The sequence below is a fragment of the Trachurus japonicus genome, chromosome 16 (assembly GCF_045865225.1).
Source record: "Trachurus japonicus isolate A0001 chromosome 16, Traja_1.0".
In the NCBI taxonomy this organism is placed as follows: Eukaryota; Metazoa; Chordata; class Actinopteri; order Carangiformes; family Carangidae; genus Trachurus; species Trachurus japonicus.
In genome coordinates this window covers 35300366-35372454 of record NC_140922.1, presented here as the reverse complement: position 1 = coordinate 35372454, position 72089 = coordinate 35300366, and the positions used below count along the sequence as shown (strand labels likewise).

At 43.5% G+C, this 72089-nt stretch overlaps 1 protein-coding gene across 1 annotated transcript; it reads right to left on the bottom strand.

Annotated features, from left to right (window-relative positions):
• Positions 1-12425: 12425 nt before the first annotated feature.
• On the bottom strand, positions 12426-69463 carry nek11 (NIMA-related kinase 11). Its single transcript, XM_085803255.1, has 15 exons — positions 69294-69463; positions 63549-63714; positions 57923-58041; positions 57578-57642; positions 56345-56471; positions 51525-51674; positions 50799-50877; positions 46472-46542; positions 45205-45324; positions 42575-42632; positions 42349-42481; positions 39810-39919; positions 27205-27265; positions 20438-20540; positions 12426-12713 (listed from the first exon to the last, which is right to left on the bottom strand). The coding sequence occupies exons 1-15, from the start codon at positions 69461-69463 to the stop codon at positions 12461-12463; spliced, it is 1785 nt and encodes a 594-aa protein (XP_085659381.1). The 3' UTR covers positions 12426-12460.
• Positions 69464-72089: the final 2626 nt, after the last annotated feature.

The following is a 72089-nucleotide window of genomic DNA, read 5'->3' as shown; positions in this document are numbered from 1 at the left end:
TGGATTGACCTGTGATAGAAGTGATGTGAACTATAGAAAGCAAACGTAGCCCAGTGTTATAGGCTCTATGTAATATATGGTGTGTTGTTGACATTGTGAATGAAAGAGTAATATCAGTATCAGTAAATGTGGAGATTATCTCTCAGCTACGGTGGTCCCCAGAAATGAAGAAACACCAGACAAGTGTGTAACATAGTAGTCATAGTAATGACTGGTTGGTCCCAACTGAATCAGCTACGGTGGTCCCCCAAAATAAAGAAACACCAGACAAGTGTGTAACATAGTATTCATAGTAATGACTGGTTGGTCCCAACTGAATCAGGAAACCAGACTGTGCTTAGCAGCAAGGGCGTAGAATTGGGTAGGGACGCTAGGGACACGTCCCTACCAATACTCAGCCGCTGTGTCCGCTGTCCGTGGTGTTTAGTCAAATGATTATGGCCGAAAAAGGGTTAACAGCCGGTCTCTGCTAGAAGTCCCACCTCTAACCTAAATATCTACCTATTGGTCCGGCCGTTTCTCGCTAACGTACATGTGATTGGCCGTCCCCGCTGTCACTCGCGAATGTAAGTTGTCAACATGTTCGGCATTTGTTCTGTAACTGTAGAGCCTCAACAATAGGCTACAGATAATGAATAAAAGCCAATATTTAATGGCAAACAGATAAGGTTTTTTTTTTACTACTAGCTTATTACTTCCATGTATCCTCCTTTGTGAAAGGGAGCAACTGCTTAAAAAAACAAAAATAAAGAACATTGGTCGGGAAAATAGGCCTACAAAAAAACCCTCAGATGCTCATGTAATTTTATACATCCATATTTTCGGGGAATAAATTACACATTGTGTGAAAGTAAAAGCCTTTTTTCCTCATGCAATAACTGTACCATCAAGCTCTATGATCATTGTATCCCTCATGTATCTGTTCATATGTCCTGCATCAACATATTCAGTCAGGTGACAGAGACAGACAGTAGAGAGGCTGGAGGAGATGGAGAGACCAGAGGAGGTAGAGGAGAGGCTAGAACAGATGAAGGAGGAGAGGCAGGAAGAGGTAGAGAAGGAGGAGATGGAGAGACCAGAGGAGGTAGAGGAGGAGAGGCTAGAACAGATGAAGGAGGAGAGGCAGGAAGAGGTAGAGAAGGAGGAGATGGAGAGACCAGAGGAGGTAGAGGAGGAGAGGCTAGAACAGAGGGAGGAGAGGCAGGAAGAGGTAGAGAAGGAGGAGATGGAGAGACCAGAGGAGGTAGAGGAGGAGAGGCTAGAACAGAGGGAGGAGAGGCAGGAAGAGGTAGAGAAGGAGGAGATGGAGAGACCAGAGGAGGTAGAGGAGGAGAGGCTAGAACAGAGGGAGGAGAGGCAGGAAGAGGTAGAGAAGGAGGAGATGGAGAAGGAGAGACCAGAGGGGGTAGAGGAGGAGAGGCTAGAACAGAAGGCGGAGAGGCAGGAAGAGGTAGAGAAGGAGGAGATGGAGAGACCAGAGGAGGTAGAGGAGGAGAGGCTAGAACAGAGGGAGGAGAGGCAGGAAGAGGTAGAGAAGGAGGAGATGGAGAGACCAGAGGAGGTAGAGGAGGAGAGGCTAGAACAGAGGGAGGAGAGGCAGGAAGAGGTAGAGAAGGAGGAGATGGAGAGACCAGAGGAGGTAGAGGAGGAGAGGCTAGAACAGATGAAGGAGGAGAGGCAGGAAGAGGTAGAGAAGGAGGAGATGGAGAGACCAGAGGAGGTAGAGGAGGAGAGGCTAGAACAGAAGGAGGAGAGGCAGGAAGAGGTAGAGAAGGAGGAGATGGAGAAGGAGAGACCAGAGGAGGTAGAGAAGGAGAGGCTAGAACAGAGGGAGGAGAGGCAGGAAGAGGTAGAGAAGGAGGAGATGGAGAGACCAGAGGAGGTAGAGGAGGAGAGGCTAGAACAGATGAAGGAGGAGAGGCAGGAAGAGGTAGAGAAGGAGGAGATGGAGAGACCAGAGGAGGTAGAGGAGGAGAGGCTAGAACAGAAGGAGGAGAGGCAGGAAGAGGTAGAGAAGGAGGAGATGGAGAGACCAGAGGAGGTAGAGGAGGAGAGGCTAGAACAGAGGGAGGGGGAGAGGCAGGAAGAGGTAGAGAAGGAGGAGATGGAGAAGGAGAGACCAGAGGAGGTAGAGGAGGAGAGGCTAGAACAGATGAAGGAGGAGAGGCAGGAAGAGGTAGAGAAGGAGGAGATGGAGAGACCAGAGGAGGTAGAGGAGGAGAGGCTAGAACAGAGGGAGGGGGAGAGGCAGGAAGAGGTAGAGAAGGAGGAGATGGAGAAGGAGAGACCAGAGGAGGTAGAGGAGGAGAGGCTAGAACAGATGAAGGAGGAGAGGCAGGAAGAGGTAGAGAAGGAGGAGATGGAGAGACCAGAGGAGGTAGAGGAGGAGAGGCTAGAACAGATGAAGGAGGAGAGGCAGGAAGAGGTAGAGAAGGAGGAGATGGAGAGACCAGAGGAGGTAGAGGAGGAGAGGCTAGAACAGATGAAGGAGGAGAGGAAGAGGTAGAGAAGGAGGAGATGGAGAAGGAGAGACCAGAGGAGGTAGAGGAGGAGAGGCTAGAACAGAGGGAGGAGAGGCAGGAAGAGGTAGAGAAGGAGGAGATGGAGAGACCAGAGGAGGTAGAGGAGGAGAGGCTAGAACAGATGAAGGAGGAGAGGCAGGAAGAGGTAGAGAAGGAGGAGATGGAGAGACCAGAGGAGGTAGAGGAGGAGAGGCTAGAACAGAAGGAGGAGAGGCAGGAAGAGGTAGAGAAGGAGGAGATGGAGAGACCAGAGGAGGTAGAGGAGGAGAGGCTAGAACAGAGGGAGGGGGAGAGGCAGGAAGAGGTAGAGAAGGAGGAGATGGAGAAGGAGAGACCAGAGGAGGTAGAGGAGGAGAGGCTAGAACAGATGAAGGAGGAGAGGCAGGAATAGGTAGAGAAGGAGGAGATGGAGAGACCAGAGGAGGTAGAGGAGGAGAGGCTAGAACAGATGAAGGAGGAGAGGCAGGAAGAGGTAGAGAAGGAGGAGATGGAGAGACCAGAGGAGGTAGAGGAGGAGAGGCTAGAACAGATGAAGGAGGAGAGGAAGAGGTAGAGAAGGAGGAGATGGAGAAGGAGAGACCAGAGGAGGTAGAGGAGGAGAGGCTAGAACAGAGGGAGGAGAGGCAGGAAGAGGTAGAGAAGGAGGAGATGGAAGAGGTAGAGAAGGAGGAGATGGAGAGACCAGAGGAGGTAGAGGAGGAGAGGCTAGAACAGATGAAGGAGGAGAGTCAGGAAGAGGTAGAGAAGGAGGAGATGGAGAGACCAGAGGAGGTAGAGGAGGAGAGGCTAGAACAGAGGGAGGAGAGGCAGGAAGAGGTAGAGAAGGAGGAGATGGAGAGACCAGAGGAGGTAGAGGAGGAGAGGCTAGAACAGATGAAGGAGGAGAGGCAGGAAGAGGTAGAGAAGGAGGAGATGGAGAGACCAGAGGAGGTAGAGGCTAGAACAGATGAAGGAGGAGAGGCAGGAAGAGGTAGAGAAGGAGGAGATGGAGAGACCAGAGGAGGTAGAGGAGGAGAGGCTAGAACAGATGAAGGAGGAGAGGCAGGAAGAGGTAGAGAAGGAGGAGATGGAGAGACCAGAGGAGGTAGAGGAGGAGAGGCTAGAAGACATGAAGGAGGAGAGGCAGGAAGAGGTAGAGAAGGAGGAGGAGGAGAGACCAGAGGAGGTAGAGGAGGAGAGGCTAGAACAGATGAAGGAGGAGAGGCAGGAAGAGGTAGAGAAGGAGGAGGAGGAGGAGGAGAGACCAGAGGAGGTAGAGGAGGAGAGGCAGGAAGAGGTAGAGAAGGAGGAGAGGCAGGAAGAGGTAGAGAAGGAGGAGATGGAGAAGGAGAGACCAGAGGAGGTAGAGGAGGAGAGGCTAGAACAGAGGGAGGAGAGGCAGGAAGAGGTAGAGAAGGAGGAGATGGAGAGACCAGAGGAGGTAGAGGAGGAGAGGCTAGAACAGATGAAGGAGGAGAGGCAGGAATAGGTAGAGAAGGAGGAGATGGAGAGACCAGAGGAGGTAGAGGAGGAGAGGCTAGAACAGATGAAGGAGGAGAGGCAGGAAGAGGTAGAGAAGGAGGAGATGGAGAGACCAGAGGAGGTAGAGGAGGAGAGGCTAGAACAGATGAAGGAGGAGAGGCAGGAAGAGGTAGAGAAGGAGGAGATGGAGAGACCAGAGGAGGTAGAGGAGGAGAGGCTAGAACAGATGAAGGAGGAGAGGAAGAGGTAGAGAAGGAGGAGATGGAGAAGGAGAGACCAGAGGAGGTAGAGGAGGAGAGGCTAGAACAGAGGGAGGAGAGGCAGGAAGAGGTAGAGAAGGAGGAGATGGAAGAGGTAGAGAAGGAGGAGATGGAAGAGGTAGAGAAGGAGGAGATGGAGAGACCAGGGGAGGTAGAGGAGGAGAGGCTAGAACAGAGGGAGGAGAGGCAGGAAGAGGTAGAGAAGGAGGAGATGGAAGAGGTAGAGAAGGAGGAGATGGAGAGACCAGAGGAGGTAGAGGAGGAGAGGCTAGAACAGATGAAGGAGGAGATGGAGAGACCAGAGGAGGTAGAGGAGGAGAGGCTAGAACAGATGAAGGAGGAGAGGCAGGAAGAGGTAGAGAAGGAGGAGATGGAGAGACCAGAGGAGGTAGAGGAGGAGAGGCTAGAACAGAAGGAGGAGAGGCAGGAAGAGGTAGAGAAGGAGGAGATGGAGAGACCAGAGGAGGTAGAGGAGGAGAGGCTAGAACAGATGAAGGAGGAGAGGCAGGAAGAGGTAGAGAAGGAGGAGATGGAGAGACCAGAGGAGGTAGAGGAGGAGAGGCTAGAAGAGATGAAGGAGGAGAGGCAGGAAGAGGTAGAGAAGGAGGAGGAGGAGGAGAGACCAGAGGGGGTAGAGGAGGAGAGGCTAGAACAGATGAAGGAGGAGAGGCAGGAAGAGGTAGAGAAGGAGGAGATGGAGGAGGTAGAGAAGGAGGAGATGGAGGAGAGACAGGAAGAGGTAGAGAAGGAGAAGCTGGAGGAGGTAGAGAAGGAGGAGATGGAGGAGAGGCTGGAAATTCACAGGTGAGGTTAAATAATGATGGATGTGTTAGTCATGATGATGCACAGTTGACTTCAGCCAGAGCAACTGAGAACTCTTCTAAGTTGCCTTCTTGTCTTTCATTAGTTGCTCATTAGTTACCCCTACGTAACATGAAATTATGATTGCAAATGCAAAAAAACATCAACTTTCAGGAGCGATGCCTCGGAGCACTTTTGTGTCCCCACCAATGTCAAAATCAAACCTACTCCCTTGCTTAGCAGCATGTGTAAAACCAATGTTGCACTGATCTAAACTCAACCAAACAGTGTGCACAAGAGCAAAGTTGTACATATTTGACTAAAAATGAAACACAAAACACAATAAAGTGAGTCCTACCTGCATGATGGAGGATGATGGACTCTGTCTGGAGAGTTCAGTGTCAGCGGACTCAGCATCACATGGCTGTTCTTCTGCCTGAAATGATAAATCATCATTATTAAGCAACTAATCAACAAAACCAAAATCATTAGACCAAATAATAAGAAACCGTTAAAGGAGAACATCAATAATTTACATAAATATCAACATCTGTGAGTATCTGGCTCCAAGTCATATTTTTTCCACATAAGTTGAACTTGGTTCTAGCCAATGTGACGTTTGTGTAGCCTGTTTTAATACTGCAGTGATTGTTACAGCTGAAAACAAATGAATATCAAGTGTTACAGGGTTGGATTGACCTGTGATAGAAGTGATGTGAACTATAGAAAGCAAACGTAGCCCAGTGTTATAAGCTCTATGTAATATATGGTGTGTTGGGACACACTGAAGGGGGGACATGAAACACACGTGAGTCAGGTCAAACAGCTGTGGAGCCTCCTGCTTACACTAGCTGTGGATGCACAGTTGAACACAATTTTCAGTCTTTAAACAGCTGCATGTGTAGACTCTCTCTCTTCCTCTCTATCCTTCCCCCGATAGTCTGAACGAGAGGAAACTGAAGTCAAACTCAAAGTGTGAACAGAGGAGACTTGCAGTTCAAGTTCTGCGTGCACTGTGCCCCAGGCTGCATGTTAGTCAATTAACTTAGCTAGCGCGAGCTGCTCTGCTAACGTTAGGTAGCTCTCCTTCATGTAAACATTTAGTCAATTAGCTAGCAGCTGCTCTGCTAACGTTAGGTAGCACCCCTTCATGTAAACATTTAGTCAATTAGCTAGCAGCTGCTCTGCTAACGTTAGGTAGCTCTCCTTCATGTAAACATTTAGTCAATTAGCTAGCAGCTGCTCTGCTAACGTTAGGTAGCTCCCCCTTCATGTAAACATTTAGTCAATTAGCTAGCAGCTGCTCTGCTAACGTTAGGTAGCTCCCCCTTCATGTAAACATTTAGTCAAGCTAGCGCGAGCTGCTCTGCTAACCTTCGGTAGCCCCCCTTCATGTAAACATTTCACTCCATGACCGAATGCAACGCGGTGAAGTTGCTTTTTTGTTTCTTTAACACACCTACCTGCTATTTGTGAGAAATTACAACTGACCTTTTCGTTGGGGCCAAGCTGCCACTTGACCGCTTCTCTGTGCCGTTCTCTCCCTCCTGTCGAGCCAAGGAGCGCTCACCTCACAGCGACCAAGCTTTGATAAACAAACCGGATCCGCCCTGTGTGTCGCTACCTGAGCTTATGGTGCGTTCGAGGCAACCCGTAACTCGTGTTTTTCCGACCTGTTCCTATGGTTACCCGTTAGAACGTACAGTCAAACTCGTAACTTCCCACCTGTGAACTCGTACTAGATCGATCTACTCCCAGTTCCCAGTTCGTAACTCGTAACTTGCCTGGAACGCTACAAACTCGTAACTGGTGACTTGAAGTCGTGACTTACGGGTTAAAAAGCCTGCCTGGAACGCACCATATAATTAAAAAAAAAAAAAAGCGCTCGTTGAGGTGGAGCTGAGAACAGCGGAGTTTCCTCTGCTGCAGCTGATCAGCTGACATGTGGTCAAGACGTGGCATCAGTGTTTCCCACAGGATTTCAGGACACCATGGCACAACAAACTGAATTTCAGAAACATTATCTTGGCTAACAATGTGGAACAACAAGGTGGATGCACAAAAAAACTTATTTCACCGCTCCATGTATTGATTTTTCGGCAGCTGTCAACAAATGCACATGGCCATGTATTGATTTTTCGCTGCGTCTTTGTAAACAGATCCACGTGGCCATGTATTGATTTTTTGCCTTTATTGTAAAGAGCGACATGATGCTGCTGTGTGTAGGAGTCACAAGCCAAAAACCACTGGGTTACCATCAGCCTGGTTACATCAGGCTGAGTTCCACAAATCAGTTTATGCTTCTGTGATTTAAGTAGTTAAATATTAATGAATTAATCATAATTTGCATCCCTAGTCTGTTGGTCTTGGTTAAAGGGATAGTTCACCCAAAATTCAAATTTCACTCATTATCTACTCATGTTGACTAAGAGCTGTGAGAATTTTCAGAGTCCTCCGTTCCTTCTCTGAGTTACGGGGGGGTCCTCGCAGCAGTATTTGTCCATATAGAGAGCCTAAGCGGAAGCAGGAAGCAAGGGAGTAGGTTTGATTTTGACATTGGTGGGGACACAAAAGTGCTCCGAGGCATCGCTCCTGAAAGTTGATGTTTTTTGCATTTGCAATCATAATTTCATGTTACGTAGGGGTAACTAATGAGCAACTAATGAAAGACAAGAAGGCAACTTAGAAGAGTTCTCAGTTGCTCTGGCTGAAGTCAACTGTGCATCATCATGACTAACACATCCATCATTATTTAACCTCACCTGTGAATTTCCAGCCTCTCCTCCATCTCCTCCTTCTCTACCTCCTCCAGCTTCTCCTTCTCTACCTCTTCCTGCCTCTCCTCCATCTCCTCCTTCTCTACCTCCTCCAGCTTCTCCTTCTCTACCTCATCCTGCCTCTCCTCCATCTCCTCCTTCTCTACCTCCTCCAGCTTCTCCTTCTCTACCTCTTCCTGCCTCTCCTCCCTCTGTTCTAGCCTCTCCTCCTCTACCTCCTCTGGTCTCTCCTTCTCCATCTCCTCCTTCTCTACCTCTTCCTGCCTCTCCTCCTTCATCTGTTCTAGCCTCTCCTCCTCTACCTCCTCTGGTCTCTCCATCTCCTCCTTCTCTACCTCTTCCAGTCTCTCCTCCTTCTGTTCTAGCCTCTCCTCCTCTACCTCCTCTGGTCTCTCCATCTCCTCCTTCTCTACCTCTTCCTGCCTCTCCTCCCTCTGTTCTAGCCTCTCCTCCTCTACCTCCTCTGGTCTCTCCATCTCCTCCTTCTCTACCTCTTCCTGCCTCTCCGCCTTCTGTTCTAGCCTCTCCTCCTCTACCTCCTCTGGTCTCTCCTTCTCCATCTCCTCCTTCTCTACCTCTTCCTGCCTCTCCTCCCTCTGTTCTAGCCTCTCCTCCTCTACCTCCTCTGGTCTCTCCATCTCCTCCTTCTCTACCTCTTCCTGCCTCTCCTCCTTCATCTGTTCTAGCCTCTCCTCCTCTACCTCCTCTGGTCTCTCCATCTCCTCCTTCTCTACCTCTTCCTGCCTCTCCTCCCTCTGTTCTAGCCTCTCCTCCTCTACCTCCTCTGGTCTCTCCATCTCCTCCTTCTCTACCTCTTCCTGCCTCTCCTCCTTCATCTGTTCTAGCCTCTCCTCTACCTCCTCTGGTCTCTCCATCTCCTCCAGCCTCTCTACTGTCTGTCTCTGTCACCTGACTGAATATGTTGATGCAGGACATATGAACAGATACATGAGGGATACAATGATCATAGAGCTTGATGGTACAGTTATTGCATGAGGAAAAAAAGGCTTTTACTTTCACACAATGTGTAATTTATTCCCCGAAAATATGGATGTATAAAATTACATGAGCATCTGAGGTTTTTTTTGTAGGCCTATTTTCCCGACCAATGTTCTTTATTTTTGTTTTTTTAAGCAGTTGCTCCCTTTCACAAAGGAGGATACATGGAAATAATAAGCTAGTAGTAAAAAAAAAAACCTTATCTGTTTGCCATTAAATATTGGCTTTTATTCATTATCTGTAGCCTATTGTTGAGGCTCTACAGTTACAGAACAAATGCCGAACATGTTGACAACTTACATTCGCGAGTGACAGCGGGGACGGCCAATCACATGTACGTTAGCGAGAAACGGCCGGACCAATAGGTAGATATTTAGGTTAGAGGTGGGACTTCTAGCAGAGACCGGCTGTTAACCCTTTTTCTGCCATAATCATTTGACTAAACACCACGGACAGCGGACACAGCGGCTGAGTATTGGTAGGGACGTGTCCCTAGCGTCCCTACCCAATTCTACGCCCTTGGCAGGAAGTAACGTCGCCATGGGACCTCAACTCTGAAAAACTTGCCATTCACTTGCATTGGACTGACAATTTTATTTCGCGATCCGATTGAATTGCGCCATGAGAAAAAAATATGACCTCTACCTGTTTAAAACATCACGTTTCGACCGAAAAAAGCAGCAGTTTATTGTAAAATGACAACAGGAGAATGTATTTTGTGTGAAGACCGCTCTACGGACTACAGATCTGCTGTCCCACAGAAAATACGTCACCAACTGACACGGGAAAGGGCGGCATGTGGTCGCCATGGTGACGTCACTACGCGACTTGTAGTCTTTCTGGTTACGGATTCTTCCGAATTTTATTCTACAATAGTTTTACGATAACCTGCTGATTTCTCTTCATGAAACGTGATGTTTTAAACAGGTAGAGGTCATATTTTTTTCTCATGACGCAATTCAATCGGATCGCGAAATAAAATTGTCAGTCCAATGCAAGTGAATGGCAAGTTTTTCAGAGTTGAGGTCCCATGGTGACCGTTACTTCCTGCTTCCGCTTAGGCTCTCTATAATGGTTGTCTATGGACACCAACTTTCTTGGTCCAAAAAGACACACCAAAAAACATTCAAATACCTCCATGCTGCTCGTCTGTAATGTCCCTCTTGTATTGAAGCCCCGACATGAGAAATTGTTCTGAAAAAAGTTAAATAAGTCTATATTTTAAGCTTGTTTGTAGCGGAAGCTCCCAGTGTGTCGGTTCACTGCTCTTCCTGTGTCAGTGCTAATCTCTCATGATTTGCACTGACCGGCGGAACAATTTCTCATGTGGGGGCCTCAATACAAGAGGGACATTACAGACCAGCAGTATGGAGGTATTTGGATGTTTTTTGGTGTGTCTTTTTGGACCAAGAAAGTTGGTGTCCATAGACAACCATTATATGGACAAATACTGCTGTGCGGACCCCCCGTATCTCAGAGAAGGAACGGAGGACTCTGAAAATTCTCACAGTTCTTAGTTGACATGAGGGTGAGTAGATAATGAGTGAAATTTGAATTTTGGGTGAACTATCCCTTTAAGTACCACTTTGAAAAAAAAAAGTTTTGTTGCTTAAGCTTATGTATTCAATCATTATTCAATGATAGCTATACTAAAATTCATGTGACAAAAAAATGCTTCTCACTGTTCTCAGGTCAAATATTTATATGCGATTAAAATGCGATTAATTGCTATTAATTAATTACACAGCCTCTAATTAATTAGATTAATTTTTTTAATCGAGTCCCGGCCCTAAAATTAATACTATTTTTTAACAGAGAATTACGGAATTAATTAAGAATAAATGCCAGTTTTCTTTGTCTATGTACTTAATAAAAGATATTATATCCGTTACTTTTTGATAAGATGTTATTTGATAATAAATCAAAAGCTTGTCGTTTCCACTGGTACTTACATACAGGAAAATACATTCAATAGTTATAACATTATCTAATAACCTTTATAATTAATAACCCTCACTAAGTCAGTCAGTGTAGTATCTGTCTTTGCAGTAAACCAATTGCTTGCACATGCGCAGATGACCAAGTGTGTGTGAAGTGTGTGTGTCTGCCTTACCAGGTCTGACCAGTAGGGGGCGATACTGAGTAAATTTCACTCAAGCACACTTAAGCACACTTGTCAGGTTTTCGTGACTGGTGGGGTAACCCCTGAAAATTTGACAGGGCATCCCTGTGACCTTTTTTACATCAATGCAATGCTTTTCTTGGTGGGGACCAGCATTTTGGTCCCCACCAAAATTTTGGTGCCCACACTGTGAGTGTGCTGTCCGACGGTGGTTCCCACCAAGTAACATAGACAAACACACACACACACACACACACACACACACACACACACGAGGAGGCAGTGAACATGTTTGTGTGTCAGCGATGATGAGCGTTGAGGTGATTGACACCTGAATCAGCCGCGATGCGTTCACATCCTGCGGGAATAAAGATCGCTCGTGTTTCAGTTTGTCGTCTTTCATCTCCAACACCTGAACACATCACAGCCGCTGTTTGACACGTCGCATCACATCACACAGATGTCACACACACACACACACACACACACACACACTGCCTAACGGTTAGATCTTATCACCATGACGACAGCAGAACACCAAAATCACTTTAAATCCATTGAACTCTTTTATTTCAGGCTCAGACAAACAGGTGAGCTGACTTCAGATCAGATTACCTGTCAGTCAGCGCTCTCTGTTCTACGGGAGCGTGTTGCATTCACTTGAAGAAAAAAAAACAAACCTTTTACAGTAATTTACTTTCCTGTTTTTAATATTTTCTGAATATATATATATATATTCATATATAAAATATATATAAAAAATAAAAATATAGCTATATATAGGTCCTATATTAAGTTTTTTTCAGTTTGTTTTTAGGAGTAATCTTTTTTTAAAAGATTTCAAAATCCCGTGAGAAGCTCCCCAGTAAGAGCAGTTAAAGCATGTAAGGTCTGATTTCAAAATAAAGGTGACATCCCAAAACAGATTAATTTGCATAATTGGCAATTTGAAGGAAAAGCCCACTAACATTTCTTATTTTCTCTTTTTTCCAGTAAATTCAGATTGATTGACCTGTTATTACTGAACACCTTAGAAAATATCAGAGCAGTCTGATGGAGCACCTTTATTTTGAAATCAGAAAGTCAGTTAAAGGGATAGTTCACCTAAAATTCAAATTTAACTCGTTATCTCCTGTCTTTTTGGACGAAGAAAAGTGAGCTCCGTTATCAACCATCATATGGACATGCACTGCTACGCCGAGACCCCTTGTAACTCAGAGAAGCCACGGAGGACTCTGAAACTTCTCCCAGCCCTTAGTCCACATGAGGGGGAGGAGATAATGAGTGAAGTTTGAATTTTGGGTGAACTATCCCTTTAAGTCAGAAAGAAATTACTCTGAAAAACTGAAAAATAAAGAACTCTGATTCCTCATTAACTACTGTAATTTTGTGTACCTTATTGTAAAGTGTTACCAAAAAATGTATTACAAACAGAAAAACAGAGCGTTTTCTTTTTTTATCTCAAGTGAATGCAATATGTTCTCTGATCAGCTGTTTAAATAAAGTTTTGTTGAATGTTCAGACCGGCGGTTCATCGTCGTCCTGCGGTTGTTTCTTCAGTTTCTTCAGCTCATCCTCATAGAACAGCAGCTGATCCACCTGCAGACAGACGTCATCTTCATCTCCCAGACGCCTCAGGGCCTCCTCCTCCTCCTCCTCCTCCTCCTCCTCCTCTTCCTCACCATCCTGATGCCGCCGCTGCCGCCTGTCCTCCTTCAGGTTCTCATACAGCTGCTGGAAAGCGTCGGAGCCGAGGCGACGCCTGAGAGACCTGCAGGGACCAGACTCAGGTTTAAAGAGGAACTGAGCAGCATTTCTCCCGTGGCCATGCTACATTTTTACCTTAAAGGATAATTACCGTTTTTATTACAATCTGGACCTTATTTCTAGCATAAAATCCGATCATTTCCTCCCCCAGATAACTTTGGTGTCATTCCAAGTGGTTGTGATGAAATGAGCTCCAGCCGAGAGGCGCGTATATCCGTATAATGGAGTCTACAGGGCAGCAGAATGCAGCCTCTAAATAACACATTATCTGCAGAGAAACTCCTTCATTTCACCAAGATTTAGTTCTGATAGGCTAGTGCTATTCCCCTCTGAGTCCGGGGTTAGCTGTTATCAACATCCGGGGTCTGTAGGTTGACCTACTGACCTCTGACCTGGATGATGTCATCTCTGAACGCCGCCCGGCTCATTCTGATAATAATCATTCTGCTTCGGCATTCGGGTCCATTTTTAGCGCAACTGGAGGTTAGTTGGTCAACCTACAGAGATGACATCATCCAGGTCAGAGGTCAGTAGGTCAACCTACAGACCCCGGATGTTGATAACAGCTAACCCCGGACTCAGAGGGGAATAGCACTAGCCTATCAGAACTAAATATTGGTGAAATGAAGGAGTTTCTCTGCAGATAATGTGTTATTTAGAGGCTGCATTCTGCTGCCCTGTAGACTCCATTATACGGATATACACGGCTCTCGGCTGGAGCTCATTTCATCACAACCACTTGGAATGACACCAAAGTTATCTGGGGGAGGAAATGATCGGATTTTATGCTAGAAATAAGGTCCAGATTGTAAAAAACGGTAATTATCCTTTAATTAAAAAGCTCCAGAGTAGTTGTGGTTGTTAACCAATGACTTGTGACTTGTTAAAGTGACAACGGAGGCTCTCAGTCTTCACCTGGCGTCTCACGGCTGAAAACCAACCTTGCAATAGCTCTCGTCTCTGCTGCACCGTGACACAAACGTAATGCGCTCCGTAACCCGTAACCTTTTGTTCATTATGGTTAAGACAACACAATCACACACGCACCGTAACATCGTATATGTTATGTAACGTTATCCACCGCTCCGTTTATTGAGTTTTCACCTGCTTCGTTGTAAACAAATGCACATGGAGGAGAGGAGCGTAACCAAAAGAGCAGAAAAGCGAGCGGACTTGCATAGTTCCTCTTTAACTGTCATTGATGTACAAAGACTCTGTCACTTTAAATCAACCATTCATTCTCTCTGTTTATTATCTGCATTTGTCCTGAAGAGAGAAGAGACACAGAGACAAAGATAGAGACACAAACAGACAGAGGAACATGTAAATGTTTAGACCGACGTCTCTCTGTGTCTCTGTGTCTTCAGCTTCTAAATGAACTCCCATCGACTCTCAGCAGCAGCTCGACTGTTTGATCATGTGACCTGCTGAGATTCACGGGGGACCTGAGTGACAGCTCAGCAGGAAGGACGGCACCGAGTGTGTGTGTGTGTGTGTGTGTGTGTGTTGCATACATGTTCACAGCTCAGTGACATGACGAAGCCCAGTCTGAAACAGACCTTTAACACTCAGAGCAGCAGCGTCCCAGCGTCCCCTGAAGGCACCGTGATGTCGACTGTCACATGGACTCACAGTGTTACAGGTTCACAGGCAGGTAATTAGTGATGTCACCATTATAGACTTTCAATTATTTTACAACACTATGAATGTGTAAAACCAAATATAGTCCAAATCTAATTGCTTTACTAATTATATGAACAAAATATTAATATAGGACCAATTATTAATGCTGCTTCCACGTCCATTGAAATGCATTGCAGTTAGTCAGTTTTCATTCGTTTTTATGTTTTTTCTTGACATTTTAGTTTTCTTTAACATCTCTAACGTTAGCCTAACCTTTCTAGCTAGCATGCCCTAACTTACCTACAGTAAAAACGGCACATAAAATAAAAAGAGGAGTAAAGCAATATATTATATATAAGTATCAAAGATGTTCAATCAAGTTTGAAACAACGTTCAAAACACACACAGCCAGTATCACAACTAAGCATAAAGTCTGCTAGCTTAATGCTAACGTATAATGTAAAACTCCATAGACGAGCTAACAGAAATTAGCCCGTCGCTATCGGCGTTTCGCGGCAACCGACAGCCAGTAAAGCTAAATTAAGGCCCTTTTGGTGACTTCGAGATGATATTTAATCTTTCTGGCTCCAAAAATCATCAATTGCCTCCTGTGAAATGTCTCCTACTGTGACAGCTGTTGCCATAGCAACTGTCACCGAATGTTGACTGTTTGTCCGAGTGAGTGGAGGGGGCGGGGCTTAGCCATAGGTCAATTGACCTATGGCTAAGCCAAGGCTGGGCGACGGGGGGGATTTATTTTAACCTTTTCCCAAGCCACATCTCAACCAAGAGAAGTTTCTGCTCTGGATAAAGTTATGCAGTAGACCACAACACCAACTAAACCTGGATAAACTTAACAAGGATGTCTACATCTGTTCTAAGTTAAGTCAACAACGTATTTGAGGCAACATATTGTCAGAGATGTTTAGATGTTAGCCAGTATCACAACTAAGCATAAAGTCCGCTAGCTTAATGCTAACGTATAATGTAAAACTCCATAGACAGGCTAACAGAAATTAGCCCGTCGCTATCGGCGTTTCGTGGCAAGTTAAGTTTTGGTGACTTCCAGATGATATTTAATCTTTCTGTCTCCAAAAATCATCAACTGCCTCCTGTGAAATGTCTCCTATTGTGACAGCTGCCATAGCAACTGTCACCGAATGTTGACTGTTTGTTGTCCGAGTGAGTGGAGGGGGCGGGGCTTAGCCATAGGTTGGCCAATTGGTCAGAATAGACGCAGAACGAACGATGCAGAATAGACTCCGTTACACTCGCGTCCCTCAATGTGACATGTCCACTGTTCAAACACGGTGACCTCACATCGATAGGAAAACATGAATCTGTGTGTGTGTGTGTGTGTGTGTGTGTGTGTGTGTGTGTGTGAGGTAAACATGACAGTTTGAGATATTCAGCAGCTTTGAGCTTTGACCTGCTGAATTTCTGAAGATGTTTTTTTTACTGTTTGACTCCATGTCACCTCCTCCTCCTCCTCCTCCTCCTCCCCCTCCTCCTCCTCCCTCCCCCTCTCCCCCCCCCCCCCCCCTCAGGGAGGCTGTGATTGGCAGGTCGGAGCTCAGAGCTGAGGTCGGTCCACTTCCTGTCTGCTGCTCCGTCACAGCAGGTGAACACTCCACTCTCTGTTTTCTCTGGTTTCTCTCGTTCCGTCTGATTCACTTTGTTTATGTTTCAGTGAAGGTGATTGATTGATTGATTGATTGATTGACAGGAAGTGGCTCAAGTCTTCATCACCTCTCTGAACTGTTCCTCCCTCGTCATCATCATCATCATCATCTCGACCCAAATCCCCTCAGAGGGAAACACTGATCTGATTGTCTCCTCCTCCTCTTCCTACTCCTCTTTCCTCTTCTTTCCTCTTCTTCTTCTTCCTCCTCCTCTCCCTCTTATTCCTCCTCCTCTTTCCTCTTCTTCTTCCTCCTCCTCCTTTTCTTCCTACTACTCTCTCCTCTTTCTCCTCCTCCTGTTTCTCCTCTTCCTCATCCTCCTTCCTCTTCCTCCTCATCTTTCCCCTTCTTCCTTTTCTTCCTACTACTCTCTCCTCTTTCTCCTCCTCCTGTTTTTCCTCCTCCTCTCTCTCCCTCTCCCTCTTCCTCCTCTTCTTCCTCCTCCTTTTCTTACTACTCTCTCCTCTTTCTCATCCCCCTCCTCCTGTTTTTACTCTTCTTCCTCCTCCTCCTCTTCTCTTTTCCTCCCTCTTCCTTCTCTCTCTTCCTCCTCCTCCTGTTTTTCCTCCTCTTCATACTCCTCTCTCCTCATCTTCCTCTTCTACCTCCTCCTCTTCCTCCTCCTCCACCTCTTCTTTTTCCTCCTCCTGTTCCTCCTCTACCTCCCCCTCTTTCCTCATCTTCTTCCTCCTCTTCCTTTTCTTCCTACTACTCTCTCCTCTTTTTCCTCCTCCTCCTCCTGTTTCTCCTCTTCTTCCTCCTCCTCCTCCACTTCTTATTCTTCCTCCTCCTCTCTTTTCCTGTTCTTCTCTCTACCTCCTCCTCCTCTTCCTACTCCTTTTTCCTCTTCTTCTTCTTCCTCCTCATCCTTTTCTTCCTACTACTCCACCTGTTTCTCGTCATCCTCCACTTCTTCTTCTTCTTCCTCTTTCTTTCTCCTCCTCCTCTCTCCTCCTCTTCCTCCTCCTCTCTCCTCCTCTTCTTCTCTTTTCCTCCCTCTTCCTCCTCTTCTTCTCTTTTCCTCCCTCTTCCTCCTCCTCTTCTTCCTCTTCCTCCTCTACTTTGATAGCTGACAGACTTTAGTTCTCACACAGAGAAACTTTTAAGTGTGTGTCGGTGTGTGATGCTGTTGCCGCGGTGACGAGCTGACCCCAATCAGAGGGGTGATCCCCCCGCCATCTGTCCAATCAGACGAGCCCCACCCGGCCCGTCGCCCGTCGTCCAATCAGCAGCCGCTCTGAGGCGTCGCGAGGCGTTCCCCACAGATCGGCTGTCGGACCTCTGTGATTCAAACATCCAGCCGCTGAATTATTCATGAGGACGCCGTCGCTATGCCGACGACGACACATCGTTGTGTCTTCACAGGAAAACTTCACACACACACACACACGGAGTTCATTCACTATTCAGAGTCGGTGCTGAAGTCAGTGATTCAGCGGAGACGAACCTCCGCTGCCACGGCGACGTTAAATCAGCCGCAGCTCATTTGCATATCTGCAAACTGTGAATGTGAAATGTTTCTGAGACTGAGCTGCTGTTTCTGAACGCAGCTTCACCCTTTAAAAACATCTGGACTGTTGGAACGTGACTGTAAAACAAAGGTGGACGATACAAACAGCTACAACATCTGGACTAGGGATGTCACGATTACTTGTTTTCACAATTAATCGCGGTATTAAACGCCACAATTAATTAATCGTAAAGATTACTAAATACCATAACTTTCCCAAAAAGATGATGTCGGAACCTAATCGGCAGATGTGCGCAAAAATAAAGGTAAATGCACAGATACAGGTCCATTTAACTAACGTAACATTGAATTGGTAGGAATTTAAATGTTAGCGTGTCATTTATAATTTAAAAAAAAAGCAAAACAAAACAAAAAACGATGAAAATAAACGCAAACATTTGGTATAGATAACAATTTATGATCTGAATATGGAAATTAAGAATTGGTCATACTATATTAATAGATACTTGAAATATTTTGTGTAAACAATGAGTAATGTAATTATATTTTGACTATATTTTATTTTACACATTCATAGTGTTGTGAAATGAATTAGTGCATAATAATCATGATAATTGTAGTACCGTGATTATTTCTCTGACAATAATCGTACCAAGAAAATTTATAATCGTGACATCCCTAATCTGGACTGTTTGAATGCGACTGTAAACGAAGGTGGACGAGTGAGCTGTTACACCACAAACAGCCATGTTGGCAGCGTTTGACTCCGCCCCCTTTCTCCCAGATAATACAGTAATGGGAAAAAGAGGCGGAGCCTGTAAAGAAAGGAAAATGTATGAGTCAGTCCTATAGACACAAAATTTCTGTTCATCAGTTTCGTTACGCTACACGTCCGTTCGTTGTTCCCGACGTTCACGATCCGACTCGATGTATCGACCACGACAAAATCGTGTTGTTTGATCCAGCCTTTAGTGTAGTTTCCCGACCGTCAGCAGCACCTGAACGCCTCATATCAGCTCTACAGACTCAGGGCGCTTTCACACCAACAGCAGTCGGTGCGCACTAAACGGTCCATTTGAACCAAAAGCTCTTAGGGGCCGTCCACACGAACGCGGGTATTTTTGAAACCGTGTGTTTCTCTGCACTAAAATGGCCTTCCTGTTAGGAGTGACATCGCCACCTACTGCTTTGGCATGCACATGACATTGTTTGAGGCGGATTTTGCGGTCTCATGTGGACGGAGATATTTTTTATCACACCGGTGGTGTGGACGCAAATTTTTTTTAAACCCGGGGCAATAAAAGTTTGGTTTCAAAAATACCCGTGTTGGTGTGGACTAGGCCTTAGTTAGGTTCGTTTTCGTTGGTGTGAAAGCATCAATTGCACTCGGGTGGCACTAAATCAAGCGGACCGAGACCTCTGAAAAGGGGTTAGGGGTCTCGGTCCGCTTTCCAGTGAGAACGTGAACCTGGACCAACTCAGGTCGACCGGTGTATTTTCAATGAAACGTGTGGTGTGTTTGGGCCACAGTCTCTCACGGGAAAAAAGAAACCGTGTTTCACCATCTATCATCTCTGCCAGTCTGCCCCTCCACCTGCCGTCTCTCTCACGTGCGGTCACACCGCGCGCACACACACACACACACACACACACAACCACACAGAGAGAGAGAGAGAGAGATCGCCCTTGGCCGCTAATAAACGGTACATCTATGAGCTGTATCGCGCTAATTGTACAGTGTTCTACAGCAGCGGTACTCAATAGGCGGCCCGCGGGCCGCATCCGGCCCGCCGAACCTTCCAATCAGGCCCGCGACTGAGTTCTACTAATTTACATATTACTGTATACTGTATTTCTCGGGCTCCGTGCGCCTGTAAGTCAATGCGCTGGGACATGGAAACACGTGCGGAGCGTTTGTGTGTGCCTGTGAGGCGCTGCACTGGGATACAGAAACGCTGACGAACCCAAATCACCATGCGCGAGTGTTTGGGGAGCGGGCTGGACTGCAGGGTTTTCCCTGCCTGTCTGCAGAGACCGTGGGTGATTTTCACCGCCGTCTTGGTTCAACTGTGTGTGCATCATACATGGGGGGCCGTTCAGATGAAGCGTCTTTTGCGCGCGCTCAAACCCATTCAATGTAGCCGCGCGTCATGCACGCTCACAACTCAAAAGCCGTAGCCGCGCGCATTTGATGAGACGCGATTGTTTTTTCGTGCACATCTGCGGCGTACAGCTGCACGACCTGCTTCTCCCCCAGTGTTGTGTCCCGGTTCCCTCGGCCTGTGTCTCTCCTACTGTTTCCCACTGAGCTCTGCCTCGTTTGACAGGTGAAGGAAGCCTGTGTGTGGAAAGACGTCGCCTCCGAGATGTAGAATGTGTATTATAGAAGAGAAACACACATTTCAGGACCAATGACTTGTATCCTCAGAACAGAGTCAGACATGTCCTGTGATGGTCAGGTCATATCATATTTAAGCTGAAAATCACAGGGCATGTCTGAGGATACAAGTCAGCAGTGTAAAACTCCAGCATGATATGTAATGATGATATGATAATGTTAAGACATTTACAAAACACCGTGAAGTGTATAAATAAAAATTATGTGCTTACAAGTAAAATAAACATATTTAAATTATTAGACGAAAAAGGTGAATTTAATTTCAATCTAGGCCTATTTGAATGTTCGGCCCCCAAGGTGTCTGTTAAGAAAAATTCTGGCCCTTCGACAAATGTATTTGAGTACCCCTGTTCTACAGTGTTGTCTCCATTGTGAAAGTCCAAATTGGTGCTTATTTCTACCAGAAGATGAGGAAACGTCATTCAGACCAGTTTTAGTTGGTTTTCCTGTGTGAACGCTCCGCTCCACTCTGCAGTCTGTAGTCACAATGTAACAGTTTTACTGGTGCGGAGCAAATAATCCAACTAGCGGTGTGAAAGCGCCCTCAGACTCACTCTCTCAGGTTGTGGACTCTGGTCTCCAGGTTGGGGGTCGGGGGGGTCTGGGGGGTGGGGGGCCCCTGGAGGCCCTGAGGGGCCCCGGTTTCCTCCGGCCCTGCTGGGGGAAACACACAAACACATGATGACATCAGGCGGCTACACACGATGCGTTCAGGGACACCTAACTTAACTTCAGTTACTTGAACTGGTCTAAGAGTCTTAATGAGTCTCTTCTTTATAAAAACATCTGAGCTGTAACGAGCTCTGATTGGTGACGAGCTGATGACCTCACGATGACCTCACGATGATGTCACAGAGCTTCATGGACCAGAACCTCAACTGGACTCTTCATCTGCTTATTTTTTTCTTTTCACCTCCTCTTCCTCTTCTACTCTTCTTCCTCTTCCTCCTCCTCCTCCTCCTCCTCCTCCTTATCATCATCCTCTTCTACTCTTCTTCCTCCTCATCATCATCCTTCTCTTCTTCTTCCTCCTCCCCATCCTCCTCTTCCACGTACTCCTCCTCATCCCCCCTTCAGCTCTTCTTCTTCCTCCTTCTCCTCCTCCTCTTCTCCCCACCCCTTTCTTCTCCTCTTCTTCCTTTTCCTCCTCCTCATCATCACTCCTCCTCTTCTTCTTCCTCCTCCTCCTCCTCTTCCTCCTCCTCCTCCCACTCATAATCCCCCCACCTCCTCCTCTTCTTCCTCCTCCTCATCCCCCCTCCTTCTCCTCCTCTTTTCCCGCCTCTTCCTCCTCCTCTTCTTCCCTCTTCCTCCTCCTCATCATCACCCCTTCTACTCTTCTTCTTCCTCCTCCTCCCCATCCTCCTCTTCCTCCTACCCCTCCTAATCAAAGTTCAAAATCATTTATTAGTCTCCCGTGGGAGAAATTTCTCTCGGACAAGAGCAGGTTTCCAGATGAGTTCAGTTTGACATAAATATGTGTGTGTACAGGTGTGTGTGTGTGTGTGTGTGTGTACAGATGTGTGTGTGTGTGTACAGGTGTATGTGTGTGTGTGTGTGTGTGTGTGTACAGGTGTGTGTGAAGCTCCTGTTGTGTTTAAAACAAGTGGGGAAATCTGGGTTTAATTGGATTCGTTTTCATTCACACTCGAGTCGCTCGTTCATCTGACGTCCACTTCACTCTAATGAGCTAATGTCACAACAACCTGCGAGTGTGTGTGTGTGTGTAATGTGTGTAATGTGTATGTGTGTGTGCGTGTGTGTATGTGTGTGTGTGTGTATGCTGAGTGGAGGCGATAGTGAACGCACCACACCACCACCGTCACAGCCTGGGCCGAACGAAGCCTCGCTGTTTAAAAAAAAAAGAAAGAAAAAAAAAAAAGAGTCCAGGCCGCAACCATGGAAACCAGCAATAAGTGTGAACATACATGTAAAAATATGAGCATACATAGAACATGAGCGCATTCATGAATAAATACACTCACACACACACACACTCACACACACACACACGCTCTGGTCCCTAACCGGAGGTTTATCCGACAGGACGAAGCAGCTTCAGAGTTTCTATGAATTTAAATGTGGTCGTCTCCTCGGCAGCGGCAGCTTTCACTCTCAGGTGCATTTACATCCAGATGACACACGGATTAATCACCTGTTATCCCTCCTCCATCATGTCGCCTCTGTTGTCTTCGTCTATTAGTAAAACGCTGCGTTCGATTGCACTTGGAACTCGGAAAGATCAAGTTCCGACTTCCGAAATAAATGCGTTTCTTTGTCCTCGGAAAACATGGCCGACCACAGTAAGGTGATGTGTGTTTGGATCAGAAAGTACTGCTGGGGAAGTACATCAGCTACATAAAGGAGAGAGAGAAAGCGTGTTTTTTTTCCGTCCCTACTACAAACGCACACAGAACTTTTTAAATCACAAATTAAAGCAGAAGTAAGCGATATATTTGTGTTAATCTAAGTCTTAAAGGGATAGTTCAACATTTTGGCAAATTGGCCCATTGCCATAATCGCTATAGTCATAGCAGTAGGTTCATTACCTTTAATTGTAGGTGTAAGCTATTTTCAGTACAGCGGAGCGCAGCAGCTGGCTGCTCAGAGCTACACTATGGAGGCTAACGGAATTTCTTGGTTTCCCTCATTAAACTCATCAAATACAAAATCCCAAAACTCCACAGCGCTTTTGTAGACAAGTTGTGACCTGCACAACCACCACGCTATGAGATAATGACGGAACGATACGAAACGGAGCCGTTTTCGAGGTAAATACAGGGTAAATACGGAGACTGCTTGCTGAAAAACTGTCCCTGAACGCAACGCGCATCAGCGGTTTTGTATGAATTTACCTCGAAAACGGCTCCGTTTCGTATCGTTCCGTCATTATCTCATAGCGTGGTGGTTGTGCAGGTCACAACTTGTCTACAAAAGCGCTGTGGAGTTTTGGGATGTTGAATTTGATGAGTTTAATGAGGGAAACCAAGAAATTCCCTTAGCCTCCATAGCGTAGCTCTGAGCAGCCTGCTGCTGCGCTCCGCCGTACTGAAAATAGCTTACACCTACAATTAAAGGTAATGAACCTACTGCTATGACTATAGCGATTATGGCAATGGGCCAATTTGCCAAAATGTTGAACTATCCCTTTAAATAGTTGTATCTTCCCACAGCAATCACTTCTATAGAGTGTTTGGTCTGAAACACGGGTCTGTCAGTCACTCTGCTCTGCTCTGAGCCCAGGAGAAAACTTTCCTTGTATCCTACAAGTTTTATCCAATGAGGAGAGAGAACGGCATAAAGGGGCAGTCCTCTCTGTGTGTGCAGCCAAGGGATGCGCCTGAATGTGGTGACGTAGGGACGAGGACCAATAGATCCATGACGAGGGCGGGGGCTGCTAACTCCATCGGCTGACAAGACGTTATGGTGCGTTCAAGGTGTTTTTCCGACCTGTGAAGTGGTACCAGTTCGATCTGGTACGACTTCACGGGTCAGAAGTTACGAGTGGCCGTTATAGTGACTTTCACCGGTAAAACAGGTCAGAAAAACACGAGTGGGTTGCCTGGAACGCTACAAAGTCGTAAGTTGTGACTTGAAGCTGTAATTTACGATTTCAAAAGCCTGCCTGGAACGCAGCATTAGCCAAAACCACCGGATCGCTTACTTCTGCTTTAACAGAGTGGGAATGGAAGCACCACTGCAGAGTAATTCTACACTTTTAGAAAAATAAATCCTAAATTAAATACATAAAAACAAAAAATGCTAAAAACGACACATACCAGTAAAAGTTGAGGAGAAAGTGCAACGCCATGTTGCTTTGATGTAATTCCGACCAACTGCATCCTAAATAGGGAAATACAGAGACTGTTGATGAAAAACTGTCCCTGAAGGCAACGCGCATCAGCGGTTTTGCATGAATTTCCCTCTAAAACAACTCTGTGTGGTAACGTTGTGTTATTATCTCATAGCGTGGTGAATGTGCAGCTCACAACTTGTCCACCAGAGCGTAGTGGAGTTGTTGGATTGTGTATTTGATGAGTTTGATGATGAGGGAAACCAAAGAAATCCCATGAGCCTCCGTAGCGTAGCTCTGAGCAGCTCACGGCTCTGCTCCGCCGTTCTAAAAACAGCTTGCACCGACAATTAAAGGTAACGAACCTACTGCTACGACTATAGGGGTTATGGCAATGGGACAATTTGACAAAATGTTGAACTATCCCTTTATGTCACCTCTCTTGTCTTCATCTATTAATATAACGCTGCGTTCGATTGCAAAGATCCAGGACGGAAATTCCGACTTCCGAGGTAAATGCAATTCATTGTGCAACCTCGGAAAACATGGCCGACCACAGTAAGGTGATGTGTGTTTGGATGTCTCTCGAGCATCAAAAAGTACTTAAAGCTACATAAGGGAAAGGGAGAAACGTGCACAGGCCTTTTAAAATCAAAAAATAAAGGGATAGTTCACCCAAAATTCAAATTTCACAGTCTCAAATCTCGCACGATTTGCACAGTGCACAGTGCAGAGCAGTGAACTGAGACACTGGAAGCTTCCGCTACAAACAAGGTTAAAATATAGACTTATTTAATTTTTTTCGGGACAATTTCTCATGTTGGGGCTTCAATACAAGAGGGACATTACAGACGAGCAGCATGGAGGTATTTGGATGTTTTTTGGTGTGTCTTTTTGTTATGAAGACAGTTGGTGTCCATTTGCAACCGTTATATGGACATGCACTGCTACGCCGAGACCCCCTGTAACTCAGAGAAGCCACGGAGGACTCTGAAACTTCTCCCAGCCCTTAGTCCACATGAGGGGGAGGAGATAATGAGGGAAATTTGAATTCTGGGTGAACTATCACTTTAACAGAGTGGGAATGGAAACGCCACTGCAGAGTAATTCTACACTTATTGTAACATAAATGCGGAATTAGACAACACATAACAGTAAAAGTTGAGGAGAAAGTGCAAAAGTCGGATTCCCAAGTTCAAGGGTCGGTCTGTTGCACTTTTTCCGATTCTTTCCGAGTTCCAAGTGCTATCGAACGCAGCATTCGTACCTCCAACCAGGAGACCAACCCATAATATCTTGTTTACGACAGATAAGAGTGTTGGCAGGATGATGACATGTTTTTTTTAATCTCTTCCTGTTATTTATCTGCTGTAAAAATGAATCAGATTCAAAACAGATCCTGTGTAGCTGTGGATGATGATGAGAATATAAACATGAATAAATCAAATTGTGAATATAAACCGTTGTTCTGTGGTTCAGACGTCTGGTGTCTGTACGGTGACGGCGTCTGAGTGGAGCTGCTTCACAAGTCTGAGTTTTTCTGAGGTCAGTGAAGTGAAACGAACACGTTTCACTGTGACTGAACCAGGCCGAGGGAGACGAGGAGGAAGAGGAGGGGAGAGGAGGAAGAGGAGGGGGAGGAAGAGGAGACGAGTAAAACTGAAGAAGAGGAGGAGGAAGGACTGCAGGGATAAACGGTCTGTAACATTTGTTTGGGTGTTTTGCGAGGACGGAGTCATTAACACTAAAGCATTGTGGGAATTTTTATGTTGTAGAGTCTGGGTTTTTATTCTACGGTGGCCCCGAGGGCTCAACTCACTGCAGCTTCACAAAACACACAGAGATAAAAGATTAAAAAAAACATGCTACAAACTCAGAAAACAACTTGTGATTCTGGGGACACGATAAAGCTGAGGGACCAGTCTGGGGACACATTAAAAGGGATAGTTCACCCAAAATTGAAATTTCCCTCATGATCTCCTCCCCCTCATGTGGACTAAGGGCTGGGAGAAGTTTCAGAGTCCTCCGTGGCTTCTCTGAGTTACAGGGGGTCTCGGCGTAGCAGTGCATGTCCATATGACGGTTGCAAATGGATACCAACTGTCTTCGTAACAAAAAGACACACCAAAAAACATCCAAATACCTCCATGCTGCTCGTTTTGTAGCAGAAGCTCCTCTTCCTGGTTCGTCAAGAGGAGCTTCGAGGCGCTTCCGCTACAAAACAAGCTTGAATTATAGACTTATTTAATTTTTTCTGGACAATTTCACATTTCAGGGCTTCAATACAAGACGGATATTACATACGAGCAGCATGGAGGTATTTGGATGTTTTTTGGTGTGTCTTTTTTATCGGGGAAACCCCCCCACTCCGAACGGACAGACGGACGTAATCAGAAAGGAACTGGAGGCTGTGCAGTGCGCATTGATCCTTTTTTCCTTTTTGGGGTCAAACGGATCATGTGCATAATTAAAGCAGAAGTAAGTGATCCGGTGGTTTTGGCTAATGCTGCGTTCCAGGCAGGCTTTTGAAACCGTAAATTACAGCTTCATGTCACAACTTACGACTTTGTAGCGTTCCAGGCAACCCACTCGTGTTTCTCCGACCTGTTTTACCTGTGAAAGTCACTATAACGGCCACTCGTAACTTCTGACCCGTGAACTCGTACCAGATCCAACTGGTACCACTTCACAGGTCGGAAAAACACGAGTTACGAGTTTCCTTGAACGCACCATAACAGTCCTCGTCCCTACGTCACCACATTCAGGCGCATCCCTTGGCTGCACACACAGAGAGGACTGCCCCTTTATGCCGTTCTCTCTCCTCATTGGATAAAGGTTGTAGGATACAAGGAAAGTTTTCTCCTGGGCTCAGAGCAGAGCAGAGTGACTGACAGACCCGTGTTTCAGACCAAACACTCTATAGAAGTGATTGCTGTCGGAAGATACAACTATTTAAGACTTAGATTAACACAAAAATATCACTTACTTCTGCTTTAACTGCAAAACAAGCAAATACTTCATATTAATGACAATGTTCATTATGCTTCTAGCCTGTCTAGCCTTTACCTGGTCTTTTTACTAAACTTAACCAACTCCTTTCTTCATTGCCTAAACCCAACCAAAGCATCTCCCTCAGTCAGCTGTCAGCACGAGCGGCGGCTGCAGCAGCCTTGCGCCCCTGTGAGCTCAAGCCGGGTTCAGCCGTGCTCAAGCGGGGGGGGGGGCGTTGTTCTCTAACGCTGCAGCTTCTCCACAGAGGGAAGTCACGATGTCAACAGAGGAGTAAACTCAACCAGCTGGGTTCATCGTGTGAGTGTGAGAGAGATCGATGTTACAGCCTGAGTTTTAGTTTCATTTATTGACTGAGTGTAAACACATTGAACTCACTGCTGCCGACCCGCTGGGTGTGTGTGTGTGTGTGTGTGTGTGTGTGTGTGTGTGTGAGAGTGTATGTGTGTGTGTGTGTGTGTGTGTGTGAGAGAGTGTATGTGAGTGTGTGTGTGTGTGTGTGTGTGTGTTCAGACTCACCACTCAGTTCCTCTTCCAGAACTTTCTGCATGTGCTTCATCATGGCCTCCAGCTCACTGACCTGAGGACGACAGGACAGGGGGGTGACGTGCAGCAAACGGCCATGAGTCGGTCTCATGGATGCCACAACCACAGGAGGTCGGTTAGTGGAATGTGTGGAATCCTACAAATACCTCGGGACTATCATTGATTTTAAATTGAACTTTCAAGAAAACTGTGAAACTGTGTGTAAAAAACGACAACAGCGTTTTCACTGTCTGAGAAAACCAGAACTTTACCCTTCACTGGCCTCATCCTCATCCACATTCTCATCCTCATCTTCCTCATCATCATCATAATAGCCTGATGTTTACTTTACTGCATCCAAAATCACATTTATTAAGGATAAAAACAAAATTATGATGAATTATATGTTTTTGAACATTATATTTACACCTAAACACACACTACCATAGTCTCATAATGCAACATTGATTCCATAATGGTTCACTGTCGCCTCAAGGCAACATTGCAATTTTCTATAATGGTACGTTGTTGCTTTGGGGCAACAGGTGCATTTTTACAAGTTTCCACTATTTAATAAGTAAATAAATTGCATGGAACTATTAAAAATTAAACTTTACTAATCTATTAGTGTAAATATATTTTTTTCCAGATGAAAAAGGGCCAGGAAGTTACTGTATGTTTTCAGACCGTTTTAGTGGAGCAAAATGGCAAACCTGTTTCCTTTGAAAAAGTCTGCAGAAAAGGGTTTCAGTCTGGCTTCCTGGAGGTCATGTGATGAATTAAAGCATTGTTATTGGTTCTCTAAGGTCTCCTCTCTTTTTTAAAGTATTACAGCATTAAATGGGATGAATTGTGAAGATGTGAGAGGCCAAAAAGTGGTATGTTGCCTTTGGGCAACATGGTACCATAGAGGGTTAAATGATAGTTTACACCCTTTGCACAGTGAATTCCAGTTTCTTCCCTCTGGACGGCGGTTGTCAGTCCCAAACTGCAGAACAAAACGTTATAAAAACAGCTTTGTTCCAGCTGCAGTAACACTGGTAAACAAGCTGGAGTTTGCACAAAAGCTGCACAAGTCACTTTTCGGAGCATGATGGATCCCCTTTTTATCTCATTGCTTTTATTTATTTACATATTTACTCTTAACTTGTAGGAAATTTTGCTCTTGTTTTTAACTTTTCTTTTTTAAAACTATTTCAATGATGTGTTTTTAGTTTCATGTTTTTTACGTTTTATATTTATTTCATGAACTGCAGCACTTTCTGTCGAGTCCAATCTGTCTCTTGTTTTCTTTTTAAATGTCCTGTTTCTGATTTGATTGTTCGTTTTCTGTTGCTTGTTTAACTCTCGACTGCAAAACTAGTTTACCCTTGGGTATCAATAAAGTAACCTGAACCTGAAACCTGAGCCAATCAGAAGAGAGGAGGAGGCTCTGAGTCTGTCTTCTGATTGGCTGACTGTTTTCTAAAGTGATCCAATACAAAAAAGAGCAGATTTCAGAATAAAACAACTCAGAGAAACCAAATGCTGCAAAGTTCTTGTTGTTGGATGGTGTTGTCCAGGTGGTAAGGGGGCGGGGCTTTGTTGTGACATCACAAAGTGACAGGAAGTCCTGACGGCTGGTTTTAAGACTCAGTTTCTGAATACAGGCTGTGTGCATTTCTCTGTGGACTGAGGCTTTGATACTTTCACAGTATTAATATAGAACCTAGAGCTGCTTTATAATCACACTACACATGGACATCTACCTTTATACTGTATGGAGCTTTAACACAAACATCTACCTTTATACTGTATGGAGCTTTAACACAAACATCTACCTTTATACTGCATGGAGCTTTAATACAAACATCTACCTTTATACTGTATGGAGCTTTAATACAAACATCTACCTTTATACTGTATGGAGCTGTAATACAAACATCTACCTTTATACTGTATGGAGCTTTAATACAAACATCTACCTTTATACTGTATGGAGCTTTAATACAAACATCTACCTTTATACTGTATGGAGCTGTAATACAAACATCTACCTTTATACTGTATGGAGCTTTAATACAAACATCTACCTTTATACTGGATGGAGCTTTAATACAAACATCTACCTTTATACTGTATGGAGCTTTAACACAAACATCTACCTTTATTTGGAAGGAGCTTTAACACCTTTATACTGTGCATATCATTTATTTTTATCTATTTTTTTTTTCATTTTTATACTATTGCAAGTGTTTTTATATTGTATTTTTATGGTATTGCTTGTTTTGCACTGAAGGGGGGCTCTAATTTCGTTATACCGCGAGTATAATGACAAATAAAGGCATTCTGATTCTGTATGGAGCTTTAACACAAACATCTACCTCTATTTTGAAGGAGCTTTAACACAAACATCTACCTTTATACTGGATGGAGCTTTAACACAAACATCTACCTTTATTTTGAAGGAGCTTTAACAGTTGTTTATTCACTCTCAGCAGATGCACAGATTTCCATTTATCTGTGTCATTTCTCCTGCGTCATATAAAGCGACAGTTGCGGCTGCAGACATGAGAGGAACCATAATATATTTCCATCGTAATGTGAGCGACTGAGAGAAACTGATTCACTGCTTTCAATCAAACTCCCGTCGTTTTCCCACATGTGTGAGGCAGCCAGCGAACGCCTCGTCGGCCTCAGACTCTCAGACTCTCAGCGGAGGAGTTGATGGAGTCCTGAGGGGGGGAGGAGGAGGAGGAGGAGGTGCTGCTCCTCACCTGATTACAGACGGGGAGATGGAGCTGCTCCCGCTGAGACTCGACTCGACTCGACTGGACTGAACCGACTCTCTACATCACTCTGCTCCGCTCCACCAACAGGAAGTAGCTATTAGTTTTCATTGTGAGAGGGAATCAGCCGCAGCCGCCTGCTCGTCCTCATCCACCGGAATAACTGAGACTGATGAAGTCTGCTCTTCATCCCTCACACACACTCTCACAGCCTTCACCTCATCACACACACACACACACACACACACACACACATATACACACACACACAGTTTACCGCCTCAGGCTGCGTTCACAACGACCATCAGTCTCTCTCTAAAGACGCTCACCAGCAACGTACACTGACAAACTGTTATATTATATTATATTATATTATATTATATTATATTATATTATATTATATTATATTATATTATATTATATTATGATAAGACTTTTATTGGTGCCACCTGTGGGAAATTCAGAGTATTTAGAATTCACAGTAGCAAAGTACAGGATGCATAAAGAAGTAAGGAATAAAAGAATTTACTATGTGCAAAAATATAAATATATAAAAAACAAATATGTACTGTCATGTACAGAATATTATCTAAATAGAAACTGGGTGGTCATGAAAGAACAAGTAAAAGTACGGCTTGTATGAATGAGCGAGGTAAAAACACACAATAATAAACTATGCAGAATATAAATCTTTATAAATACAAGTGGGTGAGGTATATTATATTATATCATATCATATCATATCATATCATATCATATTATATTATATTATATTATATTATATTATGATAAGACTTTTATTGGTGCCACCTGTGGGAAATTCAGAGTATTTAGAATTCACAGTAGCAAAGAGTACAGGATGCGTAAAGAAGTAAGGAATAAAAAATAAAGAATTTACTTTGTGCAAAAATATAAATATATAAAAAAACAAATATATGTGATGTTATGTACAAAATATTATCTAAATAGAAACTGAGTGGTCATGAAAGAAGGCGGCTTGTATGAATGAGCAAGGTAAAAGTATTATATTTAATTATATTATATTATATTTTATAAAACGTAAAGGTGAAATCCGGCGATCTGATTGGTTGTTAACCGTGGTATATTGAGCATATACCACGGCTACTATTCTAAAGCCTTATCACAGCGTAGGCTATCACTCCGCCTCAGGCACGTATGACTGGTATGAATGGAAGTTGTTGTCATGTATCCATGACAACGGACTGTTGCAGTCCGTAGCAACAGACAGCTGATGTTTTTACAATGTTAAAAAATGTAGTAAAGTAGTGTAATTGACATGTTGAAGGTGAACTTTGACCTCCAGAGGGTTAACAATGGTAGAGGGGACTGAGCAGTGACAGAGCTACTTGGAGCTAACGTCTGGACAGCTGGGAACAGCTTTTTATTCTGCTGGAAGAAAACTACATGAAATTGATGCGTATTCCTCTTTCATATTGTCATTATTGGTAACCGTTTTATAAAAGCAATATATCACTCCAGGCCGTGGTCTATGCTCATTATACCACTCTAAGGGGGAACAACGCCCCTTAGAGTGGTAGAATGAGCATAGACCACGGCCTGGAGTGATATATTGCTTAAATATTACATCATATTATATTATATTATACTATATTATATTATATTATATTATATTATATTATAAGACATAAGACTTTTATTGATCCCACGTGTGGGACAGTAGCAACAGTAGCAAAGAGTACAGGAAGCGTAAAGAAGTAAGGAATAAAATATAAAGAATTTACTATGTACAAAAATATACATAGGCTATGTCTTATGTCTTATATAATATAATATAATATACCTCACCCACTTGCACTTCTATTCTGTATAATTTATTCTTGTGTACTTTTACCTTGCTCATTCATACAAGCCGTACTTTCACTTGTTCTTTCATGACCACCCAGTTTCTATTTAGATAATATTTTGTACATGACAGTACATATATTTGTGTTTTTACTTTTATTGATCCCACATTCACTTGGAACAGTAGGAAGGAGTAAGATGCATAAATAAGTAAGGAATAAAATATAAAGAATTTACTATACAAATATATGTACTGTCATGTAAAAAAATATTATTTAAATAGAAACTACATGTTGTCTGGTCAAAGATATTGCACAGTGTGGGTGATCATGAAAGAAGTAAAAGAAGTACAGTTTGTATGAATGAAGAAGGTAAAAAATACACAATAATAAAATATGCAGAAAATAAATCTTTATAAATACAACTGGGTGAAGTGAGGTATATTATATTATATTATAAGACTTTTATTGAACCCACATTCACTTGGGCCAGTAGCAAAGAGTAAGATGCATAAAGAAGTAAAGAATAAAATTATATTATATTATATTATATTACATCATATTATATTATATTATATTATATTATACTATATAGTTTGATTGGTGGCTGCTGAGCGACATCACAGTTCCAGATGAGTGTGTTTGTGTGTGTTTGTGATTTCAGATGACGTCTAAATATAAATGATATCAATATTTCCTGGCTGCTGCTCCGTGTGTGTGACTCTGGTGTTTCATGAATCAGCTGTTTGTGAGACTTCCTGTTCTGATCCCGTCAGCTGTGGACGTCTGAGGACAGATGGTCAGGAGGAGGTGAAGGAGGAGTGTGTGTGTGTGTGTGTGTGTGTGTGTGTGTGTGTGTGTGTGTGTGTGTGTCAGTGTGTTTCTGAGTCTCTCCATCCCCACTTTCCTTCTGTTTCTTCTCCTTCTTCTCGTCTCTTTCTGTCGATACGATCGGCTGAGACGATGAAGTCCATGAGTGGAGTTAAAGCTCTGGAACAATCTGGTCGTAGCACCTCCATGTTTCCTCAGTAGTTACTATTGACTGGCTTAAAGGAATAGTTCACCAAAAAATTTAATTCATTAGTGACATTAGTGCCTCCCCCTCATGCTGATGAATACTTTTACTACTTTTAATACTTTTTAGTTTTTTGTTCCTCAAAGTGCATCTGGAGACCCGGGAGGCCGGTTCCTATAACCAAAACTTTATATGAGAGTAATAGGGCCCCAAACAAAAACTAAGTTCATAAAACTACACAACAACCATTTAATATTCCTCCACACTGCTCGTCCACTGCAATCCAAGTGTCCTGAAGGGAGATAGTCCAGAGTTTACTGGAAACTACCTCATTTAGGACATTTTTACTGCCTCAACAGTCCTGGATTCTGGACTATCTCCCTTCAGGACACTTGGATTGCAGTGGACGAGCAGTGTGGAGGAATATTAAATGGTTGTTGTGTAGTTTTATGGATGTTTTTGTGTCGGGCCCTATTACTGTCATATGGCGCATTTCCACTAGCACGGCTCGGCTCGATACGGCTCGGCTCGGCACGGCTCGGCTCGGTTTGGTTGTGTTTCCATTACAACTGAGTATCACTAGTGCCGCCGTGACGTCATTTACACGGCGCCGAGCAACGCTCTAAACTCTGTAAATATATAACTTTAGCAACATTTGAAACATTTTCAGGCGAGAAAGTAGTCGTTTAGATCCCCAACGTGTTGAAAATCTGACTAAATACCAGCTGTTTACAATTTTGTTTCAACGAAGTCGGCGTTACTAAAGCTAGCCGTAGTGAGCAACGCACTTCCGGTTATTTTCACAAAATAAAATACCCGTTGCCTTTTATCATAAGGAAAGCCATTACGATAGAATTGGTGCTTTTACTTTGTAAACAGGAAGTGAACCTACCCTCGCTGTAGCTAGCTTTAAACCGCCGTTTTGACTGCTCTCGTCCCGTTAACGGCATTTAACCGTTCAATATGCCTTACCGGAGAGTCTTGCCAGCTCTGAGATCGGCCTGGTTCATTGTAAAACATTTATTTATTGATGTAAATGTGGTGTTTTCTGTGCGTACAGAACCCAAGGCAGTGCTGCTCTTCTGTCTAACCACAAACAAACTGCTGCTACAGCCACAATTGTTAGATTTAATCAATGAGACCAACATTTAAGAGTTTAACCAGCCGGTGGTAAACCTCTAAAAAGCCATCGGGGAAGTTAATTAGCGGTCTGTTCTCCTCGGGGTGACGGTGGTAGGCTGGCCGGCGGAGCACGTCAGGAGCCGGGCTGCTGCCTCTGTGATGTCGCGGTCGCTGCTCGGACCTGGAGCTTCACTTCTCCCAAAAACATCGGGGCAAACTTCTAAACAGCCGTCGTTTGGATAAACTAACCGCACATGGGGATCTAAACAGTTACTTTCTCGCATGAAAAAATATTAAAACTTAATAAAGTCACGTAATAACAGAGCCAGTCTAAATATTAGAAATTCTCTGGTAATAACAGCTTCAGCAGGAACATTTCTGTTGTCGGTCGTCGAGTGGTTATGACGCTTCCAGTGACGACACTCATCGGCCAATCAGTGGAAGGCAGTCGGCTGACGTCACGTTTTAGTAACGCTTCGGCTCGCTTGGAACCAGGGCTGAGGTGATACCAAAAGTGTACCTGGTTGCAGGTACTACGTGCTAGTGGAAACACGCAAATAGCGCGCCGAGCCGAGCCGTACCGAGCCGAGCCGTGCTAGTGGAAATGCGCCAATATAATGTTTTGGTTGGACTATACCTTTATATAGAATCACGTTACTAGAAAGAGATTAAAATCATTGACTAAAACTAGACGAAAATAGTCATGGGTTATTCTGACTGAAATGCTCAGACTTTTAGTCGACTGAAACTTGACTAGACCAGAAAGAGCGTGAACGTGAAGTTTGACACAAAGACTAAAACTAAAACTAAAACAGGACGCCGAAAACAACACTAGCCTTGAAATCTGCTCTGTTGTTATTGGATCAGTCAGAAAACAGTCGGCCAATTAGAAGTTAATCAATAATCACATGATGAGCTGTGTTTCTTGTCTCAGCGAACAGATAAAACTGAATACACTGCAAAAACTTAAAATCTTTCCAAGAATATTTGTCTTATTTCTTGTCAAAATGTCTCATTTCTAGTCAAAACTAATCTCTTTCGATTTAAAATGAGACTCATCATCTAAAAATGAACTTATTTTTAGATATTTTCACTCTGCGTCTTTAACTCTATTCTACTCTGTTCCCTGTCGTCTGGTTGGATCTCCCGGCTGCTAGGCAACAGCAGCCTGATGCCTCGTGATGTCACAGCGATGGAGGGAAAACCTGATGACGCTGATGAAGTTTAAAAACTCCGGACTGATGATCAATCAGCTGATCGATCAGACGATCAATAAGAGCTGAGAGGAGCTGAAGGCAGAGAGAGAGAGAGAGAGAGAGCTGCTATTTGTTCTACACTCACTACTCCTCCTCCTCCGGCTTCTCCTCTTCCTCATTCTCACTCCTCCTTTTCCTCTTCAGAGAGAAAGATTAACAAAGCCGAACCCCTTTCGGTCGTAACATCTCCATGGCTACGTTCCGATCCACAGTTTACTTGGACAGAGCCCCCTACTCCCTGCTCCCTACTCCCTGCACAGGGAATCTGCCGTAGGAAACTTCACTTAACCGATATTACACCAATCGATCAGAACACCCTGCAACGTCACAGCTGTTTCCGGTCGAGTTTAAAAATAAAGTTTTTAAGTTTCAAAATGTTTCACGCCACTATCACCGTTTAGACAGATCTGAAATGATTGAAGAAACATTACTATTTCTGTGTGCACAAGCAAAGCAGCTTTGTGTTGGAATGTGTTGTATTTATTCAGTTTCGGGGCATCAGGGTGTGTAGAAAGCATCAGTGGCTCAGCTGACAGGGACAGCTAACGGTGGTAGCTAAGCTAACGGCGGTAGCTAAGCTAACAGCAGTGGCAAAGACGGTTTATAAACCAAGAGCTTCCATGAGGAGTCAGCTTCCTGTATGATGTCACTAGGCTTCTGCTCGGCCACGCCCCTTTAGGGAGACCAGAGGCAGCCTGGAGTGTATTGACTCCAATGGGTAAATTGAACGTGAACACAGATTATGGTCTGTCCTTTCTCCCCACAGTCACTGAAGTAAATGTTGGACTCATTTTTCACAAGCCACATCTCTTCTGAACAGTTTGACACCAAAATGGAAACTTTCAGACGGACACATCAGGAGAAAATCCACTTTGTTCCAGACCTGTCTCTGTCTCTATGACACACTCTCGCCAGATTTGGCCACAGATCTCCTAGGCAACGTCAAACAAACGGCCGTGAACTCCCGTGAAAATGATTTAAATTATTTTTGTCATGCTAAATATGACTGTTAGTAGTGTAAATATTTAATGTTATCATAAGAAAATATAAATATCTCACTTTCATCTACCTACAAATTGTATAAATCCACACACCATAGACTGTAAAAAGAATGGACGTAGCGTCCGTGACGTCACCCATTGGTTTGGGGGAGTCTGTTTTGTGCCGCTACTACGGGGGTTTGAGCCGCGCCATGTTGGATTCTACTTGCCATATCTGGAGCGGTGCGGCGGTTAGCCGGCCGAGAGCCCGCCCACTGGCCTCGAAGCAGCGGTCACCGGACCTGTCACTCAACGGTTCTGCGCCCTAATTGGCCAGAACTTTAAACCTAATAACAGTAAAACGGTAGAGTTAAAAAAAAATTCACCCCCCTCAGAGTGTGTGCGGGGGTAGAAACTATCGGTTGAGACCAAAAAAATGAAATGTACCAGGCTGTAAATATGTTTTTTAAAGCTGTAAAATCGGCTATTTTAACATGGGGCTCAATTGGAGTTGCTCCCTTCTGGAGCCAGCCCCCAGCGACAGCCGGGGGGATTGCAGTTTTTTGAACGCGGAAGTGAGCTTCACTTCTCAGACCGACAACTGCCCCCTTGCCACACACACGAGGTGGGGTGACGGTTGGCCACGCCCATTTAGAGAGACAGGAAGTGAAACTGTTTCTATCATTGGAGCAGCCGCTCATGGAGTATCTTTCCATTTACTGAATATCTTTGGCAGCAGCAAAGCTAACGGCAGTCGCTAAGCTATCGGCGGTAGCTAAGTGTGACAGTGGTGGTCCTGTCACTATGCCTCCAATTGATCATGCGCCCTGGCTACTTGGCCAAGGGGATGTCCCTTTGGGTGACTGGCAAGCGCGCATGACTCTTACCTGGGAGGTGTGGGTTCAATCCCCGCCCGGGCCCTCTTCACCTTGCCAGCTAAGCTAACAGGACGTCAGCTGTTAAAACCCTCCCGTTGTGGGACACGACATGAAACTACTCCAGTTAGCTCAGTCATGTTGGAACTAGGATATCCGCTGGAGAAAATATTTGTTCATGGACCATTTATTAGTGTGAATTGTTCTTCTGTTCGGCCATTTTCTTCCGCCTTTTTACGGTCTTCTTCTAGTCCTTCATACTTTGTGCTATTTCAACAATTCATATATCAAAACGTGCAGCTTTTTCTGGACTTTATCGGATGTATTCAAATTTTTCATACTTTTTATACTTTTTCAAATATTTAACTTTTTCTGATTTTTTTTCCCCCCATAGAGAATGCATTGGAACAGTCTTCAAACTCTTCAAATCTTCTTACTTCTTTCAGCCACTAAAGCGTCACCATACTTTCTGCTAGAGACTTCATCCAAATTCTGATCTGTAGACAAACTTCAAATGTATTCAACCTGTGTACAACTTTTTCATATCTTGTACCGTTTTTGAGATAAATCCTTTAAAAGCACATGAGGATTTCTGACAAATTTTACACTTTTCAATGAGTGTGTATTGCGTTGGCTAGAGTGGGTGACATCATCGTCAGAGTGCAGCAGATCCAAAAAAGCGACTGGAACTTTTCTTCTGAAACTGCCAGCAAAGCTACAAATGACACTCTAGACACATGATTTTGGAAACAGTTTGTAGCCACGCTTGTCTTCTGTCTCACAATGCCGTCAAAAATGCACAGAGACTCAGAGAATAATTTAAAATATTTTTTAAATGCAGCCTGCAATTTTTTTCACAGCAGAGTAGCAGGAGCTCAACTTTTTAATTCGCTGGAATGGGCATTATACTTTGTTTGATTTCATCAAAAAATAGTCACAAGTCACAAAAAAGTCCTCTACTTACTTGTTGTGGCTCATTTCTACTCTTTTCTTTTTTTTAAGCATCATTGAAAAATCTCACATTCATCAAAGTCTCAACCTCTCTTCTCCACAACTCCATTGTATTGTAGTGGGTAAGGTGGCTGCTTGCCAACCTCAAGGTCACTGGTTTGAATCCAAGAGTGGCAGTCTTGTTATGTTATGTTGAATTCTGCTCCCCTCCCCCACCCTCAATTGGTTACAGGTGTTCGTTAAGCGCCACAGTTTGCAGCACATCATCACATTACAATCAATGACAACATGCTTATGCCTGTGCTCTCTGTGGTGAAGTGGCAGAGTAAAGGTTTATTGATCATGAGGTCATGGGTTCGATTTCTGCCTCATTCATGTCGTACTTTCTGCTAGAGACTTCATTCAAATTCTGATCTGAAGACAAACTTCTAATGGCTCATTTATACTCTTTTCTTTCTTTTTTTTAAGCATCATTGAAAAATCTCACATTCATCAAAGTCTCAATCTCTCTTCAGAAGTCAGTGAGCCTCTTATATAGGGATTTCTTTTACTCTTCTCTCATTGAATGTAACTATGGTGAAGTGGTTAGATCAGTGGGCTGATGTACTAAAGGTTGTGGGTTCAATTCCTTCCTTGGACATGTTTCTTGTATGCCATACCGCATGTCTTTGTCAATTTATTCTGCTAATTCAGCATGGTTCAGCAATGGCTTTCAGCATTCACACCATTTCCATTTTTGGAAATGCTTTTTCTAGTTGAGTCCATGTTCCCTTCATGTTACCTCCAAATTCCCTTCAGTTCCCTAAATGTTACCTCCATGTTTCCTCCATGTTTCCTCCATGTTTCCTCAATGTTTCCTTCATGTTTACTTCATGTTTACTTCATGTTTCCTTCATGTTCTCTCCATGTTTCCTCCATGCTTCCTTGTTTCCTTCCTTGTGTGTGTTTGTTGTATCTTTGTGAGTCTGTTTGTAAAAACACTGAATAAACTAAATTATTATTAACAGGGAGAGAAAACGCACAAATGCACTTTTCAAATTATTTCCTCTCACAGTTAATAAGCTGCTGATAATGTGCATCTTAGTTAACAACAGTCAGGACGCCCTGTCCTTGTGTGTGTGTGTGTGTGTGTGTGTGTGTGTGTGTGTGTGTGTGTGTGTTATCTCTAATTAGCGGTGTTACTGGGCTCCGCTCAGTGTGAGAATCATATTATGATAATTTGAGCCCAAAAACAAACGAAGCTTCGTCACATTAAAACACAGGAATCAAAGCTCCACCTACTAAATCCCCACTAATCCTGACACACACACACGCACACACACAACCACACACACCTACACACGCACACACACACACACACACACACACACACAACCACACACAACCACACACACACAATATGTTGAGCTGCCCTAATTAGGAAACTAAACATTTTCATATTTAGCCTTTTCTATCACAGGATGATAATGAAGATGAGCTGAATGTAAACAACTGTGTGTGTCTATGTGTGTTTGTGTGTGTGTGTGTGTGTGTGTGTGTGTGTGTGTGTGTGTGTGTGTGTGTGTGTGTGTGTGTGTGTGCGTCAGAGCTGAGACAGTTTGTTGATGATTGACAGATTTAAAGTTTTAAATTCACAGTTGAACTTTTTCTTTCAGTTTGAATCTTGAACAGACTCAAATGTACAAAACAAAGTTTCTGTTTTTTTTACCTCATTGATTTTATTGTGTATTTATTATTGTGTTGTAAATGTGTGTGTATGAGTGGACGACGTTGTTACCTTGGCAACGACCTACAGAGACAGAGACTCACCTGAGGCTCCGACAGGTAAAGCGTCTCCGTGTCCTCGTCCTCTGAACACGAGTCAAACGCGTCCTGGTCGTAGTAAACCTCTGCAGCCTGAGGGTCCTCGGGGATCTCACCTGCACACAGGTTACCATGGTGATAACACCTGCTTTTAAAGGGATAGTTCACCCAAAATTGAAATTTCACTCATTATCTCCTCCCCCTCATGTGGACTAAGGGCTGGGAGAAGTTTCAGAGTCCTCCGTGGCTTCTCTGAGTTACAGGGGGTCTCGGCGTAGCAGTGCATGTCCATATAACGGTTGCAAATGGATACCAACTGTCTTCGTAACAAAAAGACACACCAAAAAACATCCAAATACCTCCATGCTGCTCGTATGTAATGTCCCTCTTGTATTCGTTGGACGAACTGGGAAGAGGAGCTTTGAGAAGCTTCCGCTACAAACAAGCTTGAAATATAGACTTATTTAATTTTTTACGGGACAATTTCTCATGTCGGGGCTTCAATACAAGAGGGACATTACATACGAGCAGCATGGAGGTATTTGGATGTTTTTTGGTGTGTCTTTTTATTACGAAAACAGTTGGTATCCACTCACAACCATTATATGGACAAATACTGCTACGCGGACCCCCCCGTAACTCCGAGAAGGCACGGAGGACTCTGAAACTTCTCCCAGTCCAAATTTCAATTTTGGGTGAACTATCCCTTTAACCTGAGTGATGATGTCACAACTAAGCAGTCACCCAAAGCCCTGCCCCCCACCACCACCACCTGGACGACACCATCCAACAACTTGGAAGGATTTGGTTACTACTCGGTGGAGTCCAGACAGAATGAAACTGCTCCATATAAACATCTCAAGAATAAAGAATAAACAGGTGGAATGAACCTTTTCCTAAAACCAAAAAAAAGGAAAACTTCACTTGAAAATGTTTGAATGAAAGAGTCAAAACTATGAACAACCACAGATCTGATCTGGGATCAGTCACCGGTTGTTTGGATTTCTACAGTTCTCAACGGGTCTGAACCAGTGTTGCTTTTGTCAACGGACCTTTATCACATGAAGAAAATGAGACGAGACGCAACGTAAATGGTCATGTGACGATAACTATAATGAAATATATAATGCAATATCGTTGACGGATAAAAACAAGACTAAATGTGGTTTACAAAACAAAAACTGCTAAAATGTCTCTTCATCTTCGTTGACCAAAACGAGACGAGACGAAATAACATTGTGATGTTTAGTCGCGTTAGAGAAAGAGAGAGTGTAAAGTGGGTTTCTCTGAAATATCTGCTAAATCTAGTGTGAGGGAACTGAAAATAAATATGTGGAGCAGCATCTTCCAGTCTGGATGGATCTTTTCTTGAAGCTAACAAGAATATAATAATAACACAACCATGTTTGAATTGTGAAATGGGTTTGACTAAAAGAAAAAATTGGTTTTGTCTATAGTTACTATACTATGTAATTATACTAATTTGATTGGGTTAAAGGAATAGTTCACCAAAAAATGAAATTCAGTCATTATTGACTCCCTCTCATGCTGATGAATACTCTGGAGTAGTTTTTTATTCCTCAAAGGTCATCTGGAGACCCGGGAGGCTGGTTCCTAGTCCTAGTTCCTAGTTTTTTTCGGGCGCTATTACTCTCATATAAAGTTCTGGTTGGACTATGAACCGGCCTCCCGGGTCTCCAGATGCACTTTGAGGAATAAAAAACTACTCCAGAGTATTCATCAGCATGAGCATAATGACTGAATTTCATTTTTTGGTGAACTATTCCTTTAAATACTGTAGAATCATGTTACTAGAAAGAGATTAAAATCATTGACTAAAACTAGACGAAAATAGTCATGGGTTATTCTGACTGAAATGCTCAGACTTTAGTTGACTGAAACTTGACTTGACAAAAAAGAGCATGAACGTGACTGAAACTAATAAAAACTAAAATGACATGACAGTTTGACATAAAGACAAAAACTATAACAGGATGCCAAAAACAACGCTAGCCTTGAAATCTGCTCTGTTGTTATTGGATCGATCAGAAAACAGTCAGCCAATCAGAAGATAATCAATAATCACATGATGAGCTGTGTTTATTGTCTCAGCGAACAGATAAAACTGAGTACACTACAAAAACTCAAAATCTGTCCAAGAATATTTGTCTTATTTCTCGTCAAAATGTCTCATTTCTAGTCAAAACGAATCTCTTTCCACTTAAAATAAGACTCATCACCTAAAAATTAACTTATTTTTAGATATTTTCACTTATTTCAAACAATTTTTTAGTTAAAATAAGTAGAAAAATCTGCCAGTGAAAGCAAGTTTTTTGTGCTTGTAATAAGAAAGAAAAACTTGCTCCACTATCAGAAGTGAAAATCTGCTTGAAAGAAGTAAAAAGTGTCTAAAAACAAGCTGCTTTTTAATGTGATGAGTCTTATTTTAAGTAGAATGAGATTTGTTTTGACTAGAAATAAGACAAATATTCTTGGTAAGATTTTGAGTTTTTGCAGTGTAAAGAGGACGATGATCCCGACTCACCTCTCAGCTCTGGCTCCGGCTCCTCCTGCCTCCTGATTGGCTGAGACCCTCCTGCTGACTGGTGCTCACGGTGGCTGCTGATTGGCTCCTGACTCTGACAGGCGGCTCCACCCTCTCCGACCTCTCCGGCCTCCTATTGGTTGACAGCAGAGAGCAGGTTGAGTCCAGGTGGAGACGGACAGACAGGTGAGAGCAGCTTCATCCTCCTCCTCCTCCTCATCCTCACCTTCAGGACTCTGCTCCTCCGACTCTGCAGCTCCTCGTACTTCAGCTCCGCCCACTTCCTGTACAGACAACCAGTGTGTGTGTCAGTGTGTGTGTGTGTCATGGTTATAATAGTGAACATGATAAAATGTTACGTTTAAGTCTGAGCTCATGGCTGAAAATAATAACAATTAATGGCAAGATCTGATTAAAAAGATAGTTCATGATTTTCATGTGTTAAAATAGCAATTCATTAGAAAGAGTGAGTTAAAGAAGAAGAATAATTCATTGTTTTCATGTGTCTTGAGCTAAAAAGGTTAAAATGATGATTGATCATCTATTCTGTTTTCAACTGCTTTTGCCTGGCAGGTATAGAAGACGACAACAGAGACAGTAACAGCACTGATAAAAATAGTTTATTTTATATCATTTTCTGTTTATCATCTTTTACTTGCCTTTGATCAAAATTCACTTGTATGAGTTATTTTTTGGAACTTCAATAGTTTTTATTTTCTTTATCAAGTCTGTGGCGAATGTGCTGCACAGTGATCGATTGTTGATGCCTGTTTCCGTGTTGAGAGAGAAGCAGTATGGCTGACTGATGAGAATACACACTGGCTGCTAACGTGTCGTGCTTATGTAGTTTTTCACTTTATCTTTTCCCCGGCAATGGGGCGTAACATGTGTACAGGTGTGTGTGTGTGTTAGGGGTGTACAGCCATAGTGCATTATTCAGATTCGGATTCAGGCTTTTAAAAAAAACTTCGTATTCGGATCCGGGAAGAAGCCGGAAGTGGGCGCTCTGACTTCAGCCGAGCTAGTGCTACGCCGAGCTAGCCGGCTAACTTCCGCTTTAGCTCTGGGCTAACTAGAACGGGAATAAAATAATTTAATGTTGCGGCTCTTCTAGACTTTCCAAACGTAATCGGACTGAATGGATCAGATTCTGGTTGTGACACGTTTTATAGCCGCTTCTTTTCCCATTATTGTCTATGAGGAAAATGCTAAGTTGTTGAGCGGTGACCCTGGAAGTATCGGTGAAAAGAAGCTAGTGGCTAGAAAACGTGTCACAACCCCCGCGAAACGACTCGTTTCACCACCAGAATTTGATCCATTCAGTCCGATTACGTTTGGAAAGTCTAGAAGAGCCACACGATTCAATTATTTTATTCTCGTTCTCGTTAGCCGAGAGCTAAAGCGGAAGTTAGCCGGCTAGCTCGGCGTAGCACTAGCTCGGCTCTTTTCCCATTGTTGTCTATGAGAAGTTATCTGTTTCTTAGCAACCCTAACGTGAACTGGACACAAATGAAGCAGGGTGACTCAGCGCTGTCTGCTCGTGTTTGGTACTCTACTGGTGTTGTGCTTCTATGGCAGCGCAGCAACGTTAAGCTGCATTAGCGCCACCTACTGTGTTGGAGTGTGAACCAGAATCACCTTCTTTAGAAAAAAAGCTCCAGAATAATGAGGAGAAACTTCGGACAGCAAAACGATTCGGGATCAAAGTGTTATTCGTGTACTTCCAAATACATCACAGTAGACAAGTGCTCACCGATACTTCCAGGGTCACCGTTCAACAGCTTAGCATTTTTCTCATAGACAATAATGGGAAAAGAAGCGGCTATAAAACGGTGGATAATTTATTTTGAGTGTCACAACCTCCGCGAAATGACTGGTTTCACTACCAGAGTTTGATCCATTCAGTCCGATTACGTTTGGAAAGTCTAGAAGAGCCGCATCATTAAATTATTTTATTCCCGTTCTAGTTAGCCCAGAGCTAAAGCAGAAGTTAGCCGGCTAGCTCGGCGTAGCACTAGCTCGGCTGAAGTCAGTGCGCCCACTTCCGGTTTCTTCCCGAATATAAATACGAATACGAAGTTTTTTATAAAAGCCTGAATCCGAATCCGAATAGCGCACTGGCTGTAACTACACCTCCAACAAGAATGTTGCGGGGGTTGTGAAAGAAAAGAAAAGAAAAGAAATTATCCACCGTTTTATAGCCGCTAGCTTCTTTTCCCATTATCGTCTATGAGAAAAATGCTAAGTTGTTGAACGGTGACCCTGGAAGTATCGGTGAGCACTTCCTGTCTACTGTGATGCAATGCATGCTGGGAGTTGCTGTTTCTTAGCAACCCTAACGTGAACTAGACACGTTAAGGTGCATTAGCGCCACCTGCTGTGTTGGAGTGTGAACCAGAATCACCTGATTCTGTCCTGTTGCTGATCCAAACGTTTCTTTTTCTTTAGAAAAAGCTCCTGAATAATGAGGAGAATCTACCTACATCACTAAAATCAATATCCACACTGGCTTTGTTCAAAAAACAAGATTTGTAACATTTCTGGATCTGTCAATTTGTACCTTTAATTTAAGTTTTTTTTTTTTTTCATTATGTTAACTGTTGTTTATCATTATTATTATTATTATTAATTGCTAAGTCCGGCACATTTACACTGATTCTTAATGCGTCAGTGTTGATGAATGTGATGAATGTGCACTGTTCCAATTCAATAAATAAAGAAATTAAATAATTTAAATTCAGTATCTTTCATTTCTCTATGCGCCCACTTCCGGTTTCTTCCAGAATATGAATCCGAATCCAACGTTTTTTTTTAAAAGCCCGAATCTGAATCTGAATCCGGATCGTGTTGTGTGACCTGAGCCTCCGGTTGGTCTCGTCAGCCGCCGGCCGCTTGCGGAGCCTCATCCTCTCTCTGGACGACATCTTCTCCACCTCGGAGCGCTCCCTCAGAGTCTGGAGGTGAACCTTGGTCTGCCTGCACACACACACAACACACACACACACACACACACACACACACACACACACACACACACAAACACACATAACACACACACACACACACACACACACACACACACACACACACACACACACACATAACACACACACACACACACACACACACACACACCTGTACACAATCAATGAGATGGTTCAAACTCTTCAATTCTTCTTTCTCCTCAAGTCTGACTCCTGGGTGACGTTGTTAACAATGTGTGTGTGTGTGTGTGTGTGTGTGTGTGTGTGTGTGTGTGTGTGTGTGTGTGTGTGTGTGTGTGTGTGTGTGTGTGTGTGTGTGTGTGTGAGGATGGATTATCCGACAGTGAAGGGTGTGACCACTCAACACACAGAGAGAGAGAGAGAGAGAGAGAGATCTGGACAACAGAGCGGCTCTAATTATAGCAGCTGCTGTAGAGAGGAAGAGGAGGAGGAAGAGAAAAGGAGGAAGAGAAGGAGAAATAGGAGGAAGAGACAGTGGAGGAAGAAGAGGAAGAGGAGGAGGAAGAGGAGGAGGAAGAGAAGGAGGGAGAAGAAAAGAAAAGGAGGAAAAGAAGGAGAAAGAGGAGGAGGAAGAGACAGTGGAGGAGAAAAAGAAAAGGAGGAGAAGAAGGAAGAGAAAATGAGGAAGAAAAGGAGGAGGAAGAAGGGGAGGAGGAGGAGGAGGAGGAGGAAGAAAAGAAAAGGAGGAAGAGAATGAGAAAGAGGAGGAGGAGGAAGAGACAGTGGAGGAAGAGGAGGAAAAGGAAGAGGAGAAGAAGAGGAAGAGGAGGAAGAGAGAAAGGGGGGGAAAGGAAGAGGAGGAGGAAGAGGGGGAAGAAGAAGAAGGGGGAGAGGAAGAAAAGAAAAGGAGGAGGAAGAGGAGGAGGAGGAAGAAAAGAAAAGGAGGAAGAGGAGGAGGAGAAAAGGAGGTGGAAGAAGAGTAAGGAAGAACCATAAGAGAAGGAGGAGGAAGAGAAAAGGTGGACGAGGAGGAAGAAAAGGAGTAGGAGGAAGAAGAGTAAGAGGAGGATGAGAAAGAGGAACAGAAAGAGAAGGAAGAATAGGAGGAGGAGGGAGAAAAAGAAGAGAAAGGAGGGGAAGAGGAGGAGGAAGAGGAGTGAAAGTGGGCGGAGTCTCACAGTCTCTTGGCGATGACCTCAGCGTCTCTCTCTCCTCCTGACGACACAAACTCCAACCGGCTCTTCATCTTCTGTAGGAGGAGGAGGAGGAGGAGGAGGAGGAGGAGGAGGAGGAGAGGAGGAGAGAGGAGGAGGAGGAGGAACAGAGAGGAGGAGGAGAGAGGAGGAGGAGGAGGAGGAGGAGAGAGGAAGAGGAGGAGGAGGAGGAGGAGGAGGAGGAGGAAGAGGAGAGGAGGAGAGAGGAGGAGGAGGAGGAACAGAGAGGAGGAGGAGAGAGGAGGAGGAGGAGGAGGAGAGAGGAAGAGGAGGAGGAGGAGGAGGAGGAGAGAGGAGGAGGAAGAGAGAGGAGAAGGAGGAGGAGGAGGAGGAGGAGGAGAGAAGAGGAGGAGAGAGGAGGAGGAGGAGGAGGAGAGAGGAGGAGGAGGAGGAAGAGGAGAGAAGAGGAGGAGAGAGGAGGAGGAGGAGAGGAGGAGGAGGAGGAGAGAAGAGGAGGAGAGAGGAGGAGGAGGAGGAGGAGGAGAGAGGAGGAGGAGGAGGAAGAGGAGAGAAGAGGAGGAGAGAGGAGGAGGGAGGAAGAGGAAGAGAGGAGGAGGAGAGAGGAGGAGGAGGAGGAGGAAAAGGAGGAGGAGGAGGAGGAAGAGGAGGAGGAGAGTTTGACCTTTGACCTGATGAAGTCACAGCCCTCACAACAAACCACCAGTCTTTTATTTTGAAAATCCCCAGCCCCCCCCACCCCAACCCGCCCGTCTCCCTCGGCGACATCCCATGTTGCCGCGGCGCCGTATAGAAAACACATCAGCATAATGATATCTCAGCCGTAACCATGGCAACCGGCTCCATAAAAACCCCATAATGTGTTTCTCTCTCCAGGTGACAATAATATCCTGTTGGTGTGTGTGTGTGTGTGTGTGAGTGTGTGTGTGTGTGTGTGTGTGTGTGAGTGTGTGTGTGTGTGTGTGTGTGTGTGTGTGTGTGTGTGTGTGTGAGTGTGTGTGTGTGTGTGTGTGTGTGTGATTCTGCTTGACGTTTACTAAATGAAATGAAAAATAAAATATTAAATGATCTGTGCAATTTCAAATATTTATTATTACGTAAAATGAACATTTTATTTTTTATTGTCTGTCTTTTATTGTGGCGGGGTGTTGGTACTTCCTCCTGTGAGTCCTGAGGCAACATGGCCTCACACTGGGTTTTATTGTAGCTTCTTTTTTTGTTTTAGAGGGTTTATTATTTATTTAACATCTCTGCTTCTCCTCCTCCTTTTCTTCTCCTTTTTTCTTCTTTCTCCTCTTTCTTCTTCCTTTTCTTTCTCCTCCTTCTTCTCCTTTCTCCTTCTCCTTCTTTCTCCTCCTCCTCCTCCTTCTTCTTCTTTCTCCTCTCTCTTCTTCCTTTTCTTCGCCTTCTCCTTTTCCGTCTTTTTTCTGCTCCTTCTCCTTCCTCTTTCTCCTCCTCCTCCTTCTTCTTTCTCCTCCTCCTCCTCCTTTTCTTCTTTCTCCTCTTTCTTCTTCCTTTTCTTCGCCTTAACCTTTTCTGTCTTTTTTTCTGCTCCTTCTTCTTCTTTCCCCTCCTCCTCCTCCTCCTCCTCTTCCTCTTCCTCCTTCTCCTTTTTTTCTTCTTCATCATCATCTTCTTCTTTCTCCTCCTACTTCTCCTTTTCTTCTTTCTCCTCTTTCTTCTTCCTTTTCTTCGCCTTCTCCTTTTCTGTCTTTTTTCTGCTCCTTCTCCTTCTTTCTTCTCCTCCTCCTCCTCCTCCTCCTCCTCCTCTGAACCAGGTCTGATCTGATAGATATACTGTATATACTGACTAGATGCAGCGTTCTGCTTCTCAGCGTACGTCAACACGGCGGCCATCTTGGTCAGGGGTTTCTGACCATAGACATATAAACTTCTACCAGCAGTCAGACCCAGTCAGACCCTGTAGAACACATTTCAGTGTATTTATGCATGTGGGTTTGTGTCTGAGTATCTAAGTGTATGTTTACAGTTTTTCTCAATTGCTAAAACACTAAACCCTGTTGTCTGAACCAAATTCTCAGTTGCCTGAACCCACTGATTGAACCAGTCTCTTTTGGCAAAACCATCAGCACTTTTCACCTGTTTAGACACATCTTACCAACACATTTTCATTGTGATGCACCTGTGTTGCAAAATGCTGAGCACAGGTGGCAAAAGTCAAACACAAGTAAAGCACAAGTTTCACCGGTTGAACACAACAACTCAGAATTGATAACACTTGTGTCCAATGATGTGAGGGCACATATACTGTAAGCTAGTTCAGGATGAAGTCCTGTGGCCTGACCCAGTACAGAGAAATGATGCTGTGGCTGAGTAACGCACTTCTCATTTCTATATTTTTGTACTTTATTTTTACGTAGGCTTACTGCATACAAGTGCTAAATGCACAAGATTTCTGTTTGTTTTTGTACTGTACAAGTGCTACGTGTAAAATGCACAGGATTTCTGTTTTTTGTACTCCTTTTTTTTTTACTATGTACAAGTGCTAAATGCACAGGTTTTTTGTTTTGCAAGAGGAGAAGATGAGAGGTGACAGGGTGAAGAAAGAAAGGATGAGGGAGGGAGGGAGAGAGGGAGGGAGGGAGGGATGAACTGGGCAGAAAAAAAGAAGGAAGGAAAAGGGGATGAAATGGATGTGGAGAGGTAAGGAGGAGGGTGAAAGAAAGGGAAGGAGAGAAGTGCTACAGTGTAAATGCACAGGTTTTTTGTTTTGCAACATGCATTTAGCTACAGTGAACGATAAACATTTATTTCTACAGCTTCATGTGCTGAGCATTGTGTTTTCTATTTTTCTATGTAGTGTTTAGTGGCTGTTCAGTAGTGTTTTTAATTTTGATTGACTCGGGGCATGATTTGGCAACAAAGTTCAGTATTGAGCACAGATTGAACTGTTTTGAGGTCAAAGTTTGGTTTTGCAAGAAGAGTCTGAGGTTTTGTGAATGTAGCTTGAAAATTGGGGTTTGTGTTCACAGTTTAGAGAAAATGAGAGAAGCTTTCGAGAAATGTGTCTTAGCAATCGAGAAAAACTGTAATACATTAAAAAAAAGTATATATAATAAAAAAAATTAAAAAAAAAGTGTTGTTGTATCATAAATATCTGTCTGACATTTATAATAAACCAAACAGCTTGAAACTTGGTTGAATATTCAGTGAGTTGTGGTGATGTTAATGGTTGATAGACCTCTAATGCAGGAAGTAGACACGGCTTCCCCCTGACCAAGATGGCCGCCACGTTGACGTACAGTATCGTTCCAATGGACAGCAGCGTCAGAGGAGGCTTCTATGTGTATATATCTATGCTCTGGACCAGGTCTGATTCCCTGCACGTGTAACACCACCGTGACAGTAAAGGGGGCGGAGTCTCAGACACCTGGTTGTGGGAGGAGCTTCATCAGACCAGCTGTGACGATGACGATGAAGATGAGTGGCTCAACATCTGGGCTGAAGGTGAACTCAGAGACAGGAAGTATGTGTGTGTGTGTGTGTGTGTGTCTGTGTCTGTGTCTGTGTGTGTGTGTGTGTGTGTCTGCTTGACGTTTACAAAATAAATAATAAAATAAAATATTAAATGATCTGTGCAATTTCACTTCGCAAAAATATTTATTATGAAGTAAAATTAACATTTTATTTTTTATTTTCTGTGTTTTATTGTGGCGGGGTGTTGGTACTTCCTCCTGTGAGTCCTGAGGCAACATGGCCTCACACTGGGTTTTATTGTAGCTTCTCTTTTGTTTTAGACGTTATTATTTATTTAACATCGCTGCTTCTCCTTCTTTTTCTTCTTTTTCTTTTTCCTCTTTTTCTATCTCCTTCTCCTTCTTTTTCTTTTTCCTCTTTTTCTGTCTCCTTCTTTTCCTTCTTCTGTTTTATGCTTCTTTTTTTAATGTTTTGTCTTTATGTAAAGCACATTGAGTTGCCTTGGTATGAAATGCGCTATAGAAATAAAGATGCCTTGCCTTCTTCTATCTCCTCCTTCTCCTTCTTTTTCCTCTTTTTCTATGTCCTTCTCCTTTTTCTTTTTTTTCTATATCCCTTTCCTTCTTTTTCTTCTTCTTTCTCCTCCTTCCTCTTCTTTTTCTTCCTCCTCCTCCTCCTCCTCCTCTTCCTTCTTTCTTCTGTAACACTAACTTGACAGTAAAGGGGGCGGAGCCTGGACTCAGACACCTGGTTGTGGGAGGAGCTTCATCATAGATGATGACGATGAAGATGAAGATGAGCTCAGAGGCAGGAAGCGTGTGTGTGTGTGTGTGTGTGTGTGTGTGTGTGTGTGTGTGTGTGTGTGTGTGTGCGTGTGTGTGTGTGTGTGTGTGACCTGCATGTGCTCCTCCAGGAAGTGTGTCTTCAGCAGCTCGCCGGCCGACGCTCTGCACGCCGGTTGTTTCTGCAGCAGCCTGAGGGACACACACACACACACACACACACATAACAAATTGTACATTTTAAAATGTTTAAATGTTTAAATTAACTATGCTTCAGCCTTTTTGGTTCAAATGTCTATTATCAATTTTCTTTTTCTGTTTACGTATTGTTCACTCTGATTGATGTTTTTTTTTATCTCTCTGGCTTGTTACTTTTCATATTAAAGGGACAACAAGGAGTTTTGTAAAAGCAAAGTGTTTCCACACTACATTATGAGCCTCCGCACCGTGAAATTCTTTGACTGGCGCAAGACAGACTCATGTTTTCATTCATCAAGAATTAAAGTCAGAGGTTGGAAGACGATCACATACCGTCGTAGTTCCCACCATAAACGGAGATTCGGCGGCGTTATTCTCATGACTCGCCACGAAACCGAAAGTAAAGAAACGCTGGTCGGCTCGCCCAGCATTTCCACCACCACTAATAATAACAAAATAACCATAGAGACAAAACCATAGATTTATCTAAAATGGACCATTAACAAGTGGTAACGTAGATTCATCCACATTAATATGAGACTTTTTTATAACCAAATAGAAACTCCTCGTTGTCCCTTTAATGACATGTATATTGACCGAAATAAAGGAAAAAGGAAAGGAAGCAGCTGAGTGTGTCTGACCTGTGCATGGCGGCGTTGAGGCGGGGGGAGTAGGGGGGGGGCAGCGAGGGCGTGGGCCCCTCCACCACCTTCAGCACCACGGACAGGAAGCTCCGCCCCCAGAAGGCCTGAGACAGACAGCACATCTGGTAGAGGAGGCAGCCCAGAGCCCTGGGGGGGGGGGGGGGGGGGGCACAGCAGCTGGTTAGACACACAGCTGGACACATCTGGACTCACACACCTGGGTTGTGTCCGAAACCCCTCCCTCATTCCCTCCTCCCTACTCTCTATATAGTGAATTCAATATAGTGACTCACTGGTCAAATGAAAAAACACTTTCAGACACTAGCTACTCCGCACAGTTAATGACGTATTACGTTGCGTAATTAAAACGTTCCGACTGCGATCATAACGGCCGGTGTAGTTACCATGGATACAACCATGGTAGGTACCAAGTAAAGCAATATATTAAGCGGTAATATATATATATTTAAGCATCAAAATTTGTTCAATCAAACCCACATAGTTTGAAACAACGTTCAAAACACACACAGCCAGTGTCACAACTAAGCATAACGTCCGCTAGCTTAATGCTAACGTTAATGTAAAACACCATAGACGAGCTAACAGGAATTAGCCTCGTTATCCAGAGTCTGTGGTCAGTTTATAACACTTGTTAGGAAGTTTGCTCCGAGGAGGGGGGGGGGTATTAGGACACAGCCATAGACACATCTGGACTCATCTGGACTCGTCATCACACAGAGAGCAGAGAGGTCAAAGGTCACAGCACTCAACCACCGTTAACGTTTGTTTCAAACACACACAGAGCAGCCGGAGGTGAGTTGGTTTAATTAGTGAAGAACAGGTTAGAGAGGAGGAGGATGAAGAGGAGGTGAGAAGAAAGAGGAGGAAAAGGAAGAGGAGGAGAGAGGAGGAGGAGGAGGAGAGAAGAGGAGAGGAGGGAGGAGGAAGAGGAGGTGAGAAGAAAGAGGAGGAAAAGGAAGAGGAGGAGAGAGGAGGAGGAGGAGAAGAAGAAGGAAGACAGAAGAAGGAGGAGGAGGAGGAGAAGAAGGAGGAAAAGGAGGAAGAAAAAGGAGGAGGTAGAAGAGGAAGGAGGAGGAGGAAGAAGAAGAATGGAGGAAAAAGAGAAGGAGAAGGAAAAAGAAGGAGGAGGAAGAGGAGGTCATTAACAGCAGGTGATGAAGTTTTCTTCCTCTAATGAAGCTGTTGTTTTTTCATTATAATCTTAGTTAATGATCCTCTAAATAAAAGACAAAGGGGGGATAGGGTTCATGTGTGTGTGTGTGTGTGTGTGTGTGTGTGTGTGTGTGTGTCAGTGTGAGTCAGTGTGTGTGTGTGTGTGTGTGTGTGTGTGTGTGTGTGGGTGTGTGTGTGTGTGTGTGTCAGTGTGAGTCAGTGTGTGTGTGTGTGTGTGTGTGCTTCACCTTGTTTGTTTCAACATAAACACGTTGTTGTTCTAACGATCATCAGTCAACAGGAAGTGACTCAATGAGAGCGGAGGGGGTGAAGGGGTTAACTCTGACCTCGTTAAGACGCTGTGACCTCATTCTATCCCATAATTCACAGCAGCAGCAGCAGCAGCAGCGGTAACGGTGATGAGCCTGCAGGGGGGCGCCGCGTTGCCGGGGCGACTAATTAGATCGGTGATTAGTTAACGAGCTGAACGACGCTCCTGAACGCATCACGGACGTGTTGGTTAATTAGTCGCCACGGAGACGGTGAAACGGAGCCTGTTGCCGGGGCAACAGATGTTGTTCTGTGGGCGGGCGCATCGTCAGGTAACAAACAAACAAACAGACGGAGGTAATTAAGACGACAGGAAGTGGAGCAGGTCGTTAATTGACCAAACACACACACACACACACACACACACACACACAAACACACACACACACACACACACACTCAAGCTGTTCAAACCTGTAGACACACACTGTGACATCATCATCAGCCCCGTTAGCGGTTTCTCTCCCTTTTCAAAATAAGAGCACGGCGTCGTTTAGGCCACTGGTTCTCAAAGTCTGGTCCGGGACCCTCAGGGGTCCTTCAGTGGGCTAAAGGGGGTCCCCAACTATTACTGCAAATTTTACCTCTTTTTTTCCTTGGATTTTTTACACTTTTTTTCTAGAAATATTTAAACTTTTTTCTTTTTTTGAGAAAATTTACCACTTTTTTCTAGATTTTTTTCAAATTATTTTATTTCAGAAATTTTTACCACTTTTTTCTAGAATTTTTTTTGAGAAATTTTACCACTTTTTTGAGAAAATGAAGGCTACCACTTTTTTTCTAGAATTTTTAAAAACTTTTTCTAGAAATTAAAAAAAAAAAAGATTTGAGAAATTTTACTACTTTTCTTCTAGATTTAAAAAAAAAACTTTTTCTTGAGAAATCGTACCATTTTTTTCTAGAAATGTTAAAGTTTTTTGAGAACATTTACCACATTTTTTTCAAGATTTAAAAAAAAAACTTTTTTTGGAAATCTTCTGACTTTTTTTCTTTTTAATTTCACCAGTTTTTCCTAGAATTTTTGTAAACTTTAAAAGGAAAAAGAAATGAAAAGAAAGAAAAAAATCCAAGCCATTGGCCCTTGAGCGTACATTGAGTAAGAAAGTAATATTATTCAGTCTCAAAACAAATATTGGAGTATTCCTAGTGTTTGTTTCAAAACTTTTTCCAATGGGCGTCCGTGGTCGAATTTGTTTTGATTCAGGGTCCTTGATGTAAAAAAGTTTCAGAACCGCTGCCTTAGGCTAACTAGGCTAACGAACTCTTATCTTAGACCAACCAACAAAACCAACAACAAGCTGTGAGGTTTTGGGGGAAATCGACTCTTTGACATCAAAGTTTCTTTTAGTTAGTTTGTTTTTTATTTGCAGCAGCTGAACCCACCTGATGCCTTCAGGGACACGTCAGCTGACAGCTCAGAGTCTTGTTATTGACCGTGTTGTGTTCACTGACTGAGCTTCACTCCTGTATCAGGTCTCTGCTGAGTTCACTGACCCTGTGTTTGATTTATTGTCATGTCTGTTTCCTTCAGGGACACTCAGGAGTAAACAGCCTCCACCTGCTGAACGCCTGAGGGCATTGAACTCACCACGATGGTTGAATATTATTATTATTATTTATCCATTATTCAGCATTTGAACTGTTCAACTGGTTTTTATCTTAAATCTGATTATTTTCCTTTTTATCTCTTATTATTTATGCTTATTACTTGTTTTTTGTTCTTTTATCTTCATCATTTGATTGATTGATTGATTGATTGATTGATTGATTGATCACTGACGAGTTGTTGCCTCTCGTCTCATTTTTCTTCCTGCTGCTCGAACTAAACCAAATGAATTCCTGTTCTTCCCTCCATGTCCCACGATGCACCTGTACAGCCTCCAGCTCTGAACCAATCAAAACGGCTCTGCAGAAATATTCCTGTTTACAGACCCACAGCGCACGCCTGTGTGTGTGTGTGTGTGTTCATGTGTGTTGTAAACAGTGGTGAAGCTGGGGGTTAACACACTGAGTTTGTTCTGCACTGTTTTTTATGAACCATTAAATTCCACACACACAGATGCAGATTCATCCACTGCTGAAAATAGTCCCAACAGATTCAGATTTACTGTTTCTAGAGAAGCTCTGTCAGAAGTCAACACACACATACGCAAACACATATATATATACAGTATATATACGTATATATATATATACGTATATATATATTGTTTGTTTTGGCCAAAGTTTGTTCTTCTACATATGTGTACAGTAGCCTACATAATACATATTTTTTTCTGGGAAGAAGGAAAAATGAGAAAAAAAACGTAACACATGAAAATGTATTTAAAATAGTATTTACTTCGGGGACTCTCCTAAAGGGGGCGGAGTCACGGTCTGCTGGTCTCCTAAAGGGGGCGGAGTCACGGTCTGCTGGTCTCCTAAAGGGGGCGGAGTCACGGTCCACTGGTCTCCTAAAGGGGGCGGAGTCACTGTCTGTTGGTCTCCTAAAGGGGGCGGAGTCACGGTCTGTTGGTCTCCTAAAGGGGGTGGAGTCATAGTCTAGTGGTCTCCTAAAGGGGGCGGAGTCACGGTCCGCTGGTCTCCTAAAGGGGGCGGGGTCACGGTCCGCTGGTCTCCTAAAGGGGGCGGGGTCACGGTCCGCTGGTCTCCTAAAGGGGGCGGGGTCACGGTCCGCTGGTCTCCTAAAGGGGGCGGGGTCACTGTCTGCTGGTCTCCTAAAGGGGGCGGAGTCACGTCTGCTGGTCTCCTAAAGGGGGCGGAGTCACGGTCCGCCGGTCTCCTAAAGGGGGCGGAGTCACGGTCTGCTGGTCTCCTAAAGGGGGCGGAGTCACGGCCTGCTAGTCTCCTAAAGAGGGCGGAGACATAGTCTAGTGGTCTCCTAAAGGGGGCGGAGTCACGGTCTGCTGGTCTCCTAAAGGGGGCGGAGTCACGGTCTGTCGATCTCCTAAAGGGGGCGGAGTCACAGTCTGCTAGTCTCCTAAAGGGGGCGGAGTCACGGTCTGCTGGTCTCCTAAAGGGGGCGGAGTCACGGTCTGCTGGTCTCCTAAAGGGGGCGGAGTCACTGTCTTCTAGTCTCCTAAAGGGGGCGGAGTCACGGTCTTCTAGTCTCCTAAAGGGGGCGGAGTCACGGTCCACTGGTCTCCTAAAGGGGGCGGAGTCATGGTCTGCCGGTCTCCTAAAGGGGGCGGAGTCACTGAGAAACCGTCTTTGATAGAAACTTGAGGGATTCAGTGTTTTGCCGTGTTCGGTAGGAACCAATGAGCTGAGGAGGAGGAAACAGGAAGTGATGTCGTGTCTTTACGAGGCCTCACCACATGTCGGACTTGGAGTCGTAGCCCTGCTGGTTCAGAACCTCTGGACTCATGTAGAACGGCGTCCCGGTGAAGGTGGAGGCCAGGTCACATGACCCCATCAGCAGGCAGGACACGCCGAAGTCACCTAGCAACAACAACACAGCAACATTTACCTGAACTCTGCAGCCAATAGGAACGCCCGAGGGAAAACTAAAAGCATGGTTACAAACAAACCAGACATGTAACCACCTGTAACTTATATAGAACAACTGTCGGGGTACCACTTGAGTCTTTATTTTTCAGTCAATTGTACACAATGTTTTTTCTGTGTACGTATTTTTTGGTTCTAGTAGTACTTACATAATTACTATTATGTATCACATCGCTTGCAATATCTACACACTCCTGCTTGTGCATCTGTGTGTACGGGCATCGTGCAACACAATCTGGCACTTTAATCTGATGTGCACTTTAGGGCATCGTGCAATACAACTTGGTACCCATGATGCACTCCTGCACTCTAGCACTTGTCACTTTGGCCCGGCACTTTTGCACCTTGCACTTTATCTCTCAGAAACTCTTAAGGCAAGGCAAGGCAATTTTATTTGTATAGCCCGTTTTTACAAACAGTTTGTCTCAAAGGGCTTTACATCCCATCATAACAATATCCTCTGTCCTTAGACCCTCACATCCACTGAGGAAAAACTCCATGGAAACCCTTTTAACAGGGAAAAATCAGAGAAACCTCAGGGTGAGCAACAGGTCCCACTACCCATGGAAGTGTTGTAAAAATGTCAATGTTTTATCTCGTTATAGTTGTTTTGTTATGTCCTTGTTGTCTGCATTGTTACGTCGTTTATAATACTATGTTTTTCTGTCACTGTACTGTTTTATATTTTTGGGATGGAAATTAGCACTGCTGCTGTAATCCGGCACATTGTCCCACCCAAATAAACAAATACAGTAAAGTAAAGTAAAGCCCGGTGAGGTCAGTAGGTGACTGGACGTCAAGGACGGAGGACGATCGATCAAACAGAAACAGAAAGGACGAGTTTAAGTGTGTGTGTGTGTGTGTGTGTGTGTGTGTGTGTGTGTGTGTGTGTGACAATCTGCTGAGTCCAGGCTCCAGATAAAACCTGGCCCGGAGCCGATCCACTGGAACACGGCTCGTGATTCAACTGCTTCTATTTCTGTTCACGGTTCGTGTTGTTGTGTTGTTGTGTTGTTGTGTTGTCGACGGAGGGAACTGACCGATCTTCAGGAGGTTTCGTTTCAGGAAGACGTTCTTGGCCTTCAGGTCTCTGTGGAGGATTCTCCTGCAGGAAACAGACCATTGATCAGTTTTACACCTATTTATAACTCGATCGATTGATCCCAACTGAACCCGTCTGTAACGTCTGTTCATTAGGTCTAATGAGGGGCGACCTCTGACCTCTGAGAGCCTGAGGGAGGGAGGGAGGAGGAGAACACATGAACTTGAGGGGAGGAGGGAGGAGTTGCCATGGTGACCATACCCTTCCTTCACACACACACACACACACACACACACACACACACCTTTACAGCAGCTAATGGGGATCTAATAAACACACACACCTGTCATGCATGTAGTGCAGACCGAGCAGCAACTGGATGAGCCAATCAATGACCTGGTCTTCGGGGAGGCTCCGCCCACTTCGCCTCAGCTCCTCCAGCTTAGAGTCCAAGTCCAGGTCCTGAAGGGGGGGGGGGGCAGAGAGACCAGGTCTGAATCCAGAATCCCCCCCTACTCACTATCTAGTGACCAGTTGTTGCAGTGGTGTCCGAATGTTTAGTGATTATTAATGTTCACTATCTAGTGACTGAATCTATCCCACAATTCACCGCGAAGTGTAGTGAACATCCGATGGTCACTAACCGGAGCAAGATATCCCATCATGCATTGCGGTCACGGATCGACGCCGTTACCACAGCAGCCCAGAGCGACCGGTGTAGCTACCAAATAAATGCAGTAGTGACCGGTGTAGCTACCAAATAAATGCAGTAGTGACCGGTGTAGCTACCAAATAAATGCAGTAGTGACCGGTGTAGCTACTAAATAAATGAAGTAGTGACCGGTGTAGCTACCAAATAAATGAAGTAGTGACCGGTGTAGCTACCAAATAAATGCAGTAGTGACCGGTGTAGCTACTAAATAAATGCAGTAGTGACCGGTGTAGCTACCAAATAAATGCAGTAGCGACCGGTGTAGCTACCAAATAAATGCAGTAGTAACCGGTGTAGCTACCAAATAAATGCAGTAGCGACCGGTGTAGCTACCAAATAAATGCAGTAGCGACCGGTGTAGCTACCAAATAAATGAAGTAGTGACCGGTGTAGCTACCAAATAAATGCAGTAGCGACCGGTGTAGCTACCAAATAAATGAAGTAGTGACCGGTGTAGCTACCAAATAAATGCAGTAGCGACCGGTGTAGCTACCAAATAAATGAAGTAGTGACCGGTGTAGCTACCAAATAAATGCAGTAGCGACCGGTGTAGCTACCAAATAAATGCAGTAGTGACCGGTGTAGCTACCAAATAAATGCAGTAGTGACCGGTGTAGCTACCAAATAAATGCAGTAGTGCAGCAGCCTCAATAAATGTGTTCAGGCTGCCAGAGTTGTCCGGTCACAGCTTCCACAGACTCCCACAACAAACGTCGGAGCTAATTTCCTAACAAGCGTTATAAACTGACCACAGACTCTGGATAGCGATGCTAATTTCTGTTAGCCCGTCTATGGTGTTTTACATTAACGTTAGCATTAAGCTAGCGGACGTTATGCTTAGTTGTGACACTGGCTGTGTGTGTTTTTAATGTTGTTTCAAACTATGTGGGTTTGATTGAACAAATTTTGATGCTTAAATATATATATATATATATATATATTACCGCTTAATATATTGCTTTACTCCTCTTTTTATGTTGGTACCTACCATGGTTGTATCCATGGTAACTACACCGGCCGTTACGATCGCGGTCAGCCAATCAGAAGACAGGAGGAGGCTCTGAGTCTGTCTTCTGATTGGCTGACTGTTTTCTAAAGTGATCCAATACAAAACAGAGCAGATTTCAGAATAAAACAATTGAGAGAAACCAAATCCTGCAAAGTTGTTGTTGGATGGTGTTGTCCAGGTGGTGAGGGGGTGGGGCTTAGTTGTGACATCACAAAGTGACAGGAAGTCCTGACGGCTGGTTTTAAGGCTCAGTTTCTGAATACAGGCTGTGTGTATTTCTCTGTGGACTGAGGCTTTGATACTTTCACAGTATTAATATAGAACCTAGAGCTGCTTTATAATCACACTACACATGGACATCTACCTTTATACTGTATGGAGCTTTAATACAAACATCTACCTTTATACTGTATGGAGCTTTAACACAAACATCTACCTTTATACTGTATGGAGCTTTAATACAAACATCTACCTTTATACTGTATGGAGCTTTAACACAAACATCTACCTTTATACTGTATGGAGCTTTAATACAAACATCTACCTTTATACTGTATGGAGCTTTAACACAAACATCTACCTTTATACTGTATGGAGCTTTAACACAAACATCTACCTTTATACTGTATGGAGCTTTAACACAAACATCTACCTTTATACTGTATGGAGCTTTAACACAAACATCTACCTTTATACTGTATGGAGCTTTAATACAAACATCTACCTTTATACTGTATGGAGCTTTAACACAAACATCTACCTTTATACTGTATGGAGCTTTAACACAAACATCTACCTTTATACTGTATGGAGCTTTAATACAAACATCTACCTTTATACTGTATGGAGCTTTAACACAAACATCTAGCTTTATTTTGAAGGAGCTTTAACACAAACATCTAGCTTTATTTTGAAGGAGCTTTACTGTAATAGAAGCTTCAGTTTCTGTCTCTGTGCAGAGAGTAAAAACCATTTTAAACTGCAGCTCTTGGTTCTTCTTGCTCCTCTTTTCTTCTCAGTAATAAGAGATCTGACTCTGACTTCTGTTCAGTTTAATGCGCCGCTGTGAAACCCTGGAGTCCTCCACCGCTCCGCAGGGGATTGTGGGTAATGGTCTGACTAGAAACAATAGCTCAGAGGGTCTGAGAGGCGAGAGGAGAGACTCAGACTTCTCATCTCACTGAGGAACGAGTGGACGCCACTGGTTTCACATCTGAACACCCTTCATACTAGAGTGTGTGTGTGTGTGTGTGCTCATACTGGTTTATACTGGTGTGTGTATGAAGCCTTGTGAACAGCAGATCTGCAGAAGGAGGAGGAGGAGGAGGAGGAATTAAAGGGATAGTTCACCCAAAATTGAAATTTGTTTCCAAAAAACATCTCGAAGCTTCCACTACAAAACAAGCTTGAAATATAGACTTATTAAATTTTTTTTCGGGACAATTTCTCATGTCGGGGCTTCAATACAAGAGGGACATTACATACGAGCAGCATGGAGGTATTTGGATGTTTTTTGGTGTGTCTTTTTGTTACGAAGACAGTTGGTATCCATTTGCAACCGTCATATGGACATGCACTGCTACGCCGAGACCCCCTGTAACTCAGAGAAGCCACGGAGGACTCTGAAACTTCTCACAGCCCTTAATAGTCCACATGAGGGTGCACTGCAAAAATTCAAAATCTTACCAAGAATATTTGTCTTATTTCTAGTCAAAATGTCATTCCTAGTCTAAATAAATCAAATTCTACTTAAAATAAGACTCATCACATTTAAAAAGTAGCTTGTTTTTAGACACTTTTTAATTTTTTCAAGCAAATTTTCCACTTTAAATATGTAGAAAAATCAGACAGTGGAGCAAGTTTTTCTTCCTTATTACAAGCACAAAAAACTTGCTTTCACTGGCAGATTTTTCTACTTATTTCAAGTGAAAATTAGTTTGAAACAAGTGAAAATGATCTAAAAAGAAGTTATTTTTTAGGTGATGAGTCTTATTTTAAGTGGAAAGAGATTAGTTTTGACTAGAAATGAGACATTTTGACAAGAAATAAGACAAATATTCTTGGAAAGATTTTGAGTTTTTGCAGTGTGAGTAAATAATGAGTGAAATTTCAATTTTGGGTGAACTATCCCTTTAAAGCTTCAAGCTCTCACTGAGAAAAAGGGGTGGTGGTGGTGGGGGGGGCAGGGCTGCAGGGGGGAGGACAGCCGGATAACGAAGATGGGGGGGTGAGGGGGGGAGTGGGGGGAGTGGGGGTCTCCACCAGATGACGAGTTGGAGGAGAATGAGAAGAAAACACCATGAAGCAGCGAGAGGTTCATTAGAGAGGAGGAAGACAGGAGGAGGAGGAGGAGAGGAGGGGGGAGGAGGATACCTGCTGTAATGGAGAGGAGGAGGAGAGGAGGAGGGGAGGAGGAGAAGAGGGGTATAATGAAAATACTGAGGAGGAGGATGAGGAGGGGGGAGATCCAGTTTCATATTGTTGCTTCATTTTCTCTTATTGTTCAGACACTGAGAAAAAGAAGAAGACGAAGGAGGAGGAGGAGGAGGAGAAAAAGATGGAGGAGAAAAAGATGGAGAAGGAGAAAAAGGAGGAGGAGGAGGAGGAGGAGAAAAAGAAGGAGAAGGAGGAGGAGGAGAAAAAGATGGAGGAGGAGGAGGAGGAGGAGAAAAAGAAGGAGAAAAGGAAGAAGAAAGTGAAGAAGGAGAAAAGAAGAAAAGGAAGGAGGAGAAGGAGAAAAAGAAAAAGGGGAAGAAGGAGAAAAAGAAGAAGAAGGAAGAGGAAGAGGAGAAAAAGAAAAAGGAGAAGGAGGAGGAGAAAAAGATGGAGGAGGAGGAGGAGGAGAAAAAGAAGGAGAAAAGGAAGAAGAAAGTGAAGAAGAAGGAGAAAAGAAAAAGGGGAAGAAGGAGAAAAAGGAGGAGAAAAATAAGAAGAAGGAAGAGGAGGAGGAGAAAAAGACGAAGGAGAAAAAGAAGGAGCAGGAGGTAGAGGAGGAGAAAAAGATGAAGAAGGAGAAAAGAAGAAAAGGAGGAAGGGGAAGGAGAAAAAGATGAAGAAGGAGGTAGAGGAGGAGGAGAAAAAGAAAAAGACGAAGAAGGAGGAGTAGAAAAGGAAAAAGAAGGAGAAAAAGAAGAGGAAAGTGAAGAAGGAGGAGAAGGAGAAAAGGAGAAAAAGAAGGAGGAGGAGGAAAAGATGAAGAAAGAGAAAAAGAAGAAGAAGGAGAAAAGAAGAAAAGGAAGAAGAAAAAGAAGGAGAAAAAGAAGAAGGAGAAAAGAAGAAAAAGGAGGAGAAAAAGAAAAAGGAGGAGGAGAAAAAGAAGGAGCAGGAGGTAGAGGAGGAGAAAAAGACGAAGAAGGAGAAAAGAAGAAAAGGAGGAAGGGGAAGGAGAAAATGATGAAGAAGGAGGTAGAGGAGGAGAAAAAGAAAAAGACGAAGACGGAGAAAAAGAAGAAGGAGGAGTAGAAAAGGAAAAAGAAGGAGAAAAAGAAGAGGAAAGTGAAGAAGGAGGAGGAGGAGAAAAAGACGAAGAAGGAGAAAAAGAAGGAGGAGGAGAAAAAGATGGAGAAGGAGAAAAAGAAGAAGAAGGAGAAAAGAAGAAAAAGGAGGAGAAAAAGAAAAAGAAGAACTGAGACAGTCTCAGTCTCAGCACCGTGGACAGCTCCAACAGCTCCAACAGCTCCACTCTGTCTCTGTCCACGGTGCTGAACCAGCTCCACTGTTTCACTGGTTCAGACTTTGATTGATGACTCAGTCAGTACGTTTACATGACACTTGAAAAAACCAAATTATTGCCTTAATCCGACTACAACTGGACAACTGAAGTGCAGGTAAACACCTGAGTCCGACTGAAATCGGAGTTGGAGAACAACGATTAAGACACCCAGATAATGCGATTGGAATTAGATTTTCTCCGTCATGTATACACCTTAGTCGGACTGAAGCTGGACAATGCATGTGCGCACCAAGTGGAGCAGAGAAGACGCCAAAATCGAATTTTGAGCATAGCTCGATTAAGCTCTGCATGTAAACGTACTGAGTGATCTTCAGATCAGATCCTGGATCAGTTTTTAGATCAGTGGATTGATGGATCAACAACTGCAGCTGTGAGCAGAGTGGAACTGTTTCATGTAAATTACATGAAGAAAATAAACAGAAATAAACCTCATGAATAAAACATCACGTGACCTTTTATCATGTCTGAGAAGTGAACCAATCAGACGACTGCTTGCGGGCGTTGCCGGGGGTTACCTGGCAGTACTCGGTGACGATGCAGAAGGCGTCTCGGTGCAGGAAGCTGCTGTGGAAGGTGAGGATGGTCGGGTGGTGCAGCTGAGACAAGAGCTGAGCTTCATGAGCCGCTCGAACCGTCTCATCGGGACGGAGGTCTCCCACCGGGATCTGCTTCAACACCTTCCTGGTGGGGGGGGGGGGCAGGTGAGATACAGGTGAGATAAAGGTGAGATAAAGGTGAGATACAGGTGAGATACAGGTGAGATACAGGTGAGATAAAGGTGAGATAAAGGTGAGATACAGGTGAGATAAAGGTGAGATAAAGGTGAGATACAGGTGAGATAAAGGTGAGATACAGGTGAGATAAAGGTGAGATAAAGGTGAGACGGAGGTGAGATAAAAGTGAGATACAGGTGAGATACAGGTGAGATAAAGGTGAGATACAGGTGAGATACAGGTGAGATAAAGGTGAGATACAGGTGAGATAAAGGTGAGATACAGGTGAGATAAAGGTGAGACGGAGGTGAGATAAAAGTGAGATACAGGTGAGATACAGGTGAGATAAAGGTGAGATACAGGTGAGATAAAGGTGAGATAAAGGTGAGATACAGGTGAGATAAAGGTGAGATACAGGTGAGATAAAGGTGAGACGGAGGTGAGATAAAAGTGAGATACAGGTGAGATACAGGTGAGATAAAGGTGAGATACAGGTGAATTATAGGTGAGATAAAGGCGAGATAAAGGCGAGATACAGGTGAAATAAAGGTGAGATACAGGTGAAATAAAGGTGAGATGAAGGTGAGATACAGTTGAATTACAGGTGAAATAAAGGTGCACTCCTGCACTCTAGCACTTGTCACTTTGGCCCAGCACTTTTGCACTTTATCTCTCTTTATCTGCATTACGTTTGTTATAATACTATGTTGTTGTTGTTGTTCTGACACTGTATTGTTTTTATGTTTTGGGACTCTGGATGGAAACTAGCACTAGCTGCTACAATCCACCACATTTACATGTTTTTATATGTTTATTAATGTGCACTGTCCCACACAAATAAACCAATAAAAAATATAAAATAAATAAAAAAGACAGATACTCAGTTCTGATTGGACAGGTGAGCAGTTTAAAGTTGCAGCTTCTCTCTGACTTTGTTTGTATCAGAGCTGCAGGAAGTGGAAACCCTTTCACAATAAAAGTCTTTAAATGATGCAGCTCAAACACACACACAGACACCTCTCAGCTTTGTCTCTTTCTCTCTGAGTTTTACTTGAATCTGCAGCTACAAATTTGTTCCTCTGTGATCTGCCCCCCCCCCCCTCTACCCCTCTACCCCCCGAGCCGGGAGCACCGTCTCTCTGTTGCTATGCAACAACAGTGAAAGTCTTTGTGAGGTGTGACGCCCTGATTAAAGCCGAGGTGTCTGAACGGACCGAGAGGAGAAGACCAGGACCAGGACCAGGACCAGGACTAAGACCAGGACCAAGACCAGGACTAAAACCAAGACCAAGACCAAGACCAGGACCAGAACTAGGTCCAAGACCAAGACCAAGACCAAGACCAAGACCAAGACCAAGACCAGGACTAAGACCAAGACCAAGACCAAGACCAAGACCAAGACCAAGACCAGGACTAAGACCAAGACCAGGACTAAGACCAGGACCAAGACCAAGACCAAGACCAAGACCAGGACTAAGACTAAGACCAAGACCAAGACCAAGACCAGGACCAGGACCAGGACCCGGACCAAGACCAAGACCAAGACCAAGACCAAGACCAAGACCAAGACCAGGACTAAGACCAAGACCAAGACCAAGACCAGAAATGTCCAAAACGAGGACGATCCGAGTGGACAGGCAGTAAAACAGGCTAAAAGCTGTTTTATTTCCCGCTCTAGCTCTGTTATTATGTCACTTTATTAAGTTTTAATATTTTTCATGTGAGAAAGTAACTGTTTAGATCCCAAATATACGGCCAGTTTATCCAAACGACGGCTGTTTAGAAGTTTGCTCCGATGTTTTTCAGAGAAGTGAAGCTCCGCAGCGACCGGGACATCACAGAGACAGCAGCCGGTCTGCAGAGCTGCTCGGCCGGCCAACCTCCGTCCTCATCCCGGGGGAGAAAACCATCGCTAATTAACTTACCCGCAGGTTTTTAGAGGTTTACCACCGGCTGGTTGAATTATTTTTAGGGGATAAATGTTGGTCTCAGTGATGAAATCTAACAACTGTATCAGTCACATTAGTCTGTTTGAATGAAAAATGAAGCTTCCTGTGTGTATTGGACAGAAGAGCAGCGCTGCCTCGGGGCTCTGGAGCCTAACGTTACGTACAGAAATCACCACATTTACATCAATAAATACACGTAGACTGGTCAGATGGATAATGGAAATATTTTACGAATTTAATTGTACGACATCTGGGAATTTTTTGCATACTGCAGATTTTGCTTTAGCCACCCCACGGCCTCAGGTTAAAGGTCATATCCCTCCGCCACAAAGACTAGTCCCAAATCACTTCCTGTTTGTCAGAGAAAACATGAAACAGCTGGATGAAGTTCCTCCCACACTTTGAGTCTGATCTACTGGAGGTTGCGTGCGTAAAAACATGTGCAAACTTGATTGCACGCGCAAAAACGCGTTACCACGGTGATGCATTTAAAGCAGAAGTAAGTGATATATTTGTGTTACTATAAGTCTTAAATAGTTGTATCTTCCGACAGCAATCACTTCTATAGAGCGTTTGGTCTGAAACACGGGTCTGTCAGTCACTCTGCTCTGCTCTGAGCCCAGGAGAAAACTTTCCTCGTATCCTACAACCTTTATCCAATGAGGAGAGAGAACGGCATAAAGGGGCAGTCCTCTCTGTGTGTGCAGCCAAGGGATGCGCCTGAATGTGGTGACGTAGGGACGAGGACTGTTATGGTGCGTTCAAGGCAACCCGTAACTCGTGTTTTTCCGACCTGTGAAGTCGTACCAGTTCGATCTGGTACGAGTTCACGGGTCAGAAGTTACGAGTGGCCGTTATAGTGACTTTCACAGGTAAAACAGGTCGGAGAAACACGAGTGGGTTGCCTGGAACGCTACAAAGTCGTAAGTTGTGACTTGAAGCTGTAATTTACGGTTTCAAAAGCCTGCCTGGAATGCAGCATTAGCCAAAACCACCGGATCGCTTACTTCTGCTTTAACCTGTAGCCTTAGTGAATATATAAATATGGGCGTTTGGTTTCTGCCAGAAGGTGAAAAACACTGGGAGGAGCAGATGCAAACAGATTTATTTAGCAAATGCAACGTGATTTACCAAACCTGAAACAGATGCAGTGGCAGTTTTTGCGTCTTTATTCAGCACGGTTGAAAGGAAAGTCTTTGGCCGGTTACTCCTGTACTGTACTGTTTTGCATGCGATGTAGCGCCTCCTATCTGGACCAGAGAGGGTTAATGATGATGATGTCAGTGTGCTGCCGTTCCTAATAAACTGATCACTGAGCGTGTAGTGAAACAATAAAACTGTTTCATCTTGTGCAGCAACGTCTGTGAAGGTATTTCAGTCACACACACACACACACAAACACTCACACACACACACACACACACACACACACACACACACAGAGGAATCCTCTCCTCCTCCTTCATCACGTCTCTGATTCTCCTCACTGAGCTCAGACAGAGGCAGACAGCTGCAACACCTGTGTGTGTGTGTGTGTGTGTGTGTGTGTGTGTGTGTGTGTGTGTGTGTGTCACATTAGCACTGGAACACACACACACACACAGAGACACACACACACCCCATATCAGAGCTGAGGATGTTGTATCTCAGTCTCTGTTTGTGATTTCAGACTAATTCAGTTTCACTGCTCAGAGAGGCGTGATCATATGTGTGTGTCTGTGTGTGTCTGTGTGTGTGTGAGAGCGAGAGAGAAAAGAGGGAGAGAAAGAGAAAGAGTGTGTGTGTGTGTGTTTATAGCTCGATGCTGCCATCTAGTGTTTCTCCCTGTGAATCACTGACACTCGTTCCTTACTTCATTTTTTTCATTTTCTCTTTTTAGAGAATAGAATGAAGCTTTTTGAATATGTAGCTGTGATGAGGCTTTTTGTATCTTTTCTTGTTGTTTTTGGTTCTTCAACTTGTTTGTTATTTATACATATGAAAGAACAAACTGAAATTGTGCCTTATTATTTTGTTTTACATGTTCGAGATTAATATTTATTAATAAAATGTTGTAGGTGCAGCTCTATGCCTTTATACCTGCAGACAGTGATGGAACCCACTGATTAAAATACCTTATCAAACTTCACATCAACAGGCACCAGGTGAGTAGATATGAATATGAAACTCAGATAAAAAGGGAAAGTGGGCGGGGCCGGAGTGGAAGAGTTGAACTGTCGAACCACATGACATCATCAGTTCCCAGGAAACATTCAGACATGTTTAGTCAGAGGGAAGGAAAATATCATTTAAGAAGATTGTTTTACTTAGTTTGTGTGTGTCTGTATGTGGTGAAACTAAGGAACAGTCTGAAGAATGAATTAAAGCCATGTATTTACCTTATCTATTTTCATTTTCTCTTTTTTCTAACAATTGAATGAAGGTCAATTAATGAAGTGGGACAAGTAAACAATCTATTTATGATTTGTGGGAAAGAGGTGCGATTCTATGAGCACAACTTCTTGTTGTATTTTGTATTTTTCTTGTTGTTTTTGGTTCTTCAACTTGTTTGTTATTTACATATGAAAGAACAAACTGAAAATGTGCCTTATGTCGTTTTACATGTTCGAAATAAATATTTTAAAAAAGTGGACGATTAACGGTGAAAATTCATTAACAACTCAGACCCTCCTAACCCACTGAAACTATCCTGATTTAAATACCTTATTAAACTTCACATGAACAGGCACCAGGTGAGTAGATATGAATATGAAACGTCAGATAAAAAGGTTCTTTAGACATAAGGTTGTTTTTTTGTGACACATAAGTCATTATCCTATATTTCTACTTAAATGCTCTGACGTGTTTCCACTGCTGAAGTCAAACTCAGGGGGGCCAAAACTTTTACGGCTTGCGAGCTACTTGGTCAAAATGATCACCCACTGCAAAAACTCAAAATCTTTCCAAGAATATTTGTCTCATTTCTAGTCAAAACTAATCTCTTTCCACTTAAAATAAGACTCATCACTTAAAAATTAACTTGTTTTTAGATCATTTTCACTTGTTTCTAACTAATTTTCACTTGAAATAAGTAGAAAAATCTGCCAGTGAAAGCAAGTTTTTTGTTCTTGTAATAAGAAAGAAAAACTTGCTCCACTATCAGATTTTTCTACTTATTTCAAGTGAAAATCTGCTTGAAAGAAGTAAAAAGTGTCTAAAAACAAGCTGCTTTTTAATGTGATGAGTGTTATTATAAGTAGAATGAGATTTGTTTTGACTAGAAATAAGACAAATATTCTTGGTGAGATATTGAGTTTTTGCAGTGTGGCTGTTATCTGTATTTTATAGATATAACACAGATCGATCGACAATCGGAACAAGATTATTGGGGATGACGGATGAGAGACTAAAATCTAGGAGAAAAAAACAACAACAACAAAAAGACCGGTGTTTGAGGTTCATTTTAACTTCTTCACTTTCTTTGTGTTTTTCTTGTCGTTCGTCCTTTAAAGAGACGAAACCTCCGGCAGCAGCAGCTCATGAATATTCAGAAGGCTGACGATCATTAATATTCATGAGCCGCCACCAGGTGAGTCCAGGTGACTCTACGACTACTCACAGCTTCTCTCCGTCTGCAGCTCTGGTGTCTTCCACCAGATACACCGAGCCGAAGCTGCCTCGGCCCAGACTCCTCAGCATCCTGTATCGCCTAGCAACCAGGCCTCCTCCTCCTCCTCTTCCTCCTCCAGAGGGAGGAGCCTGGCCCGACTCCTCCTGGAACCGGGGCATCCTGTCGGTCAGTTCACCTGAGGACCGAGCACAGGGCATGTTATTGTTAAAAAGTAATTGGTTATAGTTACTAGTGACTTTCCCCCCCAAAGGTAACTGGGTTAATAATTTAATGACTACATTATAAAAGTAACTAACTACCAGGAAAAGTAACTATTTGTGTTACATTTTTTAAATAAAAAGCTCAAATATGTCAAATTACTTGGACCACATAACCCTAATGTATAGGCCTACATTAAAGTTTCCATCCCAGGCAGCTGGACTTAACGTTTTTTTTTTTTTTTTCCAATCGCACAAAAGCACCCACCGCCCCCGTCCAATCAGGAATCACCAAAACTGTTGAATAGACCAATCACTAGCTGCTGTGGTGGAAACCCTCTATGTTTCATTACGACTGTTGGGCATGTTATTGTTAAAAAGTACTTGGTTATAGTTACTATAGTTACTTTCCCCCAAAGGTAACTGGGTTAGTGACTTAATTACAACATTATAAAAAGTAACTAACTACCAGGAAAAGTAACTATTGTGTTATTGTGCAGGATATTTACCTTGTGTTTGTTACCCTCATTAAACAGCTTGGGACTAAATGTGATGTTAGATAAATGACAGGGAGAGTAACACACCGCACCACACCGCTGCTGGAAACCAAACCTGCGATCAGAGCGATCACAGCTCTCGTCTCTGTGGCGGTTGCGTGATTTATCAGTTTGACTGACAGACGGGGCCGTCCAACCAAAGACACACAGACGACCACAATTCATCATTGATATCACGTACGTCATCAATTATTTTCTAACACTTACTAGATATAGCTACTTAGATTTTTTTATAATTTAGCCAAAAATGAGCTGCCTGGGATGGAACCTTTAATGGAGCTGTATTATTTTGTGATGGAACTTGACGCAGCATTTTATTGTCAGTAACAGTAACGGCGTTAGAACAGGGAAACAGTAGTTTTTTGAGTACTGTTACTGTTACTAACATAACTCTATTTTTTTGTTTTTATAACATAACGCTGTCCTATTATAACGCTGTTATATTATAATGCTGTTATTCCATCACTGTTCATTACAAGTGACAGTTTAAAGAGGTGCTGCAAAAAGCTGTAACTGATAAAAGTTAATTTGCGAGCTATGGGTTTAAATGTAGGTATGATGTTCAAACTAATATGATTTCATTATAATTAATTAATTCCTCATTCATCATGATAGCTATTTTCTACCTTTCTATATTTGTCCATATTTTAAAAAGGGAAAAAAAAAGGAAACTTTAATAATCAAAAGGCTTTTATTTTGGAGGGACGACCGGATATTAAGACGCTCTGTCCGATAATGGAACCACGAGTAGAATGAGGCTTTTAAACGTGACGTGACGTCTGTGGATGTTTGTCAAACTGTGAGCGCGTGAAGGTGACGACAACAAACCGTGGATGATGTCATCCGTTCATCAGCTGCTGAGGTGAATCATAGACATATTATATACCTACCTACATGTCTATGAGATTAATCTACCGGAGGAGAGAAGTTAAAGTCTCGGTTGTTGTGGCGTCTTCTCGCGATATTACCACCGTTAATAATAAATGAGACAGTTCAGGTGAAATAAAAACAGGTGTAAATGAAAGAGGAGAGGTTTGTTGTTTACCTGCAGCACGGAGATGAAGAGGACCACTTCCGTGTTTGACCCGGTGTCCATGGAGACTGGAGACACACACACACACACACACACCATGGATCTGGCACACACACAGAGAGAGACACACCCACACACACACTCTCACTCATAACAAGAATTTTTCGGTTTCTGTTTCCTCATGAAAACAAGTCACTTTTTGATTTAAGTTTTAAAAAGTTTAAAATAAAACCATCAGACTGTGGAAAACCTCCATGTTTCCTCGGAGAAATTATAATAAATAACATTAATTAAATAATAAATAAAGACAACGGCCTTCATCAAACTGTAACACTGAAACATACAGGAAATAAAAAGTGAATAAACATAATATAGATAGATAGATAGATAGATAGATAGATAGATAGATAGATAGATAGATAGATAGATAGATAGATAGATAGATAGATAGATAGATAGATAGATAGATAGATAGATAGATAGATAGATAGATAGAACAATGGATAGATAATTTTATTGGTCACGTGCAAAGCTAAAACCAAGGTTAAAAAACAGTGCAGTGCAGTAAAATACTTCAACTTTTATTTTGTTGAACTGAAACTTTTTCATTTCCTGTTTGTTTAAAAAAATAAAATCCTGATGTTTTCATTTCTTTATTGTTGTGAAACTATGAAAATGCAACTATGAGTCAGACTGATAAATGTTCATTCTGCTCTTTTATTTTGAAGGGTCGATCCATGAGAGGCTCTAAAGCCATCTCAGTGTGTGTGTGTGTGTGTGTGTGTGTGTGTGTGTGTGTGTGTGTGTGTGTGTGTGTGTGTGTGTGTGTGTGTGTGTGTTTACTTCTTATCATCACTATAATAAACTCTGTTGATGTTGCTGAGTCCAAGAAACGCAGCTCTGTCCTCTAGAGACGGAGCCATGACTCATACTCTCCATCACACACACACACACACACACACAGTGTTTTCCTGCTGAGAACTCTGTAGCTGTGAAC

What these genes read in the sequence shown, in the direction of transcription:
- nek11 (XM_085803255.1), bottom strand. Translation starts at nt 69,463, where the DNA reads ATGCCCCGGTTCCAGGAGGAGTCGGGCCAGGCTCCTCCCTCTGGAGGA. An exon ending in GCTGCAGACGGAGAGAAGCT is followed by an intron (nt 63,715 to 69,293) that starts GTGAGTAGTCGT and finishes CCCCCCCACCAG; the next exon opens with GAAGGTGTTGAAGCAGATCC. An exon ending in TTTACCTGTCGGAGCCTCAG is followed by an intron (nt 27,266 to 39,809) that starts GTGAGTCTCTGT and finishes TGTCGTCCTCAG; the next exon opens with GTCAGTGAGCTGGAGGCCAT.